The sequence below is a fragment of the Garra rufa genome, chromosome 19 (genome assembly GCF_049309525.1).
Source record: "Garra rufa chromosome 19, GarRuf1.0, whole genome shotgun sequence".
Taxonomy (NCBI): domain Eukaryota; kingdom Metazoa; phylum Chordata; class Actinopteri; order Cypriniformes; family Cyprinidae; genus Garra; species Garra rufa.
In genome coordinates, this window is record NC_133379.1 from 29,356,298 (window position 1) to 29,428,386 (window position 72,089).

A 72,089-nucleotide genomic window follows, 5' to 3' on the forward strand; every position below is an offset into this window, starting at 1 on the left:
AACACATGTAAGAGCTCAATCTAAGGTCACAGGAAAAAAAAATATATAGAGCTTGGCCACTTGGTGGCGCTATTAGAGGGAAAAAAACAAACAAAAAAATGTCTATACTTACACAACCATTTGTCCTATCAACATGAAAATCACTGAGCAGGGTCTTGGTCCAAAAGTGCCCCAAGTGTCTATAAGGACATTTGTGTATCTCAAAAAACATGTCCGCCATTGGGCGACAAGGTTAACAGAGGCCGATCAGAAAGAATTGTTTGATTTACGGCCCCTAAAGTCTGAGAGAAATGAATATCATTTTGCATGACATTTATAATCATACTGAAAGCAACAACTGTTTTCCTCAGATCTTAGAAATAAATTTAAGCAAACATATGTTAGCACTGCAAACCAACAGTTTCTCTTTCTAACTAACCTTACATTGGTTTAATCACTCAATTAATTCTCTTTTGCTTCGTTCCCACCCTTCTGAATTATGTTGCATTGATAAGGAGTTATCACAAACTAAGACTGTTTAGTTGTGCTATCTTACAATCAATATATAGTAAATGTAAATTAAAGTGTTGCCTATGTAACAAATGAAAACTTGGAGTGGCGATGAGGTCCTAAAATGGATAGAAAAAGTCTTATATTTATATTAAATTTAACTTCATGATTCCTGTATATACCCTGGAGTAACAGCTCACTACCAGTTACAAAAGACACTGTAACAGCCTGTCACAGGCAATAAGTTGCATTTTTCATTCCTTAAATTAATTCCTTAAATTTTCCTATGACTTTTCCTCAGTCTGGAAAAAAAAAAAACACTGCAGTACAATTCTCTGGACTCTCTAGGTCAATAAATATAAGAAAAGAGGCCGTCCAAATTTACCCCAAATCCTATAAAGTCTGAAGAAAAACTCAAAACTTCACAAAACCTGGTGAGCACATGCGACAGGTGATTCTAAACAATCATGCAAAGTTGTAAGGAGATCAGACCACAGCTGTTGTTATAACAGTCAAAAACATTTAAAAAAAACAAAAAAACAATCATATTTCTAAGGCCAAAAATGCTTTTTTTAATCACTGATTTACATGGTTACAGGCTTGGTAAACAATTAGTCTTTTTCGATATTTGCTTAAATGCCTTAAAGCGCTTGAACCCTGATAATCGCTTCTTGCAGTTATATTTATCATGTCTATCGCGTTGAAATCATTCGTTGTAAAGCCATATTAGATTAAACATCTGATGTAGGGGTTTTCTGATGGGACTCTTAATAGTGTTCTGTGCTCATCTGTGTCGCCAACAACAGAAGAGTTAGCATGCTTTGATCAAACTTTTGCCACGGTGTTAGAACTGTTACACTGTTGTCACTAGCGAAAAAAAAAAAAAATGGCGGTGCCGTGGGTGGAAATGTGCAGATTAAGGGGTGCTAATATTATAATAAGACCACCTTTCTATGTCACAGGGGGAGCGAAATCTAAGCAGCTCGTTTTTATCACCCACTTGCAGAAAAAGGCTTACCAAAACAAAGTCACTGGGTTGGAGTCACATTTTCTGGGTTGGTAGATGCACCGGGGACCCGATTGTAGCACTTAAACATGAAAAAAATTCAGATAAGTCAGGAAAAGCCAAAAAGTTGATCAAAATAAAAAGATTGGTCTAATCGTAATAATATGTATCACACTGAGATATATCTGTGCCAACATTTGCATCTTGCATCGCTGCTAAATAACAAGCTGCACAAAGCCAGCATGTGTTTTATAACCTCCACTCCTTCTCCACCATGGTCTTTCTTGTGGTCACGGGCACATGGGATGGAGGGATCAGGGTGAGGAGGGGTAGAGGCTATGATTCATTTCCACGGGGCTTTCTTTCATGTTTCCCCTGAGTGACGTTTAATAGAGCCTCAGGGGTCTGGTTGAAGCCGCTTCCATGGTGGAGTGTTTGAGGAGTCTGGCTTGCATTTTATCAGACCGAGGGGGCCCCGCAACCAAGAAAGAGGCTGACAACAGCACAAAAGAAGATTGTTTTGAACCTCCTTGTCCTCGTGATTGAAATTTTAGCTTTATTGTTCTTAATCAAAATAGTTTTGACAAATAAACACATAATTAACGGCTGAATGCTGGTATGGAGCCTATATGAACCCCCGTAGTTTGGCTGGCATACATGCACATACCTTGAATGCCTAAATGTAAAGCAAAATCTTGTGTGATAAGCATAAATAGTGCTAGATTATTACTAGCTGACATGCACAACAAATATGAACTATATACACACACTTACGCATTCACTAGGAGAGTCTTTTGTTGTTCATTAGAGGCTTCTGAATGCCATTCTTACCCTAAAGGTTCATGATCCTGGTGGGATGTGAGGGTTCCAGCATTGTAATTTCTTCACAGGATTCCTTATTATTGAAAAGTCTCATGGGGCACAAGAAGAAAAGGGAGGCTTCAGGTAGTTTTGGATGTATGATCTTTTTCCACTCTTAACTTTCTCTTCTCCCTAAGCATCATTAGTGATACCCACCTGTTACAAACCATTGAATCTTAAAGAGCTGCGCTCCCAAAATATATAAACACGTTAAACATTTGGCACTGAAACAAAGAACTTGTCTCAATCAGTAACACCCGTTTAACCCACCTATAACCGCAGACACAAGTTCATTCTACTCTGTAATCAAATTTCACAATGCTGTGGGTGTTTTTGGTGATAAAATACTAATTTAGCAGGAAAACTACAACGAGTCATTGAGCCAGACTATCTTTCTGCTTTGAACCTTGTCTGAGGGATAATTACTTAAATAAGCTCAAACTCTCTAGGGAAGGATTTCGCTCGAGGAAATCTAAATTTAACGCATAGGCTAAGCAGAGAGAATTTATGCACTTGACTTTATCTCAAATGTGCAGTATGGGGAGATTGGAGCTACTTGTCACATTATATAGGTTAAGTTGTTACACTGGAATCTGTCAAACAGTTTATTACAGTTTTTTTTTCAGCCAAACTATATAGCTGCAAACAGCAATTGCCGGGGTTCAAGCGCTTTAAGGCATTTAAGCCTTGTTTAGCAAGTTCGTAGCCACCTAAATTAGTAATTTAAAAAAACATTTTTTGGCAAATACAGGTAATTTTTCATAAAAATATGATGTTTTTTTTTAAAACATTTATGACTGTTACAGTGCCAGCTGTGGTCTGATCTCCTTAAAACTTTGCATGATTGTTTAGAATATCTCATGTGCTCACCAGGTTTTGTGAAGTTTTTATGAAGTTTACTTTATACGATTTTGGGTAAATTTGGACAGCCCCCTTTTCTAAACGACTCCATTATAACCTCTTAAAGGGTACATTTCAACATTTTTTTTTTGATAATTATTAACCTAGAGAATCCAGAGAATTGTACTGCAGTGTTTTTTTGCAGTGTACTCCAGTGATCGATTTCTTTCAAATTTCTCTCAGAACTTTGTGGCTGTGAGTCGAACAGGCCTACAAGTTTCATTCTGATCAGCCTTCGTTAACCTTGTATAAAAGGTGCCCAAACTTTGTCGACCAATACCGGGCATTTTGTGATACACGCAAAAGTCCTTATAGACACTTGTGGTGCTTTGGACCAAGACCGTGAACATTGATTTTCTTGTTGAAAGGACAAATGGTTGCACAGTTATAGCCATTTTTATGTTTTTCCCTCTAAAAGCGCCACTAAGTGAGCTCTTACATAAGTGTTCTGAGTTTGGCGAAGATATCTCATTCCGTTTAGGAGTTATAGGCATTTTACTAAAAGTGGCCCCTTTTCGAAAGTTCAGCATTTTTTGATAGTTTGCATAGTTTGATAGTTTGATAGTCAGCATTTTTTTATTTTTGGAAGAATAAAAAAAGGACTATAATTCATGGCAGGGCAAAACAATAAGTGTTACCAGACACCTTGTAAAATGGAGTTCAAGTGTTCTATGTCAAAAGGCACATTTGTATTCCATTCACTTCTAAACATTACCGGCTCGGGTTACATTATGAGCTAGTGGTTGATATTGGAATATCATATCATAATATGTCCTTGAGACGTTTAAATGTTTATGAGTTTGCTGGGAAAGCTGTGGGAGTGTGTACAATGTAGATGTACACTTTAGTAGATGTGGTAGCGCCTATTGACATGGTATATAGCGTTCACACTGGGCTGACAGTGCAAACAGAAGTGAATTCACTATCTGTCCTTCTGCTTTTTTCTGATCTCTCCAGCTTTCCACAACTGCACTCTAAAAAATAAAGGTTTTTATTGGTGTCTATGGTTATGGGAAGAACACCTTTATCATCCATGGAACCTTAAATGTTCTAAAAGGTTTTTACATTATCAATACACTAAAAATAAGGCTCCAAAAGTGGGATTTCACAGCAATGCTACAGAACAACCTTTCTTAGAAGATCCATTCTTAGTGTGAAGAACCTTTTAAAAAAAATCTTTTTACACTTTAACCTTTTTCATGGAGCCATCGATGCCAATAAAGAACATTTCGTTTGTTCACACAAAGAGAAATGTTACTTTTAAGAACTGAAAAGTTCTTTGGAGAACCCAAAATCTTAAACCTTTATTTTTAAAAGTGTGTGGTACTTGGCTGAAAAATTAGATAAATAAAATTGATCTAAAACCCCCCTGCCCCCATCTACCGGGAGTTACAAGTGACCCTGTTATTTGAGATGAGTCTGCCTCATTGTGGTTCTCTCCACTAAAGTGAGGGGGATTGATGGTTTTTAGAGGAAGTCTGGACAGTCTTCCTTTGTTTTCCAACAGCTATCTGAAGACATAATTGATTATACATGTGTCCCATTGGCTTTGTTGTGGTTGGTCCCTTTCTTAGAAGTTGGTGTCAAAGGGTTAACAAAGCCTGGCGTTTAGTTTGAGAGAATTGGCTACACTCAAAAAAAGAGGAAATTAAAAAAATTATTAAAGGCCAGCGATGCCATAGAAGAACCATTTTGCGTTCCTCAAAAATGGGTTCTTCAGATAAAAGTCTTTAAAGTTCTTCTAAAAGAATCAGTTTTTCTTAATTTGAAGACCATACAGTTGAAGTCAAAAGTTTACATACACCTTGCCGAATTATTGATATTCACTCTCCAGAGAATCTTTCTCCACTGGTTTGGTTCTGATCGGGTGAAAAACCTAGGACTAGTACGCAAAAGTAGTTAAAAAAAAAAAAAAAGCGAAATACCCAAAAATTTCACGAAATACCCAAAAAGGTCTCTACAACTTACGGTTTGGTCTGCACGATCAGTTTTGCATGAAGATAACTGTTGTGTGACCATTCTAACAACTAGGGTTTCAGCGCTATACACTTGAACCCCTAAATATGAATTATACACTACTGTTTTTCCATTTGAATATATTTTAAAATTGAATAATTTCTGCAATGGCAAAACTGAACTTTCAACAGCCTTTACTCCAGTCTTCATTGTCACATTATCCTGCAGAAATCATGCTGATTTGCTGTTCAAGAAACATTTTTTATTTTCAGTGTTAAAAACAGTTGTTCTGCTTAATATTTTTTTGGAAACCATTATTTTTTCAGGGTTATTTGATAAATAGAGGGTTTGCACTTACGTCATGGTTTGATCAGTTATCCGTATTCGTGGCTATATTGGAAATACTCGGATGTAAACAACAGCAAGGATTGCATGGTAAATTTACAACTGAATACGTTGTTCTGCTAATTTATGCTGTCTAAACCACAGGAAAAAAAAAAACCGTTTGGAAGCAGCTAAATCATATAGAGAAGGACTTAGTAAGCAGGACAAACTAAAGTTAATAGGTGGTAAAGATGTGTACGAGCAGTATTAATTAAAATATTAGCCTAATATTTAACCTACCTGACTGGAAATGATAAGAACAAACACAAATGTTGTCCTGGAAATCCTGGTTCAGTTTGGCCAACCATAAACGCTTTTTGTTCCTCAGACAGTTTTTTGCACTCTTCTACTTGATTTGTTATAACTTTTGGCAGTCTGTAGTATTCCAAATGATTTTCCCAGTCCAACGAACTAGTACAGAACAAAACATGACAATATTTGATCATTTTCAGCAGCAGTAATCAGCAAAATATGCGAGTTTCGTTCGGTTCAGTGGTATTGTTTATACACTCAGTGCCGCCAATATGGCCGATTGATGACACGTTGTGAAAACACTGAATTAGAATTTGATCAGTTTAATGCACTCTTGCTGAATAAAAGTGTTAATTTCTTTCTAAACGTTACCCTTACTGGCTCTTACTAAACTTTTGAGCCGTATAGTGTAACATTATACTCCCATATGTTTATATGTGCTTTAGTGTCATTTCAGGTCTTGTACAATTGTACAACACATAATTACTTGTGGAGGAGAACCAGCTGGAGAAGGTACAAATTCAGATCATGTGCTTTGTGATACATGAATCATTTGCATGACCTCTTCAAATCTGTCTTTTACCACAAAAACACACATTTCCCTCCTGGCAAGAACCCAAAGCTGCCATTCACAATTCATTCAATTTGACAAGACACGATTATTTTTGGAAGAATAAAAAAAGGACTATAATTCATGGCAGGGCAAAACAATAAGTGTTACCAGACACCTTGTAAAATGGAGTTCAAGTGTTGTATGTCAAAAGGCACATTTGTATTCCATTCACTTCTAAACATTACCGGCTCGGGTTACATTATGAGTTAGTGGTTGATATTGGAAATGTCCTTGAGACGTTTAAATGTTTATGAGTTTGCTGGGAAAGCTGTGGGAGTGTGTACAATGGAATGGAGTGAAAATTTGTATCTTTAGACAATCACTCTCTTAAACGGATCAATGTGGCTGGGTGTCAGTGATTATGTGATTCAGCCACAGCTTATTGCGATGATGGGGAGCCTAAAGATCTCCACCCTAATGACCCCTTGCAGATGCTGACTTTGATTTTCGCAGGTGTGCAGATGTTTACGGCCAAAACATCAAGTAATGGTGTAAAAAGGAAAAGGGCAAATTTGAAAAGCATCTTCAGAGATTTTCCTGTTTGCTTACTTTGATACACCCCACCGTAAATGTGCTTTGAATGTTCAGTAGCAGAGATTTTTTACAGCAGGGAGGCCCTTAACTTTACAGCTCTCAGTATTACAGTTAAGCTCACAAAACAGCCGTCGCAGCAAAGTGTGAGTAAGACTGAGGTAAATATTAGGTGCTGTTAAGCTGGACGTACCTTTAGTAGATGTGGTAGCGCCTATTGACATGGTATATAGCGTTCACACTGAGCTGACAGTGCAAACAGAAGTGAATTCACTATCTGTCCTTCTGCTTTTTTCTGATCTCTCCAGCTTTCCACAACTGCACTCTAAAAAATAAAGGTTTTTATTGGTGTCTATGGTTATGGGAAGAACACCTTTATCATCCATGGAACCTTAAATGTTCTAAAAGGTTTTTACATTATCAATACACTAAAAATAAGGCTCCAAAAGTGGGATTTCACAGCAATGCTACAGAACAACCTTTCTTAGAAGAACCATTCTTAGTGTGAAGAACCTTTTAAAAAAATCTTTTTACACTTTAACCTTTTTCATGGAGCCATCGATGCCAATAAAGAACATTTCGTTTGTTCACACAAAGAGAAATGTTACTTTTAAGAACTGAAAAGTTCTTTGGAGAACCCAAAATCTCAAACCTTTATTTTTAAAAGTGTGTGGCGCTTGGCTGAAAAATTAGATAAATAAAATTGATCTAAAACCCCCCTGCCCCCATCTACCGGGAGTTACAAGTGACCCTGTAATTTGAGATGAGTCTGCCTCATTGTGGTTCTCTCCACTAAAGTGAGGGGGATTGATGGTTTTTAGAGGAAGTCTGGACAGTCTTCCTTTGTTTTCCAACAGCTATCTGAAGACATAATTGATTATACATGTGTCCCATTGGCTTTGTTGTGGTTGGTCCCTCCGGTGGTGTCAAAGGGTTAACAAAGCCTGGCGTTTAGTTTGAGAGAATTGGCTACACTCAAAAAAAGAGGAATAAAAATTATAAAAGGCCAGCGATGCCATAGAAGAACGATTTTGCGTTCCTCAAAAATGGGTTCCTCAGATAAAAGTCTTTAAAGTTCTTCTAAAAGAATCAGTTTTTCTTAATTTGAAGAACATACAGTTGAAGTCAAAAGTTTACATACACCTTGCCGAATCTATGAAATGTTCATTATTTTAGAAAAATAAGAGGGATCGTACAAAATGCATGTTAATATTTTCTAAATATTGTTGTTACCTGAATGATCCACAGCTGTTTTTTGTTTAGTGATAGTTGTTCATGAGTCCCTTGTTTGTCCTGAACAGTTAAATTGCCTGCTGTTCTTCAGAAAAATCCTTCAGCTACCACAAATTCTTTGATTTTTCAGCATTTTTGTTTATTTGAACCCTTTTCCAACAATGACTGTATGAATTTGAGATCCATCTTTTCACACTGAGGACAACTGAGAGAATCAGCTGCAACTATTCCATAAGATTCAAACATTTTGCAGATTCTCCAAGGTGTATGTAAACTTTTGACTTCAACTGTATCTATAGAAAATTTGTCTTTTTGAGCCTTTTAAGGTTCAATGGTTGTTAAAGGTTCTCCATGGAACCACTGATGCCAATAACTTTATATTTGAACGTGTAGATAAAATCCACTCACATGAGAAGTTTAGGAGAGTGAATTCTGGATGAAGGGATGGATGTTTGGATGTTTATCCACAGGATGGTGCTAAAATGTTTTAGAAGGATTGGAGGGTTTATGTTTTATGTAAAATTTAATATGAAAGTGCAGAAGCTACCTCTTAAAAAATACATGAATGCCTCTGATTGATTTGAAGATTGCTGTGGGAAAATACAACTACAGTAGGAGATCATAGAAAAAATGTTTTGAGAATAAAAGTAACATCTAAGCTTCAAGCTCTGTGAAATTGCTTGAAATAATCAATGGACAAATTTAAACTGAAATGAAACCTTTTGTGATTATTTCCAATTGTGTTTAGAAGTGAACCGGCTTTTGAATCTGTAATGTTTGTTTGTTTGTTTTATCAAAGATCCAAGGGCAGCTATTGAAAACCATCATCAGACCACTTACAAAAACTGCTTCGTTTAGCAGTTTTTTTCTTGGTTTTGATCCAAGTGCGTGGAGCAAAATTAAACAAGGCTCTTTGTTTGCAGTGACAGAGACAAAGAAGGGTCTGACTCATTTGGCAGGAGTTCTAAAACGGGATATTGATATCTTTTCAGCATTTTCTCCATCCTGCTAAGCTGTGATTTAGTGATTTTATCAAAACATTTTGAAAAACTGCCAAAGGTTTGGGAAGAAAAATCAAGCTCAATCATTTTCAGTAGTCCTAAGTTGGTACAAGTGCAAAGATGAAGAATGCTTTTCGAGTCATTCAAAATGAGTCAGTTGAGTGCTGTCTAGACATTAAAGACACTAAATCAACTACATAACTTTATATGTACAAACAGACTCCTTTCTTATTACAGTTTTCTTAAATAATTGTAAATTCATTAAAACTATGAAAAAACACAAATGAAAGGATTAGAATTATATAGTGAATGAAAACCCTTCTCAAAACTACAACTTCCTCAGTTGACACCCCAGACTGATGCTGTTCAAAAGATCAGCAAAGGCCCTTTAATTTACAGATGCTTCCCGAGCAAGCAATTTCCTCAACAATGGACTCAACACTAATGACACCGTTCATGCGCTTTAACCAGAGGCATCTGAGAAATGTGTCTTCTCATTGTCAGGTGCTTTTAGGTCAGGTGGATAAATCAAGCGTGCCACTTTCTGAGCGGTGCCAAATCCAGAACACAGCCTTTGTTTCAACCTCAAAAAAGTCTGTCTGTATTTCACGCAGGAAAACCTTGCATTGTGCCTTTCCTGTTTCTCTTATAGTTGAACCAAAAATGAAAATTTGCTGATAATTTACTCTCGCTCAGGCCATCCAGATGAATTTGTTTCTTCATCAGAACAGATTTTGAGAAATTCAGCACTTGTATCACTTGCTCACCAGTGGATCCTCTGTAGTGAATGGGTGCCATCAGAATGAGAGTTCACACAGTTCATAAAAACATCTCAATAATCCACAATTAATTCACACTCCAGTCAGTTAATATCTTGTGAAGCAAAAAGCTGTGTTTGCAATAAACAAATTCATTATTAAGACTCGAAACTGTTGCTTTGTCGCTAAATATACACTCTTAAAAATAAAGGTGCTTCAGAAGATTCTTCAAGCGATGCCATAGAAGAACCATTTTTGGATCCACAAAGAACCATTCAGTCAAAGGTTCTTTAAAGAACCATCTCTTGCTTACCTTTTTATAATCTGAAGAACCTTATTTGCCACAAAGAACCTTTTGTGAAACAGAAAGGTTCTTCAGATGTTAAAGGTTCTTTATGGAATCATTAAGACAAAAAAGTTCTTCTATGGCATCGTGAAGCACCTTTATTTTTAAGAGTGTATGTTCTTTGTCCATAATATAGCATTCTACAGTGAAAAGGTTGTTTTTTCTGAATCAGGAGATAAATGTGCACAGATCAAGCACTGTTTACATGTGAAAACGGTGCAAAACAATTTCCAAACAAATATTTAGGTGGATTTTGATGTGAGAAGAAAACAGAAGATGTTATTACAGACTTATATTTTGGCCAGAATCAACCATTTAAAATCATAAAACACCACAATGATGGATTTGTTTATTTCAAACACACAGCTTTTCACTTCACAAGATGTTAGCTGATGATTTAAGTCATGTTGTGGACTATTGTGATGTGTTTTTTTAGCTGTTTGAACTCTCATTCTGACAGCACCCATTCACTGCAGAGGATCCAAGTAAACAAGTGATGCACTAATATGGAATTCAAAATCCAAATCTGTTTTGATGAAGAAACTTCTATTCAGGACTCGCATCTTGGATTTATATATATCCACCTTATTTTTCCCGTTAGAGCAGGCACGACCATTTGTAAATTGAATTTGTCTGGCTTCCGGTGTCATCCCTGTCCAGCTATTTTTAGCTGTACAAAACAGCTGGTTTTGCAGCTTGATATTGCAAACTGGTGTGTCTTACTATATTATTTTATGTATTATCTTAATTATGAACACACTAATTTGTTGTGCAAACAGTTTTACCGTTTACTGCACTGTTATTCTTCTGGTCATTTTTCCACTGTGGCTAATGAACCGGAAGTCTCCCACATTACCAGAAAACGGCTTACCACCATGTTGAAAAAGTAGGTGAATATTAACTTATTTGTAAATTAATTAAAAGCTTTAGTACTTTTAAAATTAGTAGATTAATATCGCCTAATATGCAAAAGAACAGGATTAAATGTAACAGGTGCACTAAACGCGTCGTCAATAGAGCGACTGACAAAATGTCAACAACATATCATTACCTCATCAATTCTTCTACAGGACAGTTACTATCTAAACTTCTCCTACTAACCCACATCACTGAAAACCAATCCTGCTCTCTACCCACCGTCGCCCCTCTAGCGACGGAGCGCGCCAGAGGAATGGATGGCTGGATCACGTGATTGCCGGTGAACTTGCCACTCCAGCCCCTGAAAGAAAAGTGTAATTTGAAGAAAAGAGAACAAAGAAATCAGAGAGTATAAAATCCCTCGGCTAGTCTGCACTTGGTCAGAGTAAAGCTCGACAGACAGGCGCGCACTCTCTCTCCCCGCCTTCCCTCACGCTCGTATAGTAAATACCCGGCGCGCAGGTGGTGCTTGCGGCTCTGAATCCGATCAGGATGATGCGATCTCCACAGCTTCTCGCTGCTGTCTTATACTGCGTAGTGTGCATTCATTCTCTACCGGTACCAGACGGAAACAGCCACAGGTACAAACCTGCAGCGGTAAGTGAATTTAAAAACATTTTACGCAACTAAAAATACATTTAAAACAAAGATGGGAAATATTTTAGACTTATTTTGTTAAGCAAATGCGCACACAAATAATGTAAACTAGTTATTTCAAATATTAACATATAAGCCTCTCACTGTCTGATATAGGACTATAAAATATAAAAAACATTAACAGGCTATGAATTTCAAATTTGCATGCAACTTGCAGTATTTATTGCTACCAATTCGTTGCCGTTCACCTGTTACACAGGCATCTACACAAGATATGCTACTAGAATAAACAAAACGCATGTATATAATGAAACAAATACCTAATGACCAGCAGAGAGATCATTTACAGGTGCATCAGTGAAGTGCGTACAACTGTAGATAATTTAGGCTTTATATTTAAGATTTGTTTGTTTTGAAAGCCGCTTAGTGTAGTTCACGTTCAGTATGTTTGCAGTTGTTTCAGGGGTGGGACATAATGTAGAAGGTTTTTTTTTTTTTTCAGGTATGTTGTTAAGTGAGTGAGTTATTGACGATGTATGAAAAGGCAACTGTATTGCTGCCTAGTAAGTAAACGGCAGTGTTTTGATGGTGCAGTTTCGGTTTCAAACAGACTTCCAAAAGCACAGTAACATACTTTTTAATGGTCTAAAACAAATTCTGGTCAACCTCAGCGATGTCTAATCAAATAATTAGTGAAACATTGCACATTTCTGTATCCGTTTTTTTCTTTAATGCGAAAGAAAGCCTATGGGTGAGACTTCCGGTTCATTACCAGCGCTATAAATAACTAGAAGAATAACATCGTGCAGTAAACAGTAAAACTGTTTGCACTACAAGCCAGTGTGTTCGTAATTAAGACAATACATTAAAATAATATGGTTAGACTACAATTTGCAATATCAAGCAGCAACTCCAGCTGTTTTGTACAGCTAAAATAGCTAGACCAGAAGCCAAAACCACTGGAACGGAGAAAACGGAATACAAATGGAATAACGGGTTGAGAAAAATATTGAAAATTAGCATTCAAAATTTAACCTTCCACAGTGTTTTTACTAGAATATCAACCATGTTAATGTTGCCTTCAAAAACAACCAGATGAAGGCATTTTGGTAGACGGGATGAATTATTATCATGTCTTTCAATCCATATAGCTCAATGTTATTCTGTTAAATCCACCCAGCTCTTTATGTTGAATTGGTTTCAACTTCCTGCTGATCTTCGAAGAACTAAAATCTGGCTGTAACTTCATTCTGCACAAAGAAAAAGAAGGCTTGTAGGGCTTAGAGGAAGTGGACAAAGAAGGACTACAGATGGCTGTTGTAACCTAGTTGGCAAAGATCCATACAGAGATTTTGCCAGGGAAAATATCAGGCTAAAAACATGTATCTGTAAATAAAAGAGCTGACATGAGTAGTTGTAACAGGGTAGAGAACAACTAAACACTACAAAGTCTTTGTCTACTTTTAGAATGTTGAATAGCCATAGGCACACAAAGCATTACCACAAGATGACAATGAAACATTGCATGCTGTTAAAGCATCTGGCTATAAAGAGGAGCTTAATTTTATTGTATGTTTGCCTTGACCCACTTTGCCAATCAAACAGGAATGGCACCTGGGATCAAACCAGCTCCAGACGTTTTTAAAGACGAACTGTGTACACGTTTGAATGTAGGGAGGCAGCTCTGATGCGGAGCATGTGCTGTCAATTTGTTCTTGAATGTTGACAAAGCCAGAGCAGGAGATTATGCAGGCAGGGGCAAGTCATCTGGCACGCTGAGCAGGATAACAAACCCTGTGTTTGCTGACAGAGGGGAAAATGGAAGGATCCAGATAGCTACCACTGCATTTGTTGACCCCCCTGAGAAAAGAAAAGCTGATGTCCTTCTTTAAGGCATTGTTCACGCATCACAAGCTCCAAGATTACTGCCAAAACATAAAACAGCTCAGTCAACACTCTAACTGAACATGACTAATGTGCAATACAGGGTTGGGCAAAACTTTTAATAATCTATCTATCTATATGTCTATCTATCTATCTGTGCTCCCATCTATTCATTCATCCATTCATCCACCCAACCATCCAATCCTTCTATCTACTGTTCTATGCATCTATCTATCTATCTATCTATCTATCTATCTATCTATCTATCTATCTATCTATCTATCTATCTATCTATCTATCTATCTATCTATCTATCTATCTATCTATATATCCATCTATCTATCATCTATCTATCTATCTATCTATCTATCTATCTATCTATCTATCTATCTATCTATCTATCTATCTATCTATCTATATATCCATCTATCTATCTATCTATCTATCTATCTATCTATCTATCTATCTATCTATCTATCTATCTATCTATCTATCTATCTATCTATCTATCTATCTATCTATATATCCATCTATCTATCTATCCATCTATCCATCTATCCATCCATCTATCCATCCATCCATCCATCCATCCATCCATCTATTAATCTGCCATTCTGTCTTTCTATCCATTCATCCATCCATCTATCTACTGTTCTATGCATCTATCTCTCTGTCATTCTTTCCATCCATACATCCATCTACTGTTCTGTCTATCCATCATTAATACATCCATCTATCTACTATTCTATGCATCTATTTATTTATCTATCTATCTATCCATCCATCCGTCTATTTACTGTTCTGTATCCATCATCCACCCACCTATCATCCATCCATCCATCTATCCATCACTTTATCTACTGTTCTGTCTGTCCATCATCCACCCATCCATCCATCCATCCATCTACTGTTCTGTGTCCATCCATCATCCATCCATCCATCCATCCATCCATCTATCCATCCATCATTCAGTGCATCTACCTATCCATCAATCCACCCTTCTGTACCTCTATCTTTCTTTCCATTCATCTACCAATCCATCCATCCATCCATCCATCCATCCATCCCTCTATTAACTGTTCTGTCTATCTATCATCCACACATCCATTCATCCATCCATTCATCCGTCTATCTACTTTTCTGCCTATCCATCATCCATCCATCCATCATTCAATGCATCTACCTAGCCATCTATCTAACCTTCTGTATGTCTATCTTTCTTTCCATCTATCAATCCATCCATCATTCTTTCATCCATCCATCTATTTATTGTTCTGTCTATCCATCATCCATCCATCATTATATGCATCTACCTATCATCTATCCACCCTTCTGTACATCTTTCTTTCCATCATCCATCCATCCATCATTCAATGCATCTACTTAGCCATCTATCTAACCTTCTGTATGTCTGTCTTTCTTTCCATCTATCATTTATCATTCATCATTCTTTCATCCATCCATCTATTTATTGTTCTGTCTATCCATCATCCACCCATCCATTCATCATCCATCCATTCATCCGTCTATCTACTTTTCTGTCTATCCATCATCCATCCATCCATCATTATATGCATCTACCTATCCATCTATCCACCCTTCTTTTTTCCATCTATCCATCCATGCATCCATTTATTTACTGTTCTGTCTATCCATCATCCACCCATCCATCTATAATTTTATGCATCTACCTATCCATCTATCTACCCTTCTGTACATCTTTCTTTCCATCATCCATCCATCCATTCAAACATACGTCTATCTACTGTTCTGTCCATCCATCATCCACCCATTCATTCATCCTTCTATGCATATCCATCTTTTTACTGTCCTTCCCTTCTGTATGTCTATCTTTCTTTCCATCTATCAATCCATCCATCTATCATTTATCATCAATCATTCTTTCATCCATCCATCTATTTATTGTTCTGTCTATCCATCATCTACCCATCCATTCATCATTCCTTCATCCATCCATTTATTGTTCTGTCTATCTATCATCCATCCATCATTATATGCATCTACCTATCCATCTATTTACCCTTTGTTATGTCTATCTTTCCTTCCATCTATCCATCCATCCATCCATCCATCCATCCATCTATTTACTGTTCTGTTTATCCATCATCCACCCATCCATCCATAATTGTATGCATCTACCTATCCATCTATCTACCCTTCTGTACATCTTTCTTTCTATCATCCATTCATGCGTCTATCTACTGTTCTGTATCCATCCATCATCCACCCATCCATCCATCTTTCTATGCATCTACATATCTATTTACTGTTCTACCCTTCTATACATCTATCTTTCTTTCCATCCATCCATCCATCCATCTACTGTTCTATGTGTGTATCCATCATTCATCCATCATTCTATGCATGTATCTATCCATCTGTCTACCATTCTATATATCCATCTGTCTGTCAGCCTGTCTTTCAATTTTAGTAGACTTTTTAATGCATTCTGTTTGTAAATTTTGGGAGGAGGAAAGGAACAGATCTTCATGCCCATTCTAAGCACCCTTGTTAATCAGCACCAATTATTCAGTTTTGGTTATGCTTATGACCCAATGTCAACATATGAAAGAAAAGGATACACAAGCTTAGAGGTGGTAGAGCATATAAGGTCAGGGTTAGTTGCACCGCACCACCTGTGGAGCCGTTTGGTTTAGGTTTCTTGCCTGTAGGCACAAATGAGAGCATGACTGACACCAGAAACCCTGACGTACCTGGTTCTGATTCAAACCACCATTTTTCCAGTCACCTGACCTTTAGATCTAAAAACTCTCGACAGCTGTTTCCTATCTCAACAGAAATTAGGAGACAAAAGAACTTGCTCTTGAAATACCTTTATTCCAAGTTCATTGTTGTTCCTGGCAATGCATCAAACGTTACAGTGCATGTGACTTTCATAGTGATATTCGCTAGTTGTCACCTCTTTCCCTTTAAGCTGGAACAAGTGGGAACTATTAAAAGATTCAAATCAGTAGTATTTTGATTCTCTAGACCTTGGATGCACTGCACACTTTCTACATGAACATCCTCCATCAACATCATTTTCCCACTAAACAATCTTCCTTTCAGTGTAATCACTTGTGTATACAACCCCAAAGCATGCAGATCTCTGGAGGTTTTCGCGGGTAAATATTTACCCTAGTCCGATTTCCTCTGGCATGTTCATTCATTATCTCTAGTTGTGGCCTACTTTAATGTGCCAGAAAATGTCTATGTAACAGACTGGAATTTCTTGTTTGTAATTTTTCTCTCGACAAAGGCATGCTTCAGAGAGACAATGAGACCCATGCAGCCAGGATGTTTGGATCAGAGTTGTACTAGAAATAAAAAAAGCCAAGCCAGAAAAGCAGGATGGTAGGAAGTGCTCTTGGCTGTATTTCTATGGCTTGCTGAGTCAGTAGTAAACAGTCATCCAAATGTAGAAAGTCATTTTGGAAACGCATGATGCTTCTCTCTTGATGCCGACTGTGCCGATGAATGTAAGCGATCTGACATCATCCGGATGCCCCAGAGAGAAAGATTTGGCTGCCAACAAAGAGGTTATCCTCAGAAACCCTATGGAGATGGCATGATGCCAGGCACTCCAACACTTTCCAAATCTTCTTCTTGCACAGACATGTCAGTTCTTTTCTTCTGGATTTCCCCCAAAGGCTTCTCACTGGCTCAGGGTCTCTGTTTTGTTTCAGCATAACATACTGTATCATGTTTTTACCCACTGACCTATTGACCTATATGCACATGCTTTAAAAAAAGTAGTTTGTTTTTGTATTTCTTCCATTCCAATTCCATCCGTTTATATTCCCAAATGTTGTAGATTTGATATTATAAATGTAGGTGTTAAAACAAATAGTTCTTCTGTATTGTTCAGAACATGGCAGATCTTCCCGCAGGCACAAATGCCTGATGTCTGAATGGTTAAGGTAAAATAATTCCCAGTTGTTTTTGTTTCTCAGCTGATGAGAGTCATATATCTGTCAGGAAGATATCATAAAAACGTCAAAAATTTGCACAAGATGAGGTTTGGAAAGAGAGACTTTTGTTTTATATGGAACATGTGTGGAGACGTTCCAATGGGTTTCTGAATGGACTTCCATTTTTACATGTTTCACTACATGCAGGTGGATGCTGTAAAATACGCCTAGGCTTGAGGAATGTCTGGTTAAGAAAAGGTTCTTTGATTTGGGCTTTTGTTAAAATGAGACATGTGCCTGTTGAGGTAAAGGTTGTTGCTAACTAACATTACAAGCAAACATTTCTTAGCACAGTCCCACACCCCATGTCATCCAAGATGTTCACGTCTTTCTTTCTTCAGCTGAAAAGAAATTAAACTTTTGTGGAAAACATTCCAGGATTTTTCTCCATATAGTGAACTTCAATGGAAGCCAACGGTTTGAAGGTCCAAACTGCAGTTTCAATGCAGCTTTAAAGGGTTCCACACAATCCCAGCTGAGCAATAAGGGTCTTGTCTAGTGAAATTATTGACCTTTTCCAAAAAAAAAAAAAAAATTATACACCTTTTAACCACACTTAACTTGCACTAGCTCCGCGACTTCACAAATGACGTAATCACATTGGAAAGATCACACGTGGTTTGTTCTTCGTGTGTGTACCTTAGTTCAAAAATGTAGGGTATGGTGAAAAAACTCCATCTCATTTTCTCCTTCAGCTTCAAAATCATCCGACATTGTTGTTTTACCTTTTTTTGTAAAGGGCGTTTGACTTTCTTTGTATGTTCGCTTTGTAAACACTGGGTCGGTGCTTCTGCCTATGTCACATGTGACCTTTCCAACATGACTACGTATTGTGCGAAGTCGAACTAGTGCAAGACAAGAATTTGTGGTTAAAAAGTATACAATCCAATCCAATCATTTCACTATAGATAAAATCCTTATTTCTCGGCTGGGATCGTGAAAATTGAAACTACAATTTGGACCTTCAAACCGTTGATCCCATTCCACTATATGGAGAAAAATTCTGGAATGTTTTCTTCAAAAACTTAATTTCTTTTCGACTGATGAAAGAAAGACATGAACATCTTGGATGACATGGGGGTGAGCAAATCAACAGAAAATTTTTATTCTGTAAGTGAAAGGTACAGTTCACCCAATATTTTTTGCCCCATTAGAAGTATTTTTTGTCCCATCCTTTTGTGTTCTACATCCTTATGTAGTTCCAGTTCTAACTGTTGATGAGTAAATAACTACAGAAAAGCAACAGGTTTCAGTTTAATTTAGTTCAGAGGTTGTGTTCACACTTGTTCGGTTCGGTTAATTTGGTCCGGACCAAAAAGTAAAATTATACATTTGATCCTGGTCCGTTTAGTGTTCACACTGGCATTTTTGACAGCGAAACTAAAGATACCGAAACTAAAGGCATAGTGATACATTCACAACCTGATTGGTTGGATTGAATTACGTATATTTCGTGACGGAACTCACCGAATACTCCAAACAAAAGAAAAAGGTGCGTTCGAATTAAAGCGGCGACATCAAAGTACCCAATCACTGAATGGTCTGCTCATCGCTCCTTTAAGTCGAGCACATGCAATGCCGTCTGCTGAACTAAGCGTGCTAATTGTTAAATGTATATGATTTCATTTTCACCACCTGCAAATTTACAAAGAGCTCATAAAAGGCACTTCACCGCCTCGTTGCTCTACGTTTGCCCTCTGCTCATATTGTTGTGGATACACCGCTTGTTCCCTTCGTGAAATTATGTCGCATCGCGTTGCATCTTTTCACTACTTACTTTTTTTGTTAGTTTAGAAGCTTTTGGTCCATGTTGCATTCATATATCATCTTTTTAGTGGTATTGGTCCGCTTGTTTGGTGCACACCAGGGTCAGCAGCGTTCACACTTACTCAAACAAACGGCACTTTTAGAGCAATCGCACCAGGGTTTGTTTTAACCGAACCAAACATGACAATTGTGAACACACCCCTAGAGTCATCACAATTATGGAGCAGCATTTCACAGAATCTTCACAGGATAGATTCATAGTTATGTTGTTTGTTTAGAAAATAATGATCGTTTGGCTGTTTCTTTCGAGACTTGGCTTATAGCACTTTCAGCTGCTAATATGCACTTACGTACTATTACATCAGCAACCTGAGCCGTCTTGTTTGCACTTGGCACCTCCACCTCTTATAAAATACTGACTGCATATTCTGAAATGTGGTTGCAAAAGTGGGTCACATAAGTCTATGATTTTTTTTAATGTGCACTTTTAATCTACACTTTATGTCAGAAGTTTGGGGTGATTTTCAATTCATCAACGAATCCTAGAAACAAAGTATGACGGTTTCCACAAAAAATATTAGGCAGTACAGCTGTTTTCAACTTTGATGATTATAATAAAATATGTTTCTCGAGCACCAAATCATCATATTAGAATGATTTCTGAAGAATCGTGTGACACTGAAGACTGGAGTAATCATGCAGAATAATATTACTGTTTTTACTATATTTTTGATTAAGTAACTGCAGCCTTGGTGAGCATAAAGAGACTTTTTTCAAAAAAGTTACACAAATTAAACTCAAAACTATTATTTTATAGGAATTGTGTGGTTGGTTATACAGAATTGATCTATTAAACATTTTAGAAGAGGAAAAAACATAGGCTGTCTACTAAGTTTTGGTTTGAAATGGGAGTATGTGTGTTTACTTTGGCCCAAGGGGTCTGTTTTGTTGATTTAGGCTTTAACCTTTAACCCTTGACTCCCGTTGAACCTGAGACACCCGGGTGTTTTTCTTCCACCTCCGTCGGTCCCTAAGTAGACTCGAGGCCAGTTTGTCATCGCTGAGAGGTTCCACCGCTCTACAATAAACAATCTTGACTGTTGTACAAAACACCTGCCTGTCTCCAGGTTGTTTAGAGACTCCTTAAATTACATGCTTTCAACATGTATGACGGCTCAGCCCATGGAAAGTCCATGCGCACTCAGCAGATTTGAGAGAAACAAACTGAGAGCAGATAAAGCGCAGTGAATTCTTCACTTCTATCTGTGGAATTTGTGCAGTTCCTTATTGCCGGGGGTGTGGGGTCATGTTTTAGCAACGCTATCAAGTTCACATGTCAGTGGATTTTCACTAAGGTACTACGTCTTGACTTGCCCAAAAATATTTGGATGTTTTTCCTTTTATTTGTTAGAATTTGTATTGAGTTACACAGTCTCATAACTAGATCCTACACAACAAGTTTTAATAACTAATTTGTCTGTCCACACTGAATGTGAAGCTGTTTGTGTAGCCAATCAGATGATATTTGATGTTTCCTGCAGGGAAGACATATTTTTGTAGGCCAAAACCCAGAAACAAGTTAGCATTTTAGCACTTAGGTTTATAGCCGTTAACCTTTTACGTCTGGCGACTGCATTTAGGCTTGTGAAGATTATTATGTACAAAACATAAAAATCATACAGAGGGTTTAGACTTACATCAGGATTTGGTCAGTTACCCTTATGCACAGCCATATTGGAGATACTCGGATGTAAAAAACAGCATGGATTGCATGGTTAATGGACTACTAAATATGTTGTTCTGCTAAACAAACAAACAAATTTTGACAAACTAAAGTTAATACGTGGTAAAGATACGTATGAGCAGTATTAATTAAGATATTATACTAATATTTCTCCTACCTGACCAGAAACGATAAGAACAAACACGAATGTTGTCAAGATTCTTGCCCTGAAAATCATGGTTCAGTTTGGCCAACCACAAAGCGTTTTGTTCCTCAGACAGTTTTTTGCACTCTTCTCCTTGATTTGTTAAAATGTTTGGCAGTCTACAGTACTCCACATGTTTTTTTCTGGTCCAAACCGATTAGTACAGCCCAAAACATGACAATAATTGACCATTTTTAGCAGCAATATCAGCAAAATATGCGAGTTTCTTTCAGGTCAGTGGCACTGTTTATGTTCAGTGCCGCCAAAATTGCCAATTGATGTCGCACCGTGAAAACCCGTGAAAAATACTTTTGTTGGTCACAGTGCTTGTTTTTCACGAAACTTGATTTTTAACCAATTCGATTTTTAAGTGGGGAGATTGACAAAATGTCCTTTCCTGTCCTTGGCTTGAGCAAAAGACATGATTAAAAAAGCGTATATTTCACGCGTTCGCAGAAATCGCATCATTCATGGCACAAATTTGCGTCTTTGCATTGACTTTGTATGTAAACTACTCCCGCTAATAAATAAATTAGCTTTTGGTGTGCTAATATTCTGATTGCGTTATTACACTAGATTAATTGTGGGATGTTTTTCGTGTCACTCATGCAAATAAAATCATCACGTTATGCTTTCCTGATACAACCGGATGTGTCAAACCAGACGTGTCATAAGTTCTTCACTGATTGGCTTGTGTAACAACTCGTCATGTGAATTTTAACTTGTGGAAGACTTGCGGAAGACAATATATTGCATATTTGTTGCAATTGCATCATTCGTGAGATTCCTCTCACTCATCTTTTGTTGTGATGACACACAGTTGATTGACATGAGTGCCTCACACAGTCGAACTCTTATCACCATTGTGTCGACTCAGGTGCAGGGGAAGACGATAATGTCTCCAACTGAGCAATTGAGGTGTTCTGTTGTTGGATGTAATAATGAACATAGCAGTCCTCATTTACTCCCGACATCTGAGCCACTGAAGACGCAGAGGATTAATGTTACTTTCATTTTTGAAAGGAAAGTGCCAATCCCGATCAACATATGCGTCTATGTTCGTGCAAATCATTCATGATGCAGCTTCACCCACAGCAGAAGTGAGTATAAGGGTTTTTTATGCATATTTGCAAATGACCTTTTTTAATAATGTGCTAGTAAGCAAGTTTCGCAGCTAAATGCAGCTAAATGCGCTAAAGTAAACATTAAGGCTCATCATCCAATGGCAGAGAGTGGAGGGGAAAGCAAAGCTCATTAGCATTTAAAGAAACAGAATAGCTTGCTCTAAAAAGTAGTTTTTTACACTACCATTGAGATATTTTAACCAAAGTATGTTATAGACTTCTTATTAAGAACCTAAAGAATCATATCAACTTGTGGAAAATGGGCATCCGATGAGCCCTTTAAGTAATGCTTTCATCCATTTTCTGATGCAATCAGATGTGTCAAACTAGACGTGTCAATAAGTTCTTTGCTGATTGGCTTGCGCGACGACACGGCATGCAAATCTTTCACTCAAGCTGAAAATTTTTAACTGAAGTCCATTTGTCTCTTTGCATTGACTTTGTATGTAATCTACTCCTGCAAATAATTCAATTCACTTTTGGTGTGCACACACCATTTGTCACTCTAAAGCCCCTTGCATTAGTCTATCATACATCTTCATCATAGTTGGTCCTACCTGCTTTCAAAGATAAAGTAACACTTAAAACAAGTGGCTTTTTTTTCTTTTCAGACTTCCTGCTTTATATTTCTAAATGTTTTATGGTTGTCTAAATATAGCTTGCGCTTAAATTACAGCTTTTAAAAGACTCCCTATGGCTACGAGAGGCGGAAGGATTTATAAAAGCATTTAAAAGAAATAGTTCACCCCATACCACCCCTGGCCTCTTAACCAAGCACAAATTAGAGAGAAAGAAGGAGGTATAGAGAAGGAAAAAGGGCGAGAAAGAGGTTTCTAAACCTGCACAGCTGGAGTAGAGAAACGCAGTGAGGTTCGGGGAGGGAGAGAAATTGGGGCAATCTGACTTTCCCCTCCAGGCAACTAACCTCCCAGTCCATTAACAGAACCATTTCCTTGAAATTTGGGTGAGGAAATTGACTGTGATAATTCTTCTTGCAAATTATCAGTGACGCAAGGCCAACTGTTGCACAACTATAATTTCACTAATTTCATTCCCGATTTAGACTTGTTTGCACCTTCACTTTATTGTTTGTCCAGCCAGAATACCCTAGCAATGATCTAGAAACCGTCTAGAATCCAGTGTTATTTCTGTATTATTTGTAGCATTCAAATAACTAACTAATCACATCTAAATTAAGGTGTTTCTGGTCAAGTGTACATTTAATTGACATCTCATGTCTGTATTGACAGGAGTGGCCTGAAAAGACCCATCACCATGGCCTAAAAAAGAGAGGCCGATTTCATCACATTCAGGATACCAGGGAAGACTCTAGCAATAAAAGAGCGCATTCACACTCAACTCTTCCCAAGAATGACACTGAGTTCTGGAACAGACCTCGCTGTGGAGTCCCAGACTACCCCTCACAGAAGGAAGGGAGCGTCTTTAATTACTCAACCCACAAAGGAGGCTTGCTTGGGGGCCGTCATCGCCGAAAGCGCTTTGATTTGTTTGGAGGACGCTGGGACAAAACAGACCTCACGTACAAGTAAGACTTTCACAGATAGCGGTTGCGGTTGTACTGTATCTAATCACTTTGATGCATTGCCAAGGTACTATTTTGAGCCTTACACAACAAAGGCCACACGGAGGCAACAATATAGCTTATTTTTGGTCTCCTAGCTCCCAGTCAACACACATTTGACTGAATCTATACATTAAAGGTTTTTCCTTATTATAGAGTGTGTTCAAATGAGACATTTGCAGTTCTTCTTCCTGCTTCTATCTCAGAAATACGCTATTTCCCAGCCCACACAGGAAATACTTCTGTTTCTTTCTTTATCTTCTCACATTTCTTGTAGCTGTTATCGCTTCTAAAGAAGACCACACACTCTTTCCACTATTACACCCACTTAATTAGAAGCAGTAAACTGTCTCAGACCTGGGACTGTGTGGCTCCAGAACACAGCAAGAAATATGTATCAAGCCCCCTTTGAATTGAAACAGTAAATCATTTTCCTAAACACACACACAGGCGCTTCTTCAAGTCGACCTGAATTTCATTGGTTTTTAGAGAGATCCAAAATGAAAATTATGTCATTATACCTACCCTGGTCATTCCAAACTTGTACAACTTTCTTTATTCTGTATAAAAGAACATACACAGAACATACAAGAACTTACACAGTTTTGAAATGACATGAGAGTGAATAAATTAGACAGAATTTTCATTTTTCAGTGAACTATCCTATCAAGAAGCCTTTGATTGACATGATGACCTTACTATTGTTGTTGTCTGCTCACCACTTCATGTTTTGACTGATTTGTCTCATACATCTTTGTCAAAGACGGTTCCCACCGGACATAAGACTCTCTGTAATCAGAGTCAGTGAGGTTGTGACCCGACCAGGAGAAGATGTTACATATCAGAGCACTCATGTGTGTTATGGGCGCGGAGCCCAAATGGATCTAGTTTTCTCTTCAGTGCTCAGCGGGGAGTAAGATGAGGATCCAGACAAAGAAAACCAGCCGTACAACCACTGATTAAAACTCTCCCTTGATTTATGGTCCCTCCCATAAAATATTACTGCCTATAAATCTCCCATGGTTCTCCATCTGAATCAAGCCACATTGCTGTAGGGCAGAACCAGTCTTTGTGTCTGCATACTGTAAAGACGGAAGTCAAAACGAATCTGCAAAATGTTAATTATTTTACCAAAATAAGAGGGATCATACAAAATGCATGTTGTTTTTTATTTAGTACTGAACTGAATAAGATATTCCACATAAAATAAGTTTACATATAGTCCACAAGAGAAACTGCCTGCTGTTCTTTAGAAAAAGCTTTTAGGTCTCACAAATTCTTTGTTTTTGTTTTTTTAGCATTTTTGTGTATTTGAACCCTTTCCAACAATGACTATATGATTTTGAGATGCATGCTTTTCACACTGAGAACAACTATGGGACTCGTATGCAATTATTACAAAAGGTTCAAATGCTCACTGTCTCATTTGAATCTTTAGAAGGGCAGTACTAAATGAAAAAAAAAATTATATTTAGGCAAAATTAGAAAAAATGTACACATTATCATTCTGTTTAAAAGTTTACACCCCTGGATCTTAATGCATTGATTTTCCTTCTGAAGCATCAGTGAGCATTTGAACCTTCTGTAATAGTTGCATATGAGTCCCTCAATTGTCCTTAGTGTGAAAAGATGGATCTCAAAATCATACAGTCATTGTTGCTAAGGGTTCAAATCAGAGCCGGCCCAAGGCATAAACGAACTAAGCGGCTGCTAAGGGCCACGACTGCCCCCAACTTTGAATGTTAAAGTGCAAATTAACACCTGACTACTCCTGTGGGTTTGCTACTGTTACAATTAAAGATCATAGCAAGGGTAAAAACACTGGTGTGATGTAAGCAACACAACTACAAGAAAATAAAATGTATATTGGGTGTGTTAAGATTTATATTGTGCGAATAATAAAGGATTGACAATAATTAGTCATATTGGTGGCACAGAGGGACCCCCAAATAAAATTCTGCTTAGGACCCCCTGAAGGCTTGGGCCGGCCCTGGTTCAAATATTCAAAAATGCTGAAAAACCAAAGAATTTGTGGGACCTGAAGGATTTTTTCTGAAGAACAGGGGGCTAGGTGCTTACTAGGTGCTAGGTTTGTATACAAGGTGCTGCCTCATCAGAATCTGATGTCCAGACAGCAAAAAATGCACATAGTTTATCCCTAGCAAACCCCAGTCAGCAGCATTCAAATGCTGTGCCACTATGACTTATCGTGACTCACGTCTCTGAAGGTTATTTATGGGCTATAACACCTCGCTGTCCTCTGTAATTTATCCCCTCGCTTAATGACGGACTGTACATGTGCAAAATGAACTCAAAAACACTAAACCCACCATTCCTACCCCCACCATACTGTCAGTTCAGTTACTTTAATGAGTCTGCATAAACCGTAAGTAAATGTGTGTTTTTCATGCCGCATGTGTGGAGTGGATTGCGGTCTAAAGTCGTTTTGTATGCTTAATGTCAAGTGTGTGAGCATACCTTCAGTGGAACTTGATGAATGACACCTGAGTACAAAGTTCATCCATTAAAAGTCACCACTGGACCAGATGGTTAGAAGTTACTGCTGAAAAGTAGTGGGGAAAAAACATTTAGAGAAAAGAAGCCACTTGCTAGGATGCCTAAATATATTTTATTTTAAACTTCAAAAGTTTGGGGTTGAAAACCTTTTTTTAATGTTTGATAGAGATCTAAAGAAGAAATTAAGGTTTTAGAGGAAAATATTGCAGGATTTTTCTCCATTCAGTGGACTTCAGTGGGGATCAGCAGGTTGAAGGTCAAACTGCAGTTTTAGTGCAGCTTCAAAGGGCTCTACATGATCCCAGTGGAATAAGAGTCTTATCTAGTGGATTGATCTGTAATTTTCAGAAAACTTTTTAACCACCAATGCTCGTCTTGCACTAGCTTTGGACCTTCAACTTGTTGATTCTCATTAAAGTCCACTATATGGAGAAAAACCCTGGAATGTTTTCCTCAAAAACCTTAAAGGAACACTCCACTTTTTTTGGAAATAGGCTCATTCTCCAACTCCCCCCGAGTTAATAAGTTGATTTTTACCGTTTTGAAATCCATTCAGCCGTTCTCCTGTTCTGGCGATATCACTTTTAGCATAGCTTAGCATAAATCATTGAATCCTATTAGACCAGTAGCATCGCGTTCAAAAATGACCAATGAGTTTCGATATTTGTCCTATTTAAAACTTGCCTCTTCTGTAGTTCTATCGTGTACTAAGACCAGCGGAAATGTAAAGCTGCGGTTTTCTAGGCCGATAAGATTAGGAACTACACTCCCATTCCGGCGTAATAGTCAAGGAAGTTTGCTGCCGTAACATGACCGAAGCAGGCGCATTAATATCACAAAGCGCCTGAAATTAGATCCCAGCTAGGTAACTTCCAATGTGACCGGTGCTAAGTTTGTGTAATTCCGGTTGTTGCAGCTGGTAAATTGTTAGTGGCTGGATTTACCTGTGTGTGATTAGCTATGGTTATGTGCATTGTAAGGCTGTACTATGCACTACCATGTTTCATAGAATTCCCACGAAAAAAAAGCAATTCCGACTAATGAATCAATGGCTGGCTGCTCTGAACATGGATCTCAAAACACTGTTAGCAACGATCAAGAAATGGCGTGTTTGCTCCGAGGATTTTGAACCAGATGACTATTTGGATAGTTTTACCGGTACTACAGCACGGCGTCTAAAGGACACGGCGATCCCAACAATCTTCAAACTAACGTTACAGACAGGACAACGAGGAGCATCGCCCATGGCTGTAAGTGTAACATGATGTTGTTGGCTAACGTTACCTGTGAAATGCAACCCCTGACGACTAGGTTTGGGCGAACAGTTGGCCTAGTATTTGCTATGACCAAATTCCATGTATGATTGCAAAAGAAAGTTATTGCGAACAGTCGGTGGTGTTTAAAGTCAGTTTTGAGTAAAAGTGTTCATCATGAATATAAGCCTAAAATGCAAACTGACAGTATGCATTTAAAATCTTTATATTATATATTGTAGTGGTTGCAGGAATAACTTACTCTTGCGACAGCTGGCCATTAGGTCCACTCGGCGTGTGACGTTTTTTCTAGTTTATTTGATCAAACCGGAAAAAAAGTCTACTACTGCAGGATGCACCATTGCATCCAAGTCCTCGGATGTTGCGACATGCCACTTCCTCATCAGGTAGATCCACCGTTGCCATCGATGGCAATACCTGGTCCCACTCGCGACAACACAGGCACTCACTTTCAGTTGGCATGGGCTGGCAAGCCCCACCAGCTCGAATCTGCTCTCCTCATCCCTTCTGTCCCAGGCAGTTCAGACACACTTTCTTGTCTTTCGCGTTCCAAAACCTTAGCTTCGGTGAATTCTGGTTCAAATTGATACGGGTCAGGATCTGCACCAAAGTAAATATCTTCTAAATCGTCTCTCAAAAATGTCTCCATGGCGAGGAACGCTGCCTGTGCTGCATGCACGTTGGATATGTTGACGGAAGTAAACATTTGCACATGTGCTGTGTGATATTAATGCGCCTGCTTCGGTCATATTACGGCAGCAAACTTCCTTGACTATTACGCCGGAATGGGAGTGTAGTTCCTAATCTTATCGGCCTAGAAAACCGCAGCTTTACATTTCCGCTGGTCTTAGTACACGATATAACTACAGAAGAGTCAAGTTTTAAATAGGACAAATATCGAAACTCATTGGTCATTTTTGAACGCGATGCTACTGGTCTAATAGGATTCAATGATTTATGCTAAGCTATGCTAAAAGTGATGTCGCCAGAACAGGAGAACGGCTGAATGGATTTCAAAACGGTAAAAATCAACTTATTAACTCGGGGGGAGTTGGAGAATGAGCCTATTTCCAAAAAAAGTGGAGTGTTCCTTTAATTTCTTTTCGACTGAAGAAAGAAAGACATAGTGGTGAGTAAATAATCAGGAGATTTGTATTCTGTAAGTGAATTAATCCTTTAAATTGTGTATATTTTCTTGTATAAAGCATGTACACATTTTTCCACAAACCCCAAAGATGCTTTTTGTGGTCCCCTGGGAGTCTCTAGACCCCAGTTTGCAAACCCCTGACCTACAAATATTTAAAACCTTTTTGGGTCACTAATCTAAACCTGGTTGACGTTTATATTCTTTTGTGGTAGTATCCATAGCAGATCAGCAAATAGGTAGGAATTCTCTAATTGGAGCTGCGAATAAGGATAATGTTCAAAAAAAGAACAGACTACCACACTGAGCTCTCTCCCACTGTCATAGCTCCTGTCTGGGCTTGCAGACTGCAGAGGCCTCACAATCTGAGACCTTTTGTGGCTCCAACATGCAGCCCCAGAGCGATCCCTGTCCCACAGAGCTAATAACAACCAAAGCATGAAGGTGTTCAAGCATGAAAACAACACAGAGGTACTAGTCACTATAACTGCAGGTTGGGAGCTAAACAATACTTCAAATGTGGCGCTTTAAGACATTTTATTATTCTTTTTTTAAGAAATGCTTTGTGGAACATGATACAGATTTGTGGTCTACCAGCTTAAATGTGCTCAGTGGGGATTCTGCTTGTAAAAATAAGCATGCATGCCTTCATCACTCAGCAAGCTTCACAATGTAGCTCGTCTTTCATCTGAGAGAAGTTAAGACCTGTGGGCTCATTCTATGATGGATGAAAGTAGCATTTTCATTTATAAACAGCATTCAAAATGGGTAAACCATGGAAGCCTGTTTCCACCACTGAATGAAAAATTGTTATCTTGTTATCTCACAATTCTGACTTTTTTCTCTACAATGTGAGAAATAAAGTTAGAATTCTGAGATATAAACTTGCAATTCTGTGAACATATTAGTCCTTTTTTTTTCTCCTCAGAACTGGACTTTATAACTCACAATTGTGAGTTTATATCTTACAATTCTGAGGAAAAAAGCCAGAATTGCAAGATACAAAGTGGCCATTTTGAGAAAAAAATGCGAATGTAAGTTTATATCCCGCAATTCTGACTTTATATCTAGCATAGTTATGTTTATATCTCACAGTTCTGAGAAAAAAGTTAGAATTGCTGGTTTATATGATGCAATTCTCAGAGACAAACTCAGAAGTAAGAACTGTGAGATAAAAAACCACAATTCCATTTTTATTTTGCATTCAGTGGCAGAAACATGCGTCCATATAGTAAACTGATGATTTAAAATCGAAAGAGCAGTTAAAATATCCTTTGTGAGAAGAATCAAAGGACTCAGGAGTTTCAAAGATCTGAAAACAACCTAAGAAGAATTATTAAAAAATTATTAGAAAATATTAAAGGGATAGTCCACCTAAAAATCACTTACACACAAAATGTTTTTAATAGACTAAAGACTTCCATTGTATTTCTCTCCATATAATGGAAGTCAGTGAAAGCCAAAATGTTATCTTTTATGTTTCACGAAAGAATTAAAGTCACACAGGTTTGGAACGACATAAGGGTGAGTAAATGATAACAGAATTTTCATTTTTGAGTGGACTATTCCTTTAAATCCTCTAAAATTGTCACTACTGCAGTGTATTGTGAATTGTTTTAGATTAAGATCCTGCTAAATGACAAGTAACAAAAATGTCTTGAAATATAATGCTATGTATTTCTAAAAGGCTTATGCACTTAAAGGAACCCAGATAGGGGTCCATCACTGTCACAGTATCAAGTATCACACGTGTTTGGTGATGATCAGAGAACGTAGTAGTAGTAGTAGGTACCATGCCTAATCCATTCAGACTGCGCTTGTCTTTCACAACAGCCAGATTTGGATCCAGTCTCTTGGTTCCTGGTAGCAAACATGTTCAAATAAAGGAGATTATTGGGGTAATGCACCAGAGACCAAATGAAAATCACATGGGTGGTCTGTAATGAGCGCTTATGTTTGTGCTTGTGTTATAGGATCATGCGGACCCCTTGGCAGATGAGTTTAGAGAAAGTCAGACATGTGCTGAGAGAGGCACTGCGGGTCTGGAGTGACGTCACGCCTCTCACCTTTACTGAGGTCACCAGTGGCCGGGCGGATATTATGATTGACTTTAACAGGTAAAAAAAATATGTTTCACTGTTAACAGTGTCAAAATCTATGATGGCCTTTCTGTGTTTATGTTTTAAAGGGGTTATAAAATCAGTCCAGTTGAGGTCCAGTTATAATGTTAGTCAATGTTTCTTCCGTCATGAGCATTTTTCAACGTTTGATGCTTTTTCTATTGAACCTTTAGGACTATGTAAATGTACTTTGTTGTGATTGGAAGAACTTTCTGACCCTGCAGAGACAGCAACAGAACTGCCATGTTCAAGGCCCAGAAAGCTAGTAAGGACATCATGAAATTAAGGTTGAACCACAGATATCACATGAACTATTTTAACAGTATCTTTACTACTTTCTGGGCCTTGAACGTGTCAGTTGTGTTGCTTTCTATGCAGGGTCAGAAAGCTCTTGGATTTCATTAAAAATATCTTAATTTCTATTTAGAGGTTCGGAATGACATCAGGTTGAGTAATTAATTACATAATTTTCATTTTTGAGTGAACTAACAATGACTTTGAAGTTACTTTGAATTTACCAAATTTGACTGGTCTTTTATATTCTGTATATTATCGGAGAAATACTGTTTCTCCAGCCTCTCATTTGACTGAGTTTATAACACCACATTGTCAGTCGAGAGATGTGTGTTCATTGACACAAAGAGGAAAAGTTTCCACTTCACTAGTCAAACACAGACGCTTTTCATCTCCTCTAGAAGCTGGAGATTAGAGAGGGTGTCGGTTTAGGATTATAGGTCGAAAATTTACACTGCACGTCCATTCATGCACGTGTGTTACTTCTTAAATTCCCATCGTAAGAAAAGTCATAACTCAGAACACCTGTGGGGCTTAGTTCTACTTATGGACATGCAACACTGCGGCTCAAAATCCCTTGCTTTTGAAAAACGAACCTTAATGTTGAAAAGCATGACTTTTGTGGTAGCACATTATTACTACAAAGCTCTGTTTGAGTGTTTTTCCCCATCACTGAACATGTGACGTGCTCTATCATTTTGCACATTGTTTGTGATAGGGCACAAATATCACAATTCGATTCTGATTCACAAGCTTGTGATTCGATTCAATTCCCGATTCGATTCGATGATGATTATTTTGGATATATATCAGGAACAGTACATGTCACATTTTCTCAAGGAAAAAAATGTCTCAGCTAATCAGTCCCTCCAGGATTTCACGATTTTTTTTTGTGATTTTTGCGATGAAAATTATAAATTTTGTGGTGGCAAGTCCTAGAAATTTGCGAAAAATTTTGCGATTAATTTAATTATTTAATTTATTTATTAATAATTAGGATATCACATTTACCATATTAGGTATTATGTTAGAGGCTCAATTATCATACATAACACAAATCAAACATAAAATTTGTTTATTCTGATACATTTGAACTTTTAAAATAACCTATGGGCAATATTCTTATGTGACCTTTGTAAACATTAACAGCAGGTGTAGAAATTTATACTGTACATAGCCTACTTCATTTCAGTCGCATCTCAGGTGCTTTTTACATTTTGGTAGCCCAAAAATTAATTGAACTAGCCCAAATAAAAAAGCTTTTTAATTTTTTTTTTTAAATATAGAAATTCAAACAGGAGTCTAAATGTCAATCAAATATGTTTTCAATACAAAAATATAAACAAATATCAAGGAAGGAATTTTATTTCACTCTTTAGTGTATCTGCATAATTTTTTAATATAAATTTAAAGCAATGTATGATCCTTTTTAAGAGCTGCACAAGTAAAATGAACAGAATGAGTGGGGTTGTACAATGTAAGGTAGAATTTTAGGTCATAAAATTACATGATTTATAATTCAGATACAGATTCACACAAAAACAATATCTTATACAATGGCATTTCAGCCTTTATACCATTAAAAGGGATAAATCAAGTATATAATTTATCATATTTAAAACAAATTACTGTCTTAATTGTTTAGATTTTTTAGAAGGCACATTAAAAACCCTATGTGTTTGCTGCATAAAAACAAACAGCTGAAAAATGTATTGGAAAAAATTCTAAAAAATTAAAATTAAAAATTCTGTCACAAGGGGGCGCTTTAGGAGCGCTGAAATATGATCGTTTCCCTAGTAACGGCTGTATACAAATCAGCTTTAACGCTGTTTTATCAGCATGAAATGAAAATGACAACGACACGTTTCTGAGGACAGTCGGTTCTTCTCAGATACATTCATTTAAAGACATCAGCGCTGCGTTTTGACTTTGAAATGTGCAGGGCTCATATTTATTCAATGACATCATTGCCTTTAGAAGTTTTATCCAGCCCTATCGTGATTCGTCTTTCCGTCCCTAACTGACTTTTAAAATTATAATTAAGACTTTTCTTATACTATTTAACAAATTCAAAACTTTTATGGCGTTCCATTTGCAACAACAGAAGCCCTCTACTGTACGATAGCGGGTCGGCAGGCCAGTGAAACATTTTGGTAGCTCGACTGAAAAACACAATAGCCCCCGGGACATCGATCTTGCGAGCCCTGCAGACAGACAGCTCACAGACATCACGTGAGCAGCGTCTTTATCAACATGATATATATATTTATCTTTTTATTATTGAAATATTTGAATAACCATTTTTTTGCAATTATTTTGCGGTTAAATGACAAATTATGCAGGATCGCAAAAAAATGCGACATTTTGTTGATTTTGCATTAAATTCAGCGATCGCAGAATCGCGAAAAACTGGAGGGACTGGCTAATGCTGTAAAATATACATGAGAGTCAGTTGGTACTACTTTACTATAATACTGAAGTTTAAAATGAACTGATTTGTATACAAATATAATTTATAATTTCTACTCCAATTAGTTTTTAAATGGTGGCTGTCATAAAAAAAAAACTTAACAGATTTTTTAATGCTCCTCTCTAGAGTTAATTTTTCTAGCTGACTGATGAGTTTATGGTCACCAAATGTGTTTTTCTGAGGTAAATGTTACGTTACGTGACATTGTTTACAAGCTGTTATACAGTGTTGTCAAGTCCATATTTTTTTTCGCGAAATTGGGTTATTTTAACACTGTTGCCATTGGTTGTTTTTCTTGTCCGCGGGTTGAAGTGACCCCAATAACATGATATGTAGCCCCTAGAATGCGATAATTACAAGGGAAACCCTGCCAAAAATGTGTATTTTACCTCCCAGAACGCAATTTTTATGCGTCCCTCCAAATGTTTTGGCTAGTTTTGAGTAGCAAATGGGCAGGTTTTGTTGTGAAAAACTGGCAACCCTGGCTTGAAATTTTTTTTATTAACATAACTTCTGATGCTTATTCATGTTTATTTTGTGCTGAAACAGGTTAAAATGGAGGATATGATCAGTTCATGTGCACTTCACGCATTTTATAAAATAAAATAAAAATAATAATGATGGGAAATCAGAAGGTATGCTGAAAGATACAGTACAACTTACTGAAATCTTGTCTAAAAAATGTATAAAAATAGTTTAAAATGTTTAGACGCCATTTTCTCAAAAGCATGAAACTCAAAATGATAAAGCAGGGGGTGAAGTACTTGATTTACAGTATGCGTCACACCAGTCCTATATAAATGTCAAGTCTCTTTCAACAGGAAATTTTGCTCAAGCCAGTGGCTTTCTTTCGTCATTTTCTTTGAAAATGGCTTCCTATACTTGGCTTCCTGTTAAAGCGCTAATGTACAATTTTTGTGTTTCTAAGATACGCACGTATGAAGCTCTAATGAGGGATACCGCTTTTCTTCAAAGCAAAGGGAAATATCTAGATCCATCTGGCATAAAGCGAAACATCTGGGGGTCTGTTCAGTGAAGTGTGGGGCGCTAGGCATGTCAATTTCATTTGTTCTGACTCAATCTGAGATTCCATCAATGGGATAGCAGGGGACCGGACATTTGTGGGTTTGATTTAACCAGAATAGTAACCTTCTATGACCTTTCAGGTCTGCCAGTTTAAAGATCTACGATCCTGGAAAGCTTTGTGCGTAATTTAACCTCTCAACATTTCACAATGGAAAATTTGGGGATCAGTTTATTCAGTGCCATTCAGCCAGGGTGGATTTTGGCATTCCTTTAAAGACAAGAGAATCAGGAAAGTTACTGAGGTGTGACAGTTACAGTAGGGTATAATGTGGTACAGTTGCATGGTAGTAACAGCAATGTCTTTATTCTCACCCTTGTTTAATCATTCTATGTAATGAAGTGTGCTTATAAAATTCTTTTAGTGATAAGTTCATCAGGCATGTTGATGAAATAAGAGAACGGGAATAGTTGATTTTGTGCTGTCGTCTAAAAGACTGTGTTTCACATTCAGGTACTGGCATGGAGACAATCTTCCTTTTGACGGCCCAGGAGGAATTCTGGCTCATGCCTTCTTTCCCCGAACTTACAGAGAGGGAGACATTCACTTTGACTATGATGAGACTTGGACAGTGGGCAACAGTATGGGTGAGTGAGTGTCCTGGTTCATTTGGTGTGACTTTTGTATTTTAAGTTTATATCTCACAGTTTTTCTCAGAATTGCGAGTCTATATCTTGCAGTTGCAAATAACTGAGAGTTTACATCACACAATATTGATTTTATTCCTAAAATTTCTGAATTTATCACACTATTTGTTCATCGCAAAATCTTCCGCCACAGAACAAAAAAATAAAAAAGGTCTTTGAGACTTTTTCACAAATCTGACTTTGTTTTCCTCAGAAATCATGCAATTCTTAGTATATGTTTCACAGTTGCAAAAAAAAAAAAAAAAAAAAAAAAAAACGAATCATTTGATTGCATGGTTCAAAACTCATTCATAAAGTCAGTCACTTGTTTTGTTCCTGAAAGAATCAGTGCTTGAAAAAATCAACTGAATCACTCAACAATTCACTCATAAAGCCAGTCTCTTGTTTTGTTCCTAAAAGAATCAGTGCTTAAAAATCAGCTGAATCACTTAACAATTCACTCATAAAATCAGTCACTTGTTTTGTTCCCGAAGAAATTGGTGCTTGAATGAATCTGTTAAATCACTCAACAATTCACTCATAAAGCCAGTCACTTCATTTGTTCTTGAAGGAATTTGTGCTTAAATTAATCGGTTAAATCACTCAATGATTCAATCATAAAGTCAGTCACTTGTTTTGTTCCCAAAGGAATCAGAGCTTGAATGGATAAGTTGAATCACTTAAGGATTCACTCATAAAGCCAGTCACTTGTTTTGTTCCTGAAAGAATCAGTGCTTGAAAAAAATCAACTGAATCACTTAACAATTCACTCATAAAGCCAGTCACTTGTTTTGTTCCTAAAAGAATCAGTGCTTAAAAATCAGCTGAATCACTTAACAATTCACTCATAAAACCAGTCACTTGTTTTCTTCCTAAAGGAATCAGTGCTTGAATGAATCGGTTGAATCACTGAACAAGTCACTCGTAAAGCCAGTCAGCTGTTTTGTTCCTGAAGCAATCTGTGCTTAAATGAAACGGTGCTTGAATGAATTGGTTGAATCACTCGATGATTCACTAATGAGGCCAGTAACGTGTTTTGTTCCTAAAGGAATCAGTGCTTGAATGAATCAGTTGAATCACTCAATGATTCACTCCATGAAGCCAGTCACTTGTTTTGTTCCTAAAATAATCAGGGCTTGAATGAATTGTTTGAATCACTCAAGGATTCACTCATAAAGTCAGTCACTTGTTTTCTTCCTGAAGGAATCAGTGCTTGAATGAATGGTTGAATCACTCAGGGATTCATTCATAAAGTCAGTCACTTGTTTTGTTCCTGAAGGAATCAGTGCTTGAATGAATGGTTGAATCACTCAGGGATTCATTCATAAAGTCAGTCACTTGTTTTGTTCCTGAAAGAATCAAACTTGAAAGAATCGGTTGAATCAATCAACAATTCACTCATAGTCTGTCACTTGTCACCAGCTACTGGCTACTGTAACTTTGTAACCTACAGGAAAATTGTTCATTTAGTAAATTATTTTTCATTTATTATGTACAAATGGGCTTCCACATAAATATATGACTGCATAAACTATATAAGGGTTTATATGTAATTTTAAAACCCCTTTGTCAAAAAGATTTATTATAATTATATTTTTTTTAGGGGTGGGCATAGATAATTTTTTTTAATCTAGATTAATCTAGATTAAATCTTGGAATTAATCTAGATTAATCTAGATTAAAATGGCTAATTTGAATTCTGCTGAAGGCATTCAGAATATGTGTGCTACCCAAATAATGACTTAAAGTCTTTGAGAATGGATCATAAAGCTCATAAAGCTGTTCTATGATAATTTGTTGATGAAAATAAATTATGTTCAATTAGATGTACTTGTGTTAACTAACTAAAAATGAAATTATTTTTTCTACCTATTAGATTGTGTTTTTTTTTTAACGTCAACACCTACCCAACCCATTACATGTTACACCATACTTTTATTTTGACAGGTTGTCGTGAAGTTTCTGTGTCATACAGTATGATATGATGCTAGTTTTCATAAAAATGAAACGGTAAAAGTGACACTCACAGCAGTTTGGGAGATTGAGTTTATCTGTTCATGTGAGATGAAAATGCCAAAAATTACCGGGAGTGTCACGTGTGTTTCAGTAGCCTATGCGTGTAGTAAAAGCTCGTCTCCGCAATGCATACATACAGCTAGGCAAACGGAACATACCGGATTCATATTAAAACGGTCTTTTTGCATTTCAATGTTCACATACACTAGTCCATATCGCGATTTGAATTAAGTGACTGACCAACATTTGATTTATGAATCCAAAAAACGACGAATTTGCGTGGCATTTTGCGCTATAGTAGATTCGGTTTTTATGAATGGAGGACGAGGCGATCCCGTCTGTGTTTTTGCGGAGGAGACTTAAACGCGCGACCATATTCTATAGTCTTCGGTATACATCCGCGTTAAACTATCAAGGTGAAAGTCATCATAGCTTGCGTAGTTTAGACCCAGCTCCCAACCCAAATTTGAGAATAGATTAACGGCGATATTTTTTTTATCGCTCGATAAGAGTGTCACATTAACGCAGCACGTTAACGCCGATAACGGCCCACCACTAATTTTTTTAAATCCTTGTGCTTCCTACTAGGTACTGACCTCCTCCAGGTGGCTGCTCATGAGATCGGCCATGTTTTAGGATTGCAGCACTCCATGGCACCAGGCGCAGTGATGTCGCCTTTCTACACTTTCTCCTACCCGCTCAAACTGAGTGAAGATGACAAACAAGGCATACAGTCTTTATATGGCTCCAGACACACTGATGATAAAGTAAAGACAGAGGAGAGACCTCCCAAAGTCACAGAAACCAATGAGATTGAAACCACAGTGGTGAGTAATTTGACTGATTCTATCTGATCTTGGGAATCTAATTCTTCTTTATCCATCTCAATCTGTTTTTCCCCTTTATTTTCCATCTTTCCAGCCTGATGCTTGCCAAACTGACTTCGATGCTGTATCTATGATCCGAGGCGAGCTGTTTTTCTTTAAGTCGGGTTATGTATGGCGGATCCGTGATGGTAAACTTCAGACCGGATACCCTGCATTGGCATCAAGGCACTGGAGAGGAATCCCAGGCGACATTGATGGCGCTTTTGAGGACAAATCTGGAAATATCTGGTTCTTCCAAGGTAAACTGTCTCAAAACAATCAAGTATGCTACCGTTTAAATGTTTTCGATCTGTAAGATTTTTACTGTTTTTGAAAGAAGCCTCTCATGCTATAACGCCTCTCACCCATCATTCTCTCTATAGGCCAGAGTTACTGGGTTTTCGATGCAGAGCGGCAGATCACAGGCCCAGACTCTGTGCGACGGCTAGGTCTAACAGTGACTGACATTCAGGCCGCCCTCATGTGGGGAGAAGACAAGGCCCAGAAGATCTACTTCTTCAAAAAAGGAAGCTACTGGCGATTTAACCTGAAGGAAAACCGTGTAGACTCAGTCCACCCTCGCAGCATGAGAGACTGGAGGGGCGTACCAGATGACATTGATGCAGCTTTCCAGGACCGATTCGGTACAGTTGTCACTGATAAATTATTTGTAAGGTTATTCTTGATGGTGGGTGTTTAAAAAGTCATTGAATGTTTCTTTGTTCTTTATTTCTTCACAGGCTTTGCACACTTCTTGAGAGGGAAGCAGTACTGGAAGTTCGACCCAGTGGAAGTGAGGGTGCTGGAGGGATATCCAAGATATATTGGCATGGATTTTTTCGGTTGTTCTGCAGCTCTGTACCAATGAGTCATGGGTACAACTAGACGTAATTTATCCCAAATGTATTACTGATCTTTGTCACGCACCTAGTGCAACTAGTACTCCCACAAGCAGTTTCCACATGTTTAAAGGGATAGTTCACTCAAAAATGAAAGCAACTTCATAAAATTAAGGTTGACTAATTTATCTTTCTGGACCTTGAATGTGTCAGTTGCATTGCTGTCTATACAGGGTCAGAAAGATTTCATCAAAAAATATCTTAATTTGTGTTGATGAACGAAGGTCTTTGGGTTTAAAATGACATGAGGGTGAGTAATTAATGACAGAATTTTCAGTTTTGGGTGAACTATCCTTTCAACTTTGAACCAATCTAGGTCTGGTATTTTTGTTTATATCAGGTAGTGTCAGATATGCAGATTCTTCAAATCTGACCACTGGATCAAACATTTTTCTGTGGTTTCAAGCAGATACTGTACTGATCTACTTTGTGACTCAAGATGCTACATCTGCGCCACTTAAACACATACTGAATGACTGTTGCAGGATCTTCTCATCTGCAAAACAACTACTCTCATTTCTCAGGAAAAGCAGGAAATTCTGGTCTTTAAACATTTTTCGTATATATTTTGTGTACTTTATTATTTATTATTTGTATATTTTTGGCAGTATTGAAATATCATGTTGTGCCATTAGTGACATGCTGTTGATTACCACAGAAGAATATTTTGTCCTTAAAAACAAGCAAAAATTGCATTAAACATAATGCACTTACAGTGGAAATCTGTAAGGCAAGAAATTTAAAGAAGAAACTAAAAAGTAACTTTTGGTACAAGTGTTGACAGAAACTTGATGTAAACATTTACATCTAATATCAAAGCATCCAAAAAACTGACAACTATCTAGTTCTCAGAGCAACATTACTTTGTAGAGACTTTTTAAAGACTTTTTAATTTAGCTTGAAGCTTTGAAGGGCCTGAACTATATAGTGTAGAACCATGGTGCTGTACCTTTAGCATTTAGGGCTGGTCACACTGATTTTCAATAGTTTTTTAATGAGAAATGGCAATTTGACCTCACACAATTGACCTTTGGGAATAGCTGTCGGCGTGAATGTCCATTTAGACTTAACCTAAGTCTGTAAAGGACTTATGAAGACCTGTTTTTCAGTAGTGATAATGTATATTTTACAGTGCAGGTCACTGGTGCTGTTCACGTGTTATCTAATGAAACTTTTTGCCTAGTGTGGCTACTGAGGAATATAATCCTTATAGCATGATAATGATAGCTTTTGGACGGATCTAAGGAAACTGTACACTTCACATTCACTGTTATTATAATGTTTGTCATGTAATCGATTCTTTCTCTTGTTGTTTTTTTAATGATCAGTTTACTGTGTAAATATTTTGTAAAAAGAATTGTATTATATTTTCGGCTCCAATAAAAGCCTCTCTTTGTTTATTGTAGTCTGTCTCATTATCTAAGTATCTATCTAAATACTTTCGCTTACAGCTGGTTAGTAATATTTGTTTGTGTGCGTTTTTTTTTAACTTCCGAAAAGATGATTTTTATGAAAACTAACAGCCTTTATTTTATTTTTTTTTAATAAGAGGATCACATTAAAGCTGTATTGGAAATTATTTACAATGCTTCCATAATTTATTTATTTTTTAATCTTTGTCCTTGACTTTGGTTTTCAATCTTATTGAACTTAATCCAAAATAAATTCAAATAAATTCAAATAAAAATTCAAATAAAAAATATATATATTAGACTTTTTATGACTACCAGTTGTGGTGACATTTCTACGATTACCAGCAATTTTGCACAAAATATACACAATCTGTCAAAAGTTTTTGAACAGTAAGATTTTTATGTTTTTTAAAGAAGTCTTGTCTGCTCACCAAGCCTGCATTTATTTGATCCAAAGTACAGTAAAAACAGTAACATTTTAAAATATTTTTACTATTTAAAATAACTGTTTTCTATTTGAATATATTTTAAAAAATTATTCCTGATTTCAAAGCTGAATTTTTAGCATAATTATTGCAGTCACATGATCCTTCAGAAATCCTTCTAATATTATTATTTGCAGCTAAAAAATTTTTTAAAACGGTTAAGTAGAATATTTTCAGGTTTCTTTGATGAATAGAAAGTTCAGAAGAACAACATTTGTCAGAAATAGATTTGATTAATTTAAAGCATCCTTGCTAAATAAAAGCACTAATTTCTATAATGCCCCTCCAAAAAAAAAAAAAAATATATATATATATATATATATATATATATATATATACTCCAAGCGTTTGAATGGTATAGTGTATAATGTTACAAAAGCATTTTTACAAAATGATGATCTTTGAATCTTTCTATTCATCAAAGAATCTTGGAAAAAATGTACTCAACTGTTTTAAATATTGATAATAATGATAATAAATGTTTCTTTACCAGAAAATCAGCATATTGGAATTATTTTTGAAAGATCATGTGACACTGAAGACTGAAGTAATGATGCTAATAATTTAGCTTTGATCACAGGAATAAATAACAGTTTAAAATATATTCAAAAAGACAACAGTTATTTTAAATAGTAAAAATATTTTTTAAATTGTACAGTTTTAGCTGTACTTTGGATCAAATAAATGACTTAAAAAACTTTTGACTGGTAGTGTAGTTTTTCAGAAGTTAGTATACTTGCTCACCAAGGAGACAACAATATCAGTTAAGAACCTGAGATCGAATAAAAAAAACAGGATAAATACTGCTATATTTATTATTTATGCATAATTCTGAGTAAAAATTGTGGAATATGATTTATTTCTGTGTATTTAAGATGCATAAAATGCTAGTTATGAAATTAGACTTAGTATAAGGATACAGAATTTAATATAAAATATTTTAGATGTCATTTCCATTACTCTCACATGTTTTTAGCAATACATCATATGAGATGTGATGGAAATGACATTGTAATAAACTCAAAAGGATCAAAAGTGCTGACACTCTGATATGAGAGACATGTGCACAGCCCATCTCCACCAGTCTGGTTCTAATATGATCTATCAGAGGTTTCAGAGTGGAAATAGAAGATGGCTGTTCTGTAGGCCCTCCTGCCGAGACAAATCCAGAGTCCTGCTGTCTTGGCTTGTTTACAGACTGTAATTCCCCTCTTCTCCCCCGCTTCTATCACACGGAGCAAATTTGTAACACAATGACATTGTAACATGATGACATCATCACTTCAGTTCCATTTTATGTGAAGCATCTGTTGGCGCCATCCTCCGCCAAGTTAACACATTTTGTAGGGTTGCACTTTAGTAAGTACAGATGTCGAGCTGCTTTGGACGAAACACAAACCCTGATTCTTGTGTTATCAGGATTTGAAAGAGAATCTACTCATAATCATGTGCTTACTGAAAAGTTTTGCCAGGGTCATAAGAGTTGCTTAGTGCTTAACGCATTTGCTGAGTTAGTGATTTTTGCACAGGCCAGCGTGATTAATGAAGTGTCATTGTTTTCTTGTTCAGTAGCCACCGATGGCAGACGCTGTACCAGACGTCTTAAAGTGCTGTTGTTACGCATACATGTGTACCACTTCTAAGAGTATGTTGTAAAACACATGTCTACATTTTGAACTTGAAGAAGGACGTTTTCCCTCAGGGTAAAGCAAGTCTGCACTGGTTTAACCACAAGCATGCGCACACGTTTGACCCGAACGACCCCCGCGATATTTCTCTCATTACATTAAAAAGCAGATTGTTTGTATGTTGACATATTTCCTACAACTAAAAACATGTGGCTTTTAACAGTTAGTACAGAATAATCTCTCTATCATTTTTCAAAATCATAACAGGTCCTGATCCTGATCAGTCTGAATCATGATCTGATTAAAACTTAAAGAGAGTCAGATTTCCAGTGTGTTAATCAAGAACTAACAATGACATCCCTTAGGCTGATAGCTGATCTTTATAAGACTGGAATGTTTAAATTGTTTGTCAGAGTGATGACAAACAAACAATGAAAGACCGGACACTAATTTCAGATTTATCTGTCATCATTTTAGCCTTGACAAAAGTGCTTGTATTGTGGTAAAAGTTTCTTTCTTTCCCCCATGTATAAGCCATACCTGCATTCACAGTGCTGTAGACTGAATAATAGATCACAGGTGGGTTCAGAAGTTAGATTTCTGACTCTTTTTGGGTAAATCACGTTTAAAGTGAGAACCACTGTGCCCTACTCACTCTGAAGTGCACTTGAAGTGAAGAGTGCAGGGAAAACTGTCTCACTTAACATAACATCACATAACATAAAAAATCAGATGTTAAGATACAACGAAATATTAAAACTAAGCCAATATTTTCTTTTCGTCCTTAGCATGTAAACAATATTTCACGCTGGGTTCAGATAGGTTCAGATACTAGATAAATGCCAAACAGAATAATTACCTAAACACGCGACTTTAAAAAATATTTTTCGCGCCACTTGAAACTTCACCTTAGCGCCTAGAAGGTCTGTTTCTGAGTGAGTTCGTTTGCTTACGTTTTTTTTTTTGGAAATTTCAAGTAGCTTTCTCGAAGAAAGTAAGTTCCGCCTACTGTCATCTCGGCTTTAAACTCTCAAGATAATATTTGTCAAAGCTGCAGTGCACTTAACAGAAAAAAAAAACATTTCTTTAAAACAGTTGAGTTTACTTAGCGCCGCGGCCCGCGCGTTTTTATTAGTTTGTTTACTGACAGAACATTAAGCGAACTGTTATTAAGTGTGACTAATGCAGAGAATGTGTAATCCTTTTCATTGTGTTTTCCAAGCCTAGTAAGTTACTTAAGTAGCCTATTTTAACAGTGTTTCCTTTTTATAGGCTAGTTTATCTGCATATAAAATTGTCACAAAAATTCTTGTACTTTGTTTTTAGTGGTAGAATGCAAGAAACGCATTATAAGGGAAAGGAAACGTGACACCAGTATGATTAATTTACTTTCTATTTATTTTATTCACCTTACTTTTCCATTAGAGTGGACGTGGTCATTTGTAAATTATATGTGTGGGGGGGGGGGGGGGGGGGCTTCCGGTCTCATCCCTCCAGCTATTTTTATCTGTACAAAACAGCTTTTTGCTGTTTGATATTGTAAACTGGTGTGCCTCACCATATCGTTAGAATGTATTTTCTTAATTATGAAGACAGTGGTTTGTAGTGCAAAAACAGTTTGACCATATACTTACTGCAGCTAATAGAGCCTTATTCACAGAAATCCGTTTACTACTGCATTGAAAAATAAGGTGGATACTCAGATAGCACACGTACCTCTGCAAAATTGTCTGTTAAAGATCACTTGATCTGGAAAGCATCTGCTGTGTACAAACATCTGACAGATGTCTGTAAGATGTCAGTTTTACATGCATTCTAAATCATAAACCATCTTAAAGACATCTAATAGATGTCTATTTGACATCTGACAGGGAATGTCTATACTACACTAAAAAAATACACCTTCCAGATGTCAAATAGACGTCTCCATGATGTACGTGTGCTATCAGGGATAGCTACTAAATATGCAATGAACAAAGAATAATTAGAATAAGTAGTCTATTTAATGTGTTCTGTGCTTGCTTGTAAAGTATATCAAGACAAACTTCTTTCATCACGCGCTGCCTTTCAGGAGTCCTCGGATGTCCTTTTAGCGAACAATAGAATGTCAGTACAACAAATGTCAAGGGGTTTGTTAGTCTACTGTACTTCCATTACTTTTTATAGAACCACCAATTGCATGTGCTCTGATAGATTGGCACAGGATTATGGGAGTGCGTAATCTATCACAGGCATCGGCTAATGAGGGCTTTCTAGGTTTTGACTGAACTACGTCCAGTTTCCATACACATTAAAGACACATCTCACATTTCAAATGAATGCTTTGGAAACTGAAGCAAGTGGTTCATTGTGCATGACGTATGTGGTTAGGAGAACAGATTTTAGGCCCGGCTGATGAGCTAATGCACTGAACGAGACCGCAAACGAACATTCAAACATAAACGACTTCTGAAACAGATATTAAAAACATTTTTAAGCATACTAAAATAAACCAATTTTAATTTATAGTTCGCACAGCTTTTAAGTACAGAGAAGAAAAATAAAGAACAACAGGCATACAATTTACCATTGTCTTTATTTTAAAAAAAGCAAGTCAAGTTCATAGTTCGCATTAGCACCTTTAAAGAAAAACACAAACGTTCTCAACATCCTGTTCTTACAACCAGACTATACAGATGTCTCTATAACTAGAGACCAGAGAAACGGCAATGACAAGGCATTCTAATAAGATGTCCAAACAGCTCCCATGAGCACTGTAAATCCTGGCTGATGCCAGATCAGAGTTTAAAGGCCTGGTATTAAGAAAGTGTGTAATGCTGTGTGGGTTGAGGAGGTCAGAAGGCTGAAGGAATGTTATCTAGAGCTGCGTGGATCTGTGCAAAGGCCTCCAGCAACCCTGAGGCCCTTTGAGAGACTGCGAGCTTATTGAGTGGCAGGATCAATAATGTCCTGTTTTTACCAGGCAGGGGCGGTGTTGGCAAGTCGTCGCATACGCCTGCATAATAAAAAACGCAATATTGTTCATGCGTAATACTAACAGTAATAAATAGGGAATTAAGTAGGGAATAAAATATAAACATGCACAAATCTCACCTCGTGTTTCTGTCCTGATCTCTGATTTTCTTCTCCATCTCTGCATCTGTCAGGGTCTCCAGAAGAGGGCACCACTGGTCGGCATCACCTGTGTTCCTGATGGCAATCTCCACTGTTGGTAATGGGTTCTCACTACAGAAAACAAGCCATATGGAGTCAGAAGTGGACAGCGTCACTCAAACACCATGGAAGTCCAATGATGCTTCATTGATGACCACTGAGGCACAAAGGTGATGAATGATATCTAAAATATCTTAAACATTTGTTATTTTTTTTTAATAAACACACAATTAACTTTTAACCTTCAGTTACAAATCAAAGCCATGCTGTGGCAGCACATGCAGGGGTCAAACAGAACAGTCACTAAACCACCATCTGTTCTGATATCACTAGGTTTATGCTATTGCTGTAATTTTTATATTAAAAACGGCATTATTGATTAGCAACTTATCCTTATACACAACCAAGTCCTGCAAAGAATTAAAAAAAATAAGAAAGGATGAAAGTACTCAGCTTCCCAGGGAATGAAACGTGGGGGTAAGAGGGAGAGAAGATCAAGAAATTTTGAAGTATATTGACCTGAAATCAGACCTATTGGAACAGACAGTGGGAGAAGCAAACAATTAGAAGGTTATAGCAAAGCAAAAACAAGAAGCAATGAAGTTAATCACAAAGAATGAAACAAATCTTAAAGGAGTAGTTCACTTTCAGAACAAAAAAATGACAGATAATGTACTCACCCCCTTGTCATCCAAAATGTTCATGTCTTTTTTTCGTCAGTCGTAATGAAATCTTTAAGAAAAACATTTCAGGATTTCTCTCCATATAATGGACTTCTATGGTGCCCCCGAGTTTGAACTTGCAAAATGCAGTTTAAATGTAGCTTCAAAGGGCTCTAAATGATCCCAGCCGAGGAAGAAGGGTCTTATCTAGTGAAATGATTATTTTCTAAAAACATTTACAATTTATATACTTTTTAATCTCAAACACTCATCTAGTCGAGCTAGACAAAACATGCATTTGAGGTTAAAAAGTATATAAATTGTAATTTTTTTTTAAATAACCCGTAGTTTTGCTAGATAAGACCCTTCTTTCCTGTGATCGTTTAGAGCCCTTTGAAGCTGCATTTTGGAAGTTCAAACTCAGGGGCACCATAAACGTCCATTTATATGGAGAGAAATCCTGAAATGTTTTATTTAAAAAACATAATTTCCTTACGACTGAAGAAAGAAGGACATCTTGGATGACAAGGGGGTGAGAACATTATCTGTAAAATTGTGTTCTGAAAATGAACTACTCCTTTAAGAGTTCTAACTGAACCACAAAGCAAATGATGTGCCATTTTCACCTTTAATCTACTGACGATGTAATGCTAACTGGGTATGCCCCATAAATCCTGACTATTAAAAGGCAAAAGTAGGATTGCAAGCCATGCAAGAGAAAGCAACTGATTATGAAACTTTATGGAGGAAAAAAAAAACTCAACTTATGACCCGTTGAGGAAAGAAACATTAAACTACTTCAAGGCACAATAAAGGGAAGTCATAATGCTTGAACGGTTGTCTGCTTGCTGTTGGACAAATAAATGAGATTGTAAAGAACCAGTGTATGGGCCAGACCGCATTAAAGATGGTCTCAATTTAGTGGCATAAACAAGACATGCCATGTGTGTTTGGGTGTATATGACCACATAATAAACAGTAATGGAAATTCCATTTGATACGACCTTATAACATAGTAAATCATACATTAAAATAGACTCAGCCCGCTGACATCTCTACAGACACACAGGATACAGATACAGGACAAACAAAACAAGTACATCACAAACAAATACACATATTAACATAGATATCACATGCAAGAACACCAACATGTCCATGAGAGACAAACACTACTGTTCAAAAATGTGGAGTTGGGTCAGAGTTTCAAAGCAACTCAATTATTATTATTACTACTTTCAAAACTGTTTAATAATGTGACCCTGGACCACAAAATCATAAGGGTCAATTTTTTGAAATTAAGATTTATACATCATCTGAAAGCTGAATAAATAAGCTTAAGATGTATGTTAGGATGGGCCAATATTTAGCCGAGATACCACTATTTGAAAATCTGGAATCTGAAAAAATCTTCATATTGAGAAAATCGCCTTTAAAGTGGTCCAAAGGAAGTTCTTAGAAATGCATATTACTAATCAAAAAGTAAGTATTGATATATTTACGATTTACGAAATTTACAAAATATCTTCACGTAACATAACCTTTACTTAATACCCTAATAATTTTTTGCCATAAAAGAAACATTGATCATTTTTACTCATGCAATGCATGTTTGGCTATTGCCACAAATATACCCATGCTACTTAAGACTACTTAAGGTTTTGTAGTCCAGGGTCACAAATATGAAACCTCGGTTTTTCAGCAACTAAGAAAAGACCATATCGCTTCTTTTCGCTCCACTTGTTTTTTGCTGCTATGAGTTAAATCCATCCTGAACACATAACCCATAAGCATCTGTCTCACTCGTTAGTGAGTTTTTGTGGCAAGCAGAAAAAAATCCAGCCTACACTCAAAAAGTTGAATCATTGTAAAGGAATGTATAGTTTCATATTTTTTCAATTCATCTGGTGTGAATAGGTTTTTGGTCTGTTTACAAAATACCTACTTATTATTGGGTAAATTCAGAGTCAATATTACAGGCTAGGGAAATAATTCATTCTCTGCCTTATGACAGTGAGGTAGCGGTATCTATAAATACTAAAAAACAAATCGCCTCTCAACAGTGAGCCACAGAAAGACAAACCACAGCGAGTCTTCCTTTACGCCCACTGTACTGTTTATAAATGAGTTTGGAGATCATGTCAGCATGTATAAATCATTGCAAGCAGCGATTTTGAAAACAAGAAACTGTCCTAAACTGACTCCACAGGGGATCCAGAGTTTTGGAGGGGACTTTACATCAAAAACCATGCAACTTCTTTATTTATGGACTTCTCATTAAGGGGTAGTTCACCAAAAAATTCTGTCATTAATTGCCCAACCTCATGTCATTCCAAACATGTAAGACCTTTGTTCATCTTTGAAACACAAATTAAGAATATTTTTGATGAAATCAAGAATAGAAAAAAAACATGTTGAATAAGGTTGTTATTTTTGTTTTCTTTGTGCACAAAAAGTACTGTCATTGCTTCATAAAATTACGTTAAACTATTGATGTCACATGGATTATTTTAAAAATGTCCTTACTACCTTTCTGGGTCTTGAACGTCGTAGTACTGTTGTTGTCTAGGCAGGGTCAGAAAGCTTTCAGATTTCAATAAAATTATCTTAATTTGTGTTCTAAAGATGAATGGATGACATGAGGGTGAGTAATTAATGACAGAATTTTCATTTTTCAAACTATTACTTTAAAATGGACTGTTAGAGCATCCTGTAATGAAAAGCCCAAGGCACATGGATTTTCTATCAAAAGTTTTGCCTTGTGTATATGAGAAAGCAAAAGTGAGAAACTTGAAATTGGACTCAAACTTATGTTTGAGAATGAACCCACTGGCCATTACTGGAAGTGCCTGTGTGTTGCCCACCTGAAGGCGTACGTCCTCTGGTGCCAGCTGAGCTGTCCGCGGATGCTGTAGGCGATGGTGGTGACAAACTCTCCTCCAAGGCCCAGCTCAGAGCAGAGCTTCAAAGCGAACGTTTCTGGCGAGTTCTCCTTCTCTGACATGTCCCATTCAAACTGGTCCACCAGAGAGATGTTCCCAACGTGAATGTTTAGCTGAAAGCACAATGCCGGTCAGCAATGGAACTAACCACATGCATTATGACTCGACCATTTTCCAGACACATAATAACCAGCCCTTTACTTGAAAAGTCTACCTTCAAATAAATCAATCCAAAATGACAAATCAACCCTTCTTTGCTTTTGGATACCATTTCAACACACCTTAATGATGACTCTCTGGTCCGTCTGCTCATCTAGAATACTGTCGGTAGGGTAAGACTCGATCTGCTGTCTAATAGCAGAAGCGATGGCAGGGACGAAGGTAAGAGGATTCAAGTCCAGGTCATCACACAGGATCTCAGCAAACATCTCTGGAGTCATCAGTTTCTCTGGAGACACCAAAGCAGAGAGAGTAACATTTCTAGCTTAAATGTGACCCTGGACCACAAAACCAGTCACAAGGGTTAATTTTTAGATTTTGATTTATACAGTCGTGGCCAAAAGTTTTGAGAATTACATAAATATTGGAAATTGGAAAAGTTGCTGCTTAAGTTTTTATAATAGCAATTTGCATATACTCCAGACTGTTATGAAGAGTGATCAGATGAAATTGCATAGTCCTTCTTTGCCTTGAAAATTAACTTAATCCCGAAAAAAAAAATTCCACTGCATTATTAAGAAGGCTTCAGGGCGTCCAAGAACGTCCAGCAAGCGCCAGGATCGTCTCCTAAAGAGGATTCAGCTGCGGGATCGGAGTGCCACCAGTGCAGAGCTCGCTCAGGAATGGCAGCAGGCAGGTGTGAGCGCATCTGCACGGACAGTGAGGCCAAGACTTTTGGAAGATGGCCTGGTGTCAAGAAGGGCAGCAAAGAAGCCACTTCTCTCCAAAAAAAACATCAGGGACAGATTGATCTTCTGCAAAAAGTATGGCGAATGGACTGCTGAGGACTGGGGCAAAGTCATATTCTCCGATGAAGCCCCTCTCCAATTGTTTGGGGCATCTGGAAAAAGGCTTGTCCGGAGAAGAAAAGGTGAGCGCTACCATCAGTCCTGTGTCATGCCAACAGTAAAGCATCCTGAGAGACCATTCATGTGTGGGGTTGCTTCTCATCCAAGGGAGTGGGCTCACTCACAATTTTGCCCAAAAACACAGCCATGAATAAAGAATGGTACCAAAACACCCTCCAACAGCAACTTCTTCCAACAATCCAACAACAGTTTGGTGAAGAACAATGCATTTTCCAGCACGATGGAGCTCTGTGCCATAAGGTAAAAGTGATAACTAAGTGGCTCGGGGACCAAAACGTTGAAATTTTGGGTCCATGGCCTGGAAACTCCCCAGATCTTAAAACTTGTGGTCAATCCTCAAGAGGCAGGTGGACAAACAAAAACCCACTAATTCTGACAAACTCCAAGAAGTGATTATGAAAGAATGGGTTGCTATTAGTCAGGATTTGGCCCAGAAGTTGATTGAGAGCATGCCCAGTCGAATTGCAGAGGTCCTGAAAAAGAAGGGCCAACACTGCAAATACTGACTCTTTGCATAAATGTCATGTAATTGTCGATAAAAGCTTTTGAAACTTATGAAGTGCTTGTAATTATATTTCAGTACATCCCAGAAACAACTGAAACAAAGATCTAAAAGCAGTTGAGCAGCAAACTTTGTGAAAACTAATATTTGTGTCATTCTCAAAACTTTTGGCCATGACTGTACATAATCTGAAAGTTGAATAAATAAGCTTTCCATTGACATATGGTTGGTAAGAATAGGATAATATTTGGTCAAGATACAACTATTTGAATTTCTGGAATCTGACAAGTACACAAAAATCAAAATATTGAGAAAATTGCCTTTAAAGTTCTTTTTACTAATCAAAAATTAAGTTTTGATATATTTACAGTAGGAAATTTACAAAATATATTCATGGGACAAGATCTTTACTTAATATCCTAACGATTTTTGGCATAAAAGAAATTTTGACCCAAAACAATGTATTGTTGGCTATTGTTACAAATATACCGATGCTATTTATGGCTGCTTTTGTGGTCCAGAGTCACAAATGTGTTTAGTATGAACGCATCTTGTATGTTTTTGCTTTTCTTACGCCGTTTAAAATCTGGGGTTGGTAAGATTTTTTTGGACAGTAAATATTGTTTTAAAAAATTCTGTTTCAAATGAATGCTATTCTACTTTCTATTAATCAAAGAATTCTGAAATGTTTCTTGAGCACCAAATCAGCATATTAGAATGATTTCTGAAATATCAGGTGACATTGAAGACTGGAGTAATGGTTTAGGAAAAAAGCTTTTCATTATTAAAGTAAATTTTGCATTTATATTAGTATAAATATTTTTGCATCTTACTGTGATGACTATTTGGTGAAATATTATGCTTAATTTTCATGAAAATAAAATGAAGCATTAAGTCTTTCGGGGGTTATATAAAATAAAATAGGATTTATGGCTTTGTGAATGTATCATTTCTTATTTTTTCTGCCTACATGAGTGCTATGGGTCAATTTGTTTGAGCGCTACCAGGCCACAATGTCTAGAGTTTTCCAAAATACCTCAAGTAAACAACAAATCAATTTCTTTCCACCTTACCATTCATGTTCCAGGTGAAAGCATCTCTGAGCTTCTGCCCATCAATCTCCATGTCCAGGCGGATAGGCACCAGGACCTCTGCCTGGGAAGCATTTTCGTGGATGACTGCAGGGTCGTGGTCATCGAAACTATGCATTGAAGAAAAGCAGAGACCCATAAACACACACTATCGTTAATTAGCACCATGTGGACAACATGTGCTGTTAAACTCCACATTCTGAACAACAGCCTTCATGTTTTTCCTTCATGTCCTGCCCTTTTCTGACACAACAAATACCCCAATATTTAACAGCCTACATATGTGATTATGTGAGGGATTTAAAATGCTTGTTTTGTAAGTAATGTCACCAGAACGAAGTTGTTTTGAACACACTGAAGCAGTGCTTGAAACCAACAGCTGGTTGGCGGCATTCCAGTCTGAACTGTTTCACTAAAGCCAATCACTGACATTTACTAAAGCCTTCAGAAGGGAATGCTGACAGTATTGCAAGGAGCATTTCATCCAACTAAATATCCCAGAAGGACGTCCACTTGGCATAAGATGATGTAGGGTCAGCTGAGGACCTGAAACCACAAACACATCTGGCTAATTTTTGTTTGTCCTACAAATGGGGACTTTCTAAGCATTTGGATCATCATCAGGTTATCTTCACGTGTGGGAGGTCAGGAAGAAGAAACTTCAAGTCAAGTCAGCATGTCCAGAGACAAATAAGCCTATCAAGTGTATTTGCTTTTCATAACATAATCAGAAGAGATTCTGTCAGTGATAAACAACATAACCTGAAATAACATCTTCGCAAAAACAACTCAGAGTTTTGGACTATTACTTCATCTGCTGACCCAAAACAACCCAGTCATGGGAAGTATTTAGCGGAAATGTGGTTTTGCTCCTTAATAAACATCCTCTGGTTTGGTATTGCCCTGATAACAATCAACTGTTGTAATCAACCATGGCCTAAATGTTTATCCAGAGTTTTACATTTCTTAATTACATTCAGATTGAGTAACAGAAGGATGATTGTTGACAGGTCTAATCTAAGAAATGTTTAAAGACCCGTCAAATGAGTTTGATGAGCTCATTTTCTTTTCTACGTAAATATTTCATACGAAAGCAGAAGAGGGGAATTTTCAATTTAGTAGCATCATAATAGACAAAATTATGCCAGAAAGAGAACAGCAGCTCAAAGAAATTGTTAAATAAAGTTGTTATTTTTGTTTTCTTTGCACACAAAAAGTATTCTCGTAGCTTCATAACATTAAGGTTGAACCAATGATGTCACATGGACTATTTATCAATGTCCATACTTCCTTTCTAGGCCTTGAAAGTGTCAGTTGCATTGCTGTCTATGTAGGGTCAGAAAACTCCCTGATTTCATCAAAAATATCGTAATTTGTGTTCTGAAGATAACTCGTTCTGGGAGAACTTGTCAAACTGTCGTTACTCATCTCACCATAATGGAAAGGTCCTTTTCTTGTCACGACCCATTCGGTTTCTGTTGATAGTGGTGGAACAAGGCACTGCGTCCAGGTGGTGGGAGCTGTTGGGCAAGGTGGGCACCCATTGACTGTTCCTCTTCGCTTTTTGCTCCCTAAGTTCAGATACAGAGTTACAACAACATAAAATCCGAAGATCATTTTTTCTTAGGGTACATAGTACACAAAAAGCTTCACACTGGCAAATCCAGCCCCCAAACAATTTATATAGATCAAGAAATTGTATAGAATACATTGCTCAAAAATGTATATAAAAAAAGTCCAATTTCCATTCACAAAACTGCCAGGAAGTGTCCATATATGTGACCCTGGATCACAAAACCAGTCTTAAGGAGCACGGCTATATTTGTATCAATAGCCAAAAAAAGTTGTATAGTTCAAAATGATCGATTTTCCTATTATGCCAAAAATCATTAGGCTATTAATTAAACATCATGTTCTGTGAAGATATTTGTAAATTTCCTACAGTAAATATATCAAAGCCTAATTTTTGATTAGGAATATGCATGGCTAAGAACTTCATTTGGACAACTTTAAAGGCAAATTTCTCAAATTTTTTTGCACCCTCAGATTCCAGATTTTCAAATAGTTGTAACTCTGCCAAATATTGTCCAATCCTAACAAACCATACAACACTGGAAGGCTTATTTATTCAGCTTCCAGATGATGTATAAATCTTAATTTACAAAATTTGACCCTTATGACAGGTCTTGTGGTCCAGGGTCATAAAAACAACCTCCTGTACATACAAAAACCACCAGACTCCTTACCTGAGGTATGCCGGAGGCTCTGTGCTGATGGACACTGCCTTGTATTTCTCATCATTCCCCTCGAAGATCTCCTCACATTCTGACGCCTTCAGCAGGGTCACACTGGTGGCTAAATTTGTGCAACCGTGATCTAACACAAAAAGAACACTCCACAAACTGCTGTCCAGAAGCAGGACTAGGAGACTATGAGGTAGGGGCTGCGTATATGTGCTTTCTGGACCTAAGAGCAAATAAGGGAAAGGAATCACTTACCGTGTGATGATGCTACAATTTTTTTCCTTTCCTCTACAGATGCAAGACGTCTCCACAGTGATGGGTACCGCTTATAAAGAGAGCCTCTGAACATGCGCAGGTAGTTTCCAACCTAAAAAGCAAAACAAAAATTTTACAAGATACCACAGGCAAAACTGTTTTGTTACTGTTTATTACACTTTATGTATGTATATAAATCTATCCATTTGTATCAATTTCAATACATGTTTATAAAGAGAGTTTTCTCAAGGTGAGTTTTTCTCCTGATTTAAGCCACAAATCTTTACTTTAATAGCACAAAGTTTTTGAACAGTAACATTTTAATGTTTTTTAAAGAAGTCTCTTCTGCTCACCAAGCCTGCATTTATTTGATCCAAAATACAGCAAAAAAATTTTTTTTTACTATTTAAAATAATTTTTCTATTTGAATATCTTTTAAAATGTAAAATCTATTCCTGTAAATTTCAAAGCTGATTTTTTAGCATATTATAATTATGTTGAAAACAGCTGAGTGGAATTTTTTTTAGGTTACTTTGATGATTAGAAAGTTAAAAAGAACAGCATTTATCTGAAATATAGAAATCTTTTGTAACATTATAAATGTCTTTATCAAAAAGAAAAAGAAAATTATACTGACTCTAAGCTTTTAAATGGTATAGTGCAAATGTTAAAAAAGCTTTTTATTTCAGATAAATGCTGATCTTTACAATTTGATAATATTAATAAAAAATGTTTCCTGAACGGTAAATCGGCATATTAGGATGCTTTCTAAAGGATTACGTGACAGAAGACTGGAGTAATGATGTTGAAAATGTAGCTTTGATCACAGGAATAAATTACATTTTAAAATATATTCAAATAGAAAAAAGTTATTTTGAATACTAAAAATATTTCAAAGTTTTACTGTTTTGCTGTACTTTGGATCAAATAAATGCAGGTTTAGTGAGCAAAAGACACTTTAAACAACATTAAAAATCTTACTGTTCAAAAACTTTTGACTGGTAGTGTACATACAGCAAACTTTCCAGTTTTATTCCCGTCTATACTTTAACATTTTATTCATATATTATTTAACTGGTTTATGTAAGATTGTATTCCTAAAAACTGGATTTGTTCTGATAGTATTAGGCTATTACTAGTATTTTCTGATATGGCATAATAAAAAAAACATTATTGTGATTATAAAATCAAACAAATTTTGAACCTGGCTTTATCTAAAGTTCTGCAAATGTACGCAAATTAGAGCATTTTTTTTTTATCAGATAATGCACCATTTGCATATTAAAACAAATTTCAGAGAACTTGTAATACAAAAACTTAAACTTTTTACAGTTTGCCTGTGGCGCTTAATATTTAAGACAAAAGTGTTTTTAATCATCTACTCACTATCATAGTGTTCAAAACTAGTATGATTTTTTTTTTTTTTTTTTGTATGATGTTAGGGATAATGATCTCGGTCACCATTCACTTTCAGTGTGAAACCAGATGCAATGACACTGGATGGAGACTGAGTGGATGGAGGAAGCTGTCAGTCCCCAACAAGCAACATCTCCTTTTGTGTTACAATGACAGAAAGAATATCATAACGGTTTGTAACAACACGAGGACAGATAAATAATGACAGAAATGTTATTATCTGTTTAAACTATCCATTTAACATATTTATGCTGACTTTAAATGACAAACTCCTACTACGTTATCTACCAACTTCTTTGGCCCTAATATATAAATGCACTTTAAATCGGACTTTTATAGATCAGATAAACAAGTGCGTCACTTTACAGAGGAACAGGGATGATTGAAACCTACATCCATCATTTAATCATTCATTTATTACGTCGATATGGAGATAACAGCATCTTTTAACAGGCAACAACCAACAAAGAGAAATCGAAGATGATGTTTTAGTGTTAACATGATGGCTACATGAACGCATATCAGATGTAAACATACACATAATCCTCTGAGAGACAGAAAACGTACCTCTGAACCTATCATGTAAAAATCCCCATCTTGCTCGAGTTGAAATTTTATTGGTTTTTGTCCAAATGTTTTACTCAACGCCATCTTTGCGAACACAATGAGCGACAACGCGCATGCGTAGAAAGAAAGCGGCGAAGCGGGCAAAGCTCCTGCAGTGGGGCGCCACGCTGCAGGCGTGCAGTAATGCCTGTGGTGGGAGGGCACCTCACGGGGTATGTCACAATATAGAAATCCCAATAAAAACAGTTGTAATAACTTTAGAATAAGTGGGCTAGTATATTTGCTGTATAATTTATGCACAATTTACATTATAGTCATTATTAGTTTGCCGTTACTTGCGCCATAAGGCTAAATTTAAAGTGATAGTTCACCCCCCCCCCCCCCCCCTAGGGTGACCACCTGCTAATAAGCCCAAGGGGGGACAAGGGGTATGTTTCTGAGGGACAATGTGGGACACTGCCTGGCGCGGCGGTGCCCCCCCTACGGGCAGACTCACTGATAGTGGTTTACCCATTTCTAGCACATACCACCTTAAATGGTATATTAATAATGCCCTATTCCCCTAAACATGTGTAAATGCTGATGTATGCTCATGAATAGGCCAACCAATGTGATTTTTTTTTCTAAATAAAGATTCATAATATTTTGAACATTCAATGAATTGACAGATGCACTTCAACTTACGATTTACTTTAGCTATTTATGGCAAAACAAAAATCCATCCCTAATGGTGTTTAAAATTGAACTGAGGGAATACTTTGAAAGACTTCAGTGACCACATTTACTCTCTATGTGAAGATGTCTCAAAATATTTGCCATTGTAACTTGCTAAGCTTCCATGTAACTTTATTTTAAGAATATATGAAGATTGAGGACAATATATGTATGTGAACAACTTTGACTTGCCTTATGGACTGAAGTGCCTTTGCTTACTTTATTTTACATGTTTTTTTTTTCTTTAGTGAAATTGTGTTTTGTAAATAAGTACTTAAATAAAAAATAAAAAAACTGCGAATCACAGAAAAAAAATACTTTAGCTATTTAATTTTATTTATTTTTCATTCAAATTTATTCACTTTAAATAAATTACAATATATAATTATGGGTTTAACAGGAATTGTAGTTGCTCAACACCACAGGAACAGTTGAAAAAAAAAGTCTTAACTCACAACTCCAGAGGTTCACGGAACGAGAAGGGGGAGGAAGAATGTGAACTTGCATGTTAGTAAAGGCAGGAGCAGGAATTCATTCAATTAATATTCATTTTCCCAGTCTTTCTTGTACCCACACCTCTTTTTAATTGATGATGGCGGTGCCTCAGACTCAGTCTCTTTCTCCATTTTTCGAATTGGAAAGCGCGCATCTAAAAGTTCCTTCCCAGTGTGTCTGGTATGCACCAGAGCCATATAGAAATATATATGGCTCTGGTATGCACGTGAGAGCGCTGTCATGACAACAACGAAAAAGTTGACAAAAACCTAGTCAGCAGTTCAAGTGAGGGGTGGGTGTGGCAACAGTAGCGTGCTGAACTGTCAAGTAATGTTTGTTTGGCTGCCTGGGGCTCGAGGATATAGCGTGACCAACTTTTTTGTGAGCAAGCATTGATTATGCGTGACACTGTCTCAATTTGCGGGACGTATGAATTGGGCTTCAAACGCTGTACGCGCACGCGCTACGCGGGACGGGTGGTCACCCTACCCCCCCCCCCCCCCAAAAAAAAACTGTCATTAATTACTCACCCTCATGTCGTTCAAAACCTGTCAAACTTTCGAAACACATAGATATTTTTGATTAAACCCAAGAGCTTTCTGACCTTGCATACACAGCAATGCAACTGACACATTCCAGGTCTAGAAAAGTAGTAAGGACATCTTTAAAATAGTCCATGTGACATTAGTGGTTCAACCGTAATCTTAATACACTAAAGGACATAAGTAAACATATAATTTGGATCCAAGATATACAGATGGGAGACGTTTCTTAGGATAATGAGAACTAGATTTAAGTGCGAGCCAAAACATAAAGCTGAGAGAAAGGCCAATCAGTATTACGCTGCTAAAAATATTTACTTCATTGAGAGACAATTAAATCAGCATTAGCCATTAATCCCACCAGGGCTTCACTAATGAACATCTTGCATGAGATCCCTAAACTAAAGCCAAATTATTTAAATTTATTTGCTGCATGTGTGACTATGGTAATCAGATTGAAAAGTTTTGGGGTAAATGTGCTTGCCATTAAAGGGTACAGACATAAAAACAGACCTTTTAAAATGGTAATCAGATGTGACATCTCCATTAGAAAGAAAAAAATTAGTTCATTCTACATTCTTGTGGTGTTATTTCCTAAAAAGGTGTTGAAACCTGAAACATGGCCCTGAAAGCAAACATGCCCCTGATAGATAGAAGCTGGCACTGATCTAAACCATTAACACAGGCCACAGCCTGAACTCGCTTCATTAACGCAAACACATATTTTCATTAAACATGCTGCATTAAACTTCACATTATCCTTTGGCTTGGAACATTAATAATCGGCCATTACCAATAAAATTCACAGTGAAATACTCCTCCTGAAGCAGTTTAATTACATTCTTTGGTGTCCTTTGGGGGGATAAATATGCAACTGAACTATTATATATTATGCATGTTATAAACATTTTAGGCAAAAATACCTAAATAAATAATTCACCCAAAAATAAACTTATCACCACATTATAAAGTTTATTAAATAATCATAGCACAGTTTTTCAGTTTTTTAATTTTTTAAAATTTTCTTCAGTCCATGACAGCTGCTTTCACCTTTCACCTTCATAGATGTTTTTTTTATTCTAAAAAAGTTAATGTTTTTTAAAGAAGTATTTTTTTCTCATCAGGGATGCATTTATTTGCTTAAAAATACAGAAAAAACAGTAATATTGTGAAATATTATTGCAATTTAAAATAGTGGTTTTCTATTTTAATATACTGTAAAATAGAATTTATTCCTATTCCTATATGATGCAAAGCTGAATTTTCAGCATCATTACTCCAGTCTTAAGTGTCACATGATCCTTCAGAAATCATTCTAATATACTGATTTCTTATCAGTGTTGAAAACAGTTGTGCTGCTTATATTTTTTCAGGATTCTTTGATAAATAAAATGTAAAAGGAACAGCTTTTGTAACAATATAACCTATTCTACCGTGGTAAATTAATGAAAATTAATGAAAACTGATGAAAATTTAGCTTTGCATCACAGGAATAAATTGGAATTTAAAATATTAAAATAGAAAACTTATTTTAAATTGCAATAATATTTGATATTACTTTTTCCCCCCTGTATTTTTGGTTTAACTTCATATACTAAAATAACTAATACTGAACACTGAAAAAAAAAAAAAAAATTATATATATATATATATATTCAAATAGAAATCAGTTATTTTAAATAGTAAAAATATTTCAGAATACTGTTTTTGCTGTATTTTGGATCAAATAAATGCAGGCTTGGTGAGGAGAAGATACTTTTTTGTAAATAATAAAAATAATAATAAAAATGAAAATAAATAACATTAAAATCTTTTGACTGCTAGTGTATATAAACCAAAAATGAAATGACAAAAGAATGCAACAAATTGAAAACATAAAAACAAAACTTAAAAATTGACTAAAAACTATACAGTACTGTATTAATGATACTAAAACTTATCTCAGTCTAACCGTTATATGTAAAACTCAGTGAGAAATAATGTTACCTTTGACTTTCATACACTGAGTTAGACCTTGACAATGATCTCTGTACATAAGGGACACTATGCTGCTATAATTAAGTGTTTCTGCAAAGCAAAACAAGCCCCGAGTGCTATGTGACCCCATTTCATAGTCAATCTGTAAAGTCAGTTATTAAAGGAAATCATAATTTTACAAGAGAGCTCTTTTTAGATTGTTTCACTTTAGAGATTTAAACATGGTGGAAGATAATAGAAAAGACAGAGAACTGAGCCTCATAGGAACAAGAAACCTCAATCTCATTATATGCATTTCTTTACTCAGCCTGTCTTTGGAATTGCAAGCAATTTGCCCTCATACTGGTCTGTAATCCTAATGAAATGATGGGATAATCCCAAACATCTAAAGCGTTTTTTACACTTCATTGCCTGTTTGAAGAGCAGGTATCTTTATCCACGGTGGCTTAGTCTTAGCTTATGAATGATACATCTTTGCTTTTCTATTTTTAGGGGGGTTAAACACTAACCACCCAAATGCTAATGAAACTTCACTGATAAGCTTCATTAGCTTCTCTATTTACAAGTACATTTTTGTTCCTTTTAGATGCTGCTGTCCTTTTCCTGCTATGAACACTAGATGGCATTCTTGTATTAAAGTTCCTCAACCCAACATTGAGATGGTTTCAACGAGACTGGAGTGCTGGAGTCTGTAAGTTAATCAGTTTCTTTGGTCTGTCAGCTCTTAGTCACTTTTTAAGTCTGTATGTCTGCTCAGTTTGTACTTTTTTATGTTCGAGAATAATTCAGTACAAAATGTGTCTGGAATGCCTGGCAAAGCTCTCAAGGCCAACAGAGAACTGCAAAAAAGGCAATGAAATAAAATGCAGGCACATTACATATTTTTCACATAGAAGTGACCTTCTGTTGTCACTATTGTGATACTGTGTGTTTAGCTGTATTTTTTTGAATGAAAATGTTGTATTTCTTCTTTGACTGTAAGTGCATATTCATCATTTTTGTACATTTTGTTCATCTGGTCATAATCCAGCAGTCGTGCTGGCCATAAACTTAACAATGCACACAGGACTTCCAAGTCATTCAATATTGCAGACATAAAAACCTGTCTTCCTGAAAGGAATTATTATGATGGATTCCTGACATAATTTAGTGCACATATGGACATACGGTACTTGGACAAGGCTCCATGCACACTGGAACGATTGTTTCTGACCCTTCAGAAAGCTTTTATTCTTTATTAGAGAGATGCATTAGAGTGATGGCAAGCACTTTCAAGTAAAAAAATAAATAAAAAAATAAGCAGGAATCTTCCATACACAGTGGGAACTCCACGTCTGGCATCTGGCATTCAAAATCAAATAAACCTGCAGGGGAAACAGAAAGTTTTAAGGTTTTTACAAAATGAAATCTAAATGATACTTCAAATTCTGCTCTATTTTGAGGTAATCAAATAAGCAAAATAGATCACTTGAACTCCTTTATACATGATCAAATCTTCTTCCATTAAATCACCTTTGATGCTTTTTGGATCATCTCAAATCATTGTGGAGAATATTATCATCCAATTTTTAAAATAACCATATGGAGTTCATGTAGGACGAGTGCTGCTGTTGATGAAGCAAAACGCGGACAAACCAAATAGCTGCAGTCACATTAGCAAAATTTCACTCTCAAAAAATAAAAGCAATGACAGAGGAATCAATTTATACTGTAAAAAGTTTTCACCAGTTTCAACTTAAAAACTTAAGTTTAGCAGCTGCCGTAAGTTTTTAAGTTAAATCAACTTAGGTCATTTAAACTCACAGGTTAAATCAACTAATTTTTATTGTAATAAGTTAAAATGACTTGTAGTTTTAAGTAAGGGATAATGTACAGGCAGCCGGTAGTTATCGCAGAAATAAGCCCCGACAGTGTGATCAGGACCCGACGCGAAGCGGAGGGTCTTGTATCACACTGAAGGGGCTTATTTCGCGATAACTACAGGCTGCCTGTACATTATCCCGCTTATTACACGGCTACTTGCCACATAAGGAAAAAAACTGGACATGAATATGAATTTGACATCTTTTATTGGCATATTTGTTTTAAATTAACATTTTTATCCTTCCACGGAGCGATATAGTACCACGTGACTAACATTCAAACTATGTACGTGTTATAAGGTGTAGACGTGCTGGACGGACGAGACGAGAAACAATATTACAATAAACACTATCTTTTAATATATACTTAGAATAACAGGCAGGAACATCCACACACGAACACATTCAACGATTAAAGACCGACATTGAACTCAAGAACCAAACAGACTTATAAAGACAGACTAATTACTAAACACAGGTGACGGTGATGACACAGATGATGGGGCTAAACCAAAATGACACAGATCAACAGGGGGAGACAATGGGCGAAACCAATAGAATAGACATAAACTGACAGAACTGTGACATTACGCCCCCCTCCGAAAAGGCGCGTCCTCGCGCCGTAGAAAGAACAAACAAAAATGAACAAGAGGGACAAGAAAACAAAACAGAGTCACTGGAGGAGGCTTCAGCGGAGGACGCGATACCAGGAGGGGGACCAAAACAAAAGTCCAGGTGGCAGAACAGACAGTCCAAGGGGGCGACGACGGAGGGAGGAGCCAGGGAGGAGACAGGAGGGATCCAGGGCAGGAGGAACAGACCCAGACCACAGCCATGATGACGGCCCACTGTGGAGCCGACGGAGGGAGGAACCATGGTGGACGAAGGCGTGCCGACTCCATGGGGCTGACCGACAGAGGCGGAGCAGATGGAGAAGGAGCCCGAGGTGAAGACGGAGAGCCGATGATCCGGGGTGACTCCGAGGATCCGGAGGGCCAAGGTGGAACAGGCTCTGGCGCCCGAGGCGGAGGCGGAGTCCCGGAGATCCGCGGCGGAGCCGGAGCGACAGAGGATGGAGGCTGTGCCCGCAGGAAGGAGGAGTCCCAAGGAGCCGGTGGGACGGCGCGACGAGGCACAGCAGGAGGAGCAGAGTCCTGAGGAGCCGATGGGGTGACGACTGACCAGGGCGGAGCCGGAAAGACGATGGAGCCCGGTGGAGCAGGTGGATCGACGGGCGACGGTGAAGAGGAGGGCGTCGAGAGCCGTGGTGGAACCGCGGGGTCGAAGGGCCGAGGCGGAGTCCTGGACTCGGAGGCTGGCGGCGGAGCTGAGGGATCCTCCAGCCGAGACGCCGATGGAAGCTGGCAGTCCCGCGGCGAGCCCACTGCACAGGTGGTGGGCTGAGGGTGAGCTGGGGGACTGACTGCTGACCTGGGAGACTTTGGGCGGCTGGGCGGAACCAGCGGGGATTCAGGACGGCTGGGCGGAACCAGCGGGGACTCAGGACGGCTGGGCGGAACCAGCGGGGACCAGGCGGATTCAGACAGACGAGGGCGGGTGGGAGGGAAGTCTATGCAGGTCAGTGGCTCAGAGAAAAAGTCTATTAAGTCACATGAGTTATCTTGGGCAAGATCCGAGAAGAAGTCTATTAAATCCCCAGAATTAGATTCAAGCTCACCCTCAGCGGTGGTGCAGTGGGCAGGGCTCTCTATCGCCCTCTCTTGCTCCACGTGACAATCCACCGTCACGGATGTTGATGCCGGCTCTCTCACCTGGTCAGATGGGTCAGGCTCTGTCGCTCTCGGCTCTGGCACTCCATCTGCGGTGGGCTCGGGCTGTAACTCCGCATGTCGGGGTGATGTTTGGCTGGGTTCTGGGTCGTGAGTGGGGCTGACGTCCTCCTCGACGACGCCGACAGTCCAGGAAGATTGGCAGGACGCCAGCACCCACTCGATGAAATCCGGCAGGCTCTCTTGAGGACCCTCCCCGGATAGCAGCGTCTTGGTGGCAGAGTTCAGTCCTAGGTGGTAGTAGACGCATAGGCTGCTATCCGGGAAGTGTGACTGGTTAGCCAGGAGGAGAAACTCACGTGTGTGGTCCTCAAGAGAGCGTTCCCCCTGCCTCAGGAGGATCAGGAGAACAGTAGGGTCCATGATACACCGAAAAAATAAACACTGAGTAAAAAACGAGAAAAAATAAACGCAGGGAAAACGTGCCGGGTAAACTGTTGAGGTCGGTCTTTCTGTTATAAGGTGTAGACGTGCTGGACGGACGAGACGAGAAACAATATTACAATAAACACTATCTTTTAATATATACTTAGAATAACAGGCAGGAACAGGCAGGAACAAGCAGGAACAGGCAGGAACATCCACACACGAACACATTCAACGATTAAAGACCGACATTGAACTCAAGAACCAAACAGACTTATAAAGACAGACTAATTACTAAACACAGGTGACGGTGATGACACAGATGATGGGGCTAAACCAAAATGACACAGATCAACAAGGGGGAGACAATGGGCGAAACCAATAGAATAGACATAAACTGACAGAACTGTGACAGTACGTTAGTAAAACAATTTAAATAGATTAATGTCGAAATTTTCCGTTGTTAATTGTGGTTTTCCAGTGTTTGTCACAAGATGGCGCCAAATGGTAATCTTTGTTGGCACGGAGGGATTTTAAACATACAAGTAGTACCGGCTATGCGTTATTACTTTGGAGCGGTGATTATTTGAAAAGAACGAACCTGCAAATGTCTCAACTGACCAATCAGAATCAAGCATTCCAAAGAGCCGTGTAATAAGTTGATTTAACTTAAAACTTAAGGCAGCTGATAAACGTAGGTTTTTAAGTTGAATCTGGTGAAAACTTTTTACAGTGTAAAGAACCTTTTGGAGAAAAGTTCTTAAAAGAATAATTCTTTTTTTGCACTTACCACTATAAAGAACCTTTTGTGGAATGGAACATTTCCATGAATGATAAAGGTTCTGCATGGAACCATTGATTCCAATTAAGAACCTTTATTTTTGAGACTAAAAATTGTCAATAATGTCAATAGCAATATAGGATGCACCGCTTACCAACTTGAACCCATTGTGAAAACAGCATGGGAATTTTTTTTAAATTTAAAATAGAAATCTTTTGTAACAATATACACTACTGTTTAAAGTTTTTAGCTCTTTGTTTGAAAGAAATTTGTCCCTTTATTCAGCACGAATGTGTTAAATTGATAAAACAGGATAGTAAAGACTTATCGTACCACCAGCCCAGCAAAGGGAGCCCTCACCCAGTCAGACAGTTGCTGCTCCCTCTGCTGCTTCATTGGTTATTTCCTGTCTGTCAGCCATTTAAGGAAGGCCATGCCAAACACACAGTGCGACGTATTGTTTTGCTCCTGCGGACTTTACCAAGCGTTTTCCTTGTTTCCTTGTTGTTTTCCCTAGCCGTAGTTCTGTTTTTGTTTTTCAGTCTTAGCCATAGGTCTTCCTAGTTTCATTGTTTTGGTTTCTTTGCTACTTTGGACTGCCCTCTTGGTTTTCGACCCCCACCTGCCTTATTGGATTTACGCTTTTGTCTTGCCCTGTTTGCTGGTGTTCGACCCTGTTTGCCTTGACTACGATCTTTACAATAAAGCCTGCATTTGGATCCTCATTCTCAGTCGTCCCGTTCGTAACACTTACATTGTTAGAATTTTGAATTAGAATTCTATTTTGAACAAATGCTGTTCTTTTTTACTTTTTATTCATCAAAGAATCCTAAAAAAAAGAATCACAGGTTTCAAAAAAATATTAAGCAGCACAACTGTTTCCAACATCGATAATAAATCAGCATATTGATGGTTCCTGAAGGATCATGTGACACTAAAGCCTGTGGTTTATTGGTGCTGAAAATTCATCTTTGAATCACAGGAATCAATTCTATTTTATAGTATATTAAAATAGAAAATAACTTTTTTAAATTACAATAATATTTTACAATATAATTATTTTTCTGTATTTTTAATTAAATGAATGCAGCCTTTATGAGCTGAAAAGGCTTCTTTAAAAAAAAAAACTTTTGAAAAACTTCTTTCTGTGCTCTCTGTATCATAATATTCACGCTCTTGAATCTGTGAAATTGTATTTGCGGAACTGCCTGGGAATAGAAAAAAAAAGACCTTGATTGTGATACAATAATTACTCCTTTGGTACCATCGTCTGAAATAACCCGCATTTTAATCTTGTGACACACTAATTAGCGGTCAGTTCATTCTTTTCATCAACATGGCTGTCCCTTATGACTGTCGTTCACTAATTGAACACCAGTGTAGAGTTATGTATATTCAAAGTTCAATAATAACATTGACATATTGCTTTTTGATGTGTGCATGGGAGTGATTAAAGCGAAAATTATGCATGCACTGCTTTTTCCTCAAATGCCAGTTGCTTTTCTCTAAAAGTCAGATTGGATTACAGCCTTGGTGTAGTTTAGTGTAGGTGCAAAAATCAAATCTCATAACCTTCCATGAAGAGAAAAATCAATAATACCTCTGCCCCCTTCCCATGATATCATCTGTGAATATTTTCCAAGTCTGATCTTGCTGACACTCTGAAGATGGACCTGGAAAACCGCCAGAAGTCTTCACTCTTCTTTCGTCTGTTCCTTTCTTTTCTAGTTCCATTTTTGTCAGTGTTTTGGCCTTCTATGCCAGTCGCTTCTCAGCTCGACTCTTTAGCATTTTAGACAGCTGTGAGCTGCTATCCTTTTCACTGCTGATTCCCGGTAATCGATTTTCTGTGCTACAGTTTGTGTGCTTCTATTGAGTGTAAGTGGATATCCAAATGGATTTTAAACCTGCCATGTGAACTGTTGAGGAGAGTTTTCAGTTTAGAATTAAACATACTGGTTAATTATCAATAAAGCAGATTTAGTTTAGATACTTACAGTTGAGGTCAAAAGTTTACATACACAAATTCTTTGGCTTTTCAGTATTTTTGTGTATTTGAACCCTTTCCAACAATGACTGTATGATTTTGAGATCCATCCTTTTACACTGAGAACAACTGAGGGACTCATATGCAATCTTTACAGAAGGTTCAAACACTCACTGATGCTAAAGAAGGAAACAATGCATTAAGAGCCAGAGGTGTAGCCTACATATTTCTTATTTTTTTATCTTTTTTTTTTATCATTGTTGGAAATGTTCAACTACACAAAAATGCTGAAAAACAAAAAAAAAATTGTGGGACCTTAAAGGATAACTATTGCCAAAATGCAACCTGGGCTGTTTTTTTTTTTACTGTAAACGAGACAAACATATATCTAAAAGCATAATTACGACAAATGAGCCATTTTTGAGATTGACCGTGATTTCGTTTTGTTGTCAATGGCCGGTCAATGGAAGTACTAAGGGCATAACTTTGAGCGCATCAAAATCAAAATTTTTACAACACTAAGAAGGCTCGACACACCATGACACTTTGCTCGAAGTATCGCCTGGGTCTCTACACATGAACTCGAGCATTGAGAACATTGTTTGTGTACACAGAGTTTACTAAAAAGAAAGGTTTTGAACCCACTTACGCTGTTTGGGTTTCCGCTCGCAGCCATCTTGCCAGTCAAGAAGTGTCGATCTCCGAATGCAAATGAATGGACTCCATAGGACGAAATATTAGGCTTATATGAGGCTCTTTTTACAACTAGAAGGTTAATATTGTTTTTCACTTGCGACAAAACAACGAATTAGCCGTGCATTTATATGGAAATATGCTTTAGGAGCTATCCATCCTCGCATTCGGAGATCGACACTTCTTGACTGGCAAGATGGCCGCCAGCGGAAACTCAAACAGTGAAAGTGAGTTGTTCAAAAACGTTCTTTTTAGTAAACTCTGTGTACACAAACAATGTTCTCAATGCTCGAGTTCATGTGTAGAGACCCAGGCGATACTTCGAGCAAAGTTTCATGGTGTGTCGAGCCTTCTTAGTGTTGTAAAAATATCGATTTTGATGCGCTCAAATTTATGCCTTAGTATTCCCATTCACCGGCCATTGAAAACAAAACGAAATCACGGTCAATCTCAAAAGCGGCTCGTTTGTCGTAATTATGCTTTTAGATATATGTTTGTCTCGTTTACAGTAAAAAAACAGCCCAGGTTGCATTTTGGCAAAAGTTATCCTTTAAGGATTTTTCTGAAGAACAGCAGGCAGTTTAACTGTTCAGGACAAACAAGAGACTCAACAAAAAACAACAACACAGTGTTAAGAAACTTCTGAATGGGTTTTTTTTTATAAATTCAACTATTATTTTTTCTTGTGGACAATATGTATGCTTTTATGTGAAATATCTTAATCAGGTCAGTACTAAATAAAAAATAACATGCATTTTGTTTGATCCCTCTTATTTTAAGTTACATTTAGCAAATTTTGCCAGGTGTATGTAAACTTTTGAGCTCAACTGTCTATAGGTTTTCTATATATTTTACCCCTAATATTGAGATGTTTTAGTTAGATTTGAACATCGAAATGTAAATGCTACTCAGGAACCCATCCAGAAGATTATGATTATGTTTTTAATTACAACTGCCAGTGATTGATGCATTGTTGTCGTGAGTGCGGCTGAGCATACAAGGCATGAATTTTAAGAGAGACAGCGAGAGCGTGACAAAAAGGAAGAGGAGCGAGAGAGGCAGGCACTTTAATAAGTCATTTGGGATGGCTCACATTCAAGTGACTCTTTAGTAGTAAAAATGATTCCCTGCCTTATCCTGATGATGCCGCTATGGACTCTCAAATCACAATCTAATTCCACTGAAGATGTGTTGAACTTCTCACTGATGAGAATGACACAAAATTGCATGAGCTGATAGACCTTTAGAGGACAGTTCCTTTAAAAACGTCACTATTAAGGGGACAGTTCAGTCAAAATGAAAATGTTCTTATTTGTTCTCTCACACGCCGTTCTGAATATGTGTGACTTTCCTTCTCCAGTGCAATGCAACTCTGCTTTTGAACCATTTATTGTTAAGCATGTTCCTATTAAAACAAATGTATTCCATGTTGAGTCTAGAACGGATATGAAAGCAGAACAGAAGCAGTAAACCTGCCTGTGGCAATGGAAAGCTGGTCCAAACACCCTTAAGAATTAATTTGGAGCAGTGGGTTTTATTTTCATTTATGCTAATTACTTCAAGCATGGTTGCAAAGCAAACTTTTCCATTGTTTGTTTAGTAGCATGCACAATAATAATGTTGCACCATGCTTGTTTTGCTTTATTACTAACGTATTTATGCAATTATGATTAGAAAATGATTTTATTCATAGGTTGGGCAGTTTCCCTGAGGTTTCGAATGAAAAAGCACAGCTGATGCCCTCCAGATATTGTGTAATGCTGCTAGATCAAGTTGATTGCATTTGCATTTTCATCTTTTTTCCTCAGAACAGCTCAGAAATGCTTGTCGATGCATGATCAGACAAAAATGCTGTCTGAGACTATGCTGTACTTGTTGTATTTATGTATCATAACTGTTGTATGCAAAACTTCCGACTATAAGTTCATTTTCAGCACAGACAGAGGCTTTGTGAATGTTCCACTTGGCAAATCCACTCGCTGTACTTTCATGTTTCTGACAACCCTGTCTTTCCACTGCTTTACTGAGCACAATCCACAGGACGAGGACAGGATTTTCATCATATGTTTCTGACTAACTTGAATAGACAAGAGTGTGCTCAACGTCTGATCCTTCTATATACATTCAAATCACAACTTTAAACGCTTCAATTCAATTTTAAATAGATGTCCCTGAGAGTTGAAAAAGACCACTGGATCTCTCTGAGGATTGAAGCTATAGGAATTAAGCAAACAATCACCTTTTTGCAGTTGGAAGTCATCAGGGAAAATGGCTGCCCTGTCATGTTTGCTCTCGTTCTTAGGTGTACTGTTGATGTTTGGATGAACAACAAGAGTGAAGGTTACACAAAGCTTTGCCAAAAGCATCTAAAATGCATGCATTTAGTCAAATGTAAGCTAAAAATGAATTCACAGCATCTCCAGTACTGCTCCACACAGGCTTGCTTCTGCATGACGAAGGTTACTTGCTTTTACATTATACATTTACATTTGGCAGACACTTTTTATTCAAAGCAAGTTAGATTGCATTCAAGGTACACATTTACATTTTTACAGTTCTGGCTTTTCATGGAAACCCATGACCTTAACGCTGCTAGAGCTGTTGTTTAAGCTAAAGGAAAAATGCCTGGAGAAGGCAAAAATGTGGAAAATATCTACTTTGGTATGTGTTTTTTTGGAACACACTGATATCAATTTTTAATTTCCATCAGTGGAAGATGTTCTTGGCTCTTTGGCTTTTAATGTAGATCTGCAAAATGTGATTTTTTTTTAAATTTATTTAGCTCTGACGTGAATATTTCACATAAAAGATGATTACATATTGTCCACAAGAGAAAATAATAGTTGAATTTATAAAAATGACCCAGTTCAAAAGTTTACACCCCCTTTAATTTTAATACTGTGTTGTTACCTGAATGATCCACAGCTGTTTTTTTTAGTGATAGTTGTTGATGAGTCCCTTGTTTGTCCTAAACAGTTAAACTGCCTGCTGTTCTTTCCAGCATTTTCATGTATTTGAACCCTTTCCAACAAAGATTGTATGATTTTGAGGTCCATCTTTTCACACTGAGGGACTCATGTGCAACTATTACAGAAGGATCAAATGCTCACTGGTGCTCCAGAAGGAAAAACTATGGATTAAGAGCAAGGGTGAAACTTTGAAATGGTTATTTTCTTTTTTTTATTATTTAGTACTGCCCTTCAGATGCTACAGAAGATACTTATATATTTCCCAGAGGACAAAATAAGTTCAATAAGATCTTCAAATTCAAAAAGTTTTTACCCTTTAATGCATGGTTTTTCCTTCTGGAGCATCATTGAGCGTTTTAACTTTCTGTAACTTTCTGTAACTTTCATATGAGTCCCTCAGTTGTTTTCAGTGTTCAGGATGAACATCAACTCATCAACAACAATCACTAAACAAACAAACCAAAAAAAAAAAAAAAAAAAAACACAGCTGTGGATCATTCAGGTAACAACACAGTATTGAGAATTAAAGGGATGTAAACTTTTGAACTGCTAATTTTTTTAAATTCAACTCTTATTTTCTCATGTGGACTATATGTAAACAACTTTTATGTGAAATATCATATTCAGGTCAGTACTAAATAAACAATAACATGCATTTTGTATGATCCCTCTTATTTTGGTAAAATAATGAACATTTTGCAAGATTCTGAAAGGAGGATGTAAGCTTTTGACCTCAACTGTAGATAGAGCTAGCAGCATCATGGGTTTAATTCCCAGATGACCTAATAAAAATATAACTTGCATGCAAATCTAATTGTACCAGCAGGGGCAGCTGATCTTAACCAGCTGAATTTGTACCTTTAGTGATATTTTCACTTGAGGACCTTATCATTTGCTTCTAAAAATTATAATTTTGTATTTAGTTTTTATGTTTTGGCAGAATCTCTTGCTCTCCTTTCATTTTTTGGAATCATTCCTTTTTTCCTTTTTGGAAGCATCCAATTCACTTGTCAAGATCTCACTTGGTTCTGAAAGGG

General features: G+C 37.2%; 2 protein-coding genes across 2 annotated transcripts; one reads left to right on the top strand and one right to left on the bottom strand.

Annotated features, from left to right (window-relative positions):
- Positions 1-11,647: 11,647 nt before the first annotated feature.
- On the top strand, positions 11,648-40,832 carry LOC141292755 (stromelysin-3-like). Its single transcript, XM_073824798.1, has 8 exons — positions 11,648-11,845; positions 23,791-24,086; positions 31,031-31,174; positions 35,479-35,612; positions 38,256-38,494; positions 38,589-38,793; positions 38,917-39,177; positions 39,274-40,832. Exons 1-8 carry the CDS (start codon positions 11,741-11,743, stop codon positions 39,399-39,401), a joined length of 1,512 nt encoding a protein of 503 aa, XP_073680899.1. The 5' UTR covers positions 11,648-11,740; the 3' UTR covers positions 39,402-40,832.
- A 4,681-nt stretch (positions 40,833-45,513) lies between these two features.
- Positions 45,514-56,973, bottom strand: LOC141292851 (SWI/SNF-related matrix-associated actin-dependent regulator of chromatin subfamily B member 1-A-like). Its single transcript, XM_073824911.1, has 9 exons — positions 56,877-56,973; positions 54,894-55,005; positions 54,642-54,750; positions 53,829-53,966; positions 52,378-52,505; positions 49,996-50,162; positions 49,637-49,827; positions 46,051-46,182; positions 45,514-45,952 (listed from the first exon to the last, which is right to left on the bottom strand). The coding sequence occupies exons 1-9, from the start codon at positions 56,958-56,960 to the stop codon at positions 45,913-45,915; spliced, it is 1,101 nt and encodes a 366-aa protein (XP_073681012.1). The 5' UTR covers positions 56,961-56,973; the 3' UTR covers positions 45,514-45,912.
- Positions 56,974-72,089: the final 15,116 nt, after the last annotated feature.

Excerpts from the sequence above, each read along its gene's own strand:
- LOC141292755 (XM_073824798.1), top strand. The coding sequence starts at position 11,741 with ATGATGCGATCTCCACAGCTTCTCGCTGCTGTCTTATACTGCGTAGTG. Across the intron at positions 31,175-35,478 it reads ATTATGATTGACTTTAACAG|GTACTGGCATGGAGACAATC; the intron begins GTAAAAAAAATA and ends TTTCACATTCAG. Across the intron at positions 38,495-38,588 it reads ATGAGATTGAAACCACAGTG|CCTGATGCTTGCCAAACTGA; the intron begins GTGAGTAATTTG and ends CCATCTTTCCAG.
- LOC141292851 (XM_073824911.1), bottom strand. The coding sequence starts at position 56,960 with ATGGCGTTGAGTAAAACATTTGGACAAAAACCAATAAAATTTCAACTC. Across the intron at positions 55,006-56,876 it reads TTTACATGATAGGTTCAGAG|GTTGGAAACTACCTGCGCAT; the intron begins GTACGTTTTCTG and ends TTTGCTTTTTAG. Across the intron at positions 53,967-54,641 it reads GAGCCTCCGGCATACCTCAG|GGAGCAAAAAGCGAAGAGGA; the intron begins GTAAGGAGTCTG and ends ATCTGAACTTAG.